Source organism: Enoplosus armatus, chromosome 9 (genome assembly GCF_043641665.1).
Source record: "Enoplosus armatus isolate fEnoArm2 chromosome 9, fEnoArm2.hap1, whole genome shotgun sequence".
Lineage (NCBI taxonomy): Eukaryota > Metazoa > Chordata > Actinopteri > Centrarchiformes > Enoplosidae > Enoplosus > Enoplosus armatus.
In genome coordinates, this window is record NC_092188.1 from 17,692,764 (window position 1) to 17,761,726 (window position 68,963).

A 68,963-nucleotide genomic window follows, 5' to 3' on the forward strand; every position below is an offset into this window, starting at 1 on the left:
TAGGAGGTGAAAATTAGAATGAAATATGGCAAGAAAATAAATCTTGGCCTATTTATTCCACTGAATAAGAGGGTAATCCTTTAACTAAGATGAGACAGATGGAGAGAAATAAGGAAAGCAGGAGTGGCAAAGAGAGGGAGGGGAGGGAGCTATGTATTTATTCAGTCATATTGTGCATCTGTATTCTTCTAATGTTCCTTCTTTGGAATCACTTTTATTCAAATCCTAGACTCAGGAGACCCTCTGATGGAAGAGTAGCGGGGAGGGATGGATGGATAGATGATGTGTGGATGGAGAGAGGTAGGGAAAAAAGCGGGAGGAGATACTCCTTTAAACTTTATTATTCGCTCAAGATGATGATTTGATAGCGAAGCATTGATGTGTGTGTGTGTGAGATTAGGGCATCTGATTTGTGTATGGATGTGCTTTGTATAGGAAGAGTGTGGCACACTTTTATTCCATACAAAGCATAAACCTGGATGCTTAGTTTATGCATAGAGGTTTGTTTGAATATCCAAAATAATTATTATTACATTGGATATTTACTGATTGACAGGTAGTGATATTTACATGGTGCAATATGTAGCCTGCTGCACGGTGTTAGATTTTACCTCACTTCTCTGTTTTGACACTATGAGGCCTATTATCGAGTCAGGGATCAAAAGGCTTTGTTGAATCTTTAAATCTCTTTAGAAACCTGCGTTAAATCCACGTGTAAATAAGAACAAAGGTGCAATCGTGGTGCCAAATACAAACTGAGACCTCTTCCAGCTATCGGAGGAAAGACAAGATGGCTTCATTTATGCTGCCAGCTGGATTTAGTTAAAAGAACAAATCAGTTTTCACACACACTTCTCACCACCTTATACATAGAAGAATGAAGTAAAATTCATCTCATCTTCAGTCTTACCAAAATCAAGAGATTGTCCCCTTGCCGTCGAGTGTGTCACTTGTTCTTCCTTTGTCTCCTTATAATGGATGGTAGAAATTAACTGAAAGCTGAGAAGTAAATGTTAAGTGATATCCACTTCTGACATCTAGCTGTTAATAATGCAGATGTGTGTCTACTAAATTCAGCGGTTAAGTTAATGCCAATTGCCAGCTCTTCAGACATAAAGCATAAACCATGTCCAGATATCATAACAATGAAATGAGTGACTGAAATATTAGCGTTACCAATAGGAAGGAAAATAAAAATGTTGTTTTAAAAATATATTTCTTGGAAATAAAATGTAAATATTGATGCTGATGCTTCAACTACCACTACCTGTGTGGTCAGATATGAGCATTTTTGCAACAATTTTCCTTTCCTCCTTCTGTCCTTCACTTTGTTCCTCCCCTTCTATCCTCCCACCCCTCTCTCTTTCTCCAGCTGCCTCAACAGTTCCAGTCCAGTGTCTGGACGACGTGGAAAAGAACAACAACCACGCAGTTCCTCGGGCGTCAGTGCCTCGCCCTCCTAGTGCCCCCCCGCTCCCCTCGTGTTCCGGCCGCCCCTGCCCCCCTGTTGGTGGGCCTTCAGGCACCCTGCTGCCAGACAGTCTGAGGGAGGACTGCTGGTACAACGGGCCCTGGCCCTCCCAGAGCTGTTCAGGAGAGGGTCTGGTTGGCAGCGACCCCTGCTCTGTCGTCCTGCCTCCGCCTCCCCTGAACCAAGCTTCCCTGGATGACAGCTCGCGATCCTTCCCCAGTCCCCCTAAACCCAGTGATGCCATGTTCTGGGAGGGACACTCCAACGCTGCATCCAACTCCTCATCCTCAATTGGAAACTGCAGTCCCAGGAGCCCTCCTAATGCCGAGTGGGCCAAGCCCTATTGAGAGGAACTTCAATAGGAGAATAGATTATTAAATACAGTGTGTAATTGGATGGAAAATAAACGAATGGATGAATGAATGGACTCTCCAACCCTGCCACATAGCTACCACCTAACCTGCCTTAAGTTGATTAGACCACTCCTCTGGGCTGGACTGGACCTGCTAGTTGTGGGGATTAATTGAGGCCAGAGGAGGCCTTTTCGAGGTAAAGACTCTGTAAACTCTGCACACCGCATCGGTGAACGTATCTGACTTTGCAGAGGAAAAGTTGATGAGAGACCCTCAGCAGAATAAATAGTTTGTCCATGTGTATGTGTCCTTGTATGCACATACATTAAGTGTGTGCAAGCATGCATACAAGCAGTTTTATTTCTGTGTGTGCATATACACACATCAAACAGAGTGTGCCTGTGTGTGCAGATCAGTGTGTGGGCATCTTTCCGCCTGCCTGTATCTGTATCTCGTCATAATAAACCTAATAGGGCTCAAAGGGCCTCCTTCTCCATTCACTGCGGCCCGTGATCACCGAGGCCACAGCATAATACTAGAATTTGTAAAACTGTACTCCCTCCAATGCAATTCTTTTTACATTTGATCGCTGTAAAGTATACAAGGTATGTAGTCCCACGTATGTCTCCTGGTCGTGTGAAGGCCATGTCTAGGTATGAGGACTTGATGTGATTGTTTTTGTACTGTGATGGAGACAGACATACAGTAACTGTAGGATAATCGCAGATTTTTGTTCCAAATTTTAACAGCTACCAAATCAAATCTTTGACATCTTTTTCTTCTTTGACAAGTTTTTATTTTCCTCATGGATCAATATCCAAGCAATCTGTAAATCTGCCTATGCTTACTGAATCGTTTGAGAATGCAGTTACAGTATTTGGATTTTTAAGGAAATTGCATACTGAGTGAAAAATAATGATTTTAATATTAAAGGGTATTGCTTTCTGAAATAAACATACACTCCACCCTCATTAGCACCAGAGAAAGTTCAACTGTTTCACAGAAATTCCACAACTCAAGCAAGCCTCCTTAAACCTGCCTGTTATCACATATTCAATTCTCTCAGAACTACTGTGTTGTTTTCTTTTCTCAGTTACAAAGGGACATGTAGATGTAAGGCTGTGCGTTGTTGGATGTCTTTTCTGTAGGACTTTAAATTTGAAGGACTCATGAAATAGGCTTCATACTCTCCCCTGTATTTGAACCCCTGATTCATTTGGAATCCTGATGAGGTTTGTGGAGATTTTGAATTACAGAAAATGTATCTAAACTCTGTACTGTGCTGATGTTAATCTATGATACATTTGTTTTGCAGTAAGATGTAAGTTGTTGTGTGGGAGGGAAATCAGTCAGATCAGTACAGTATAAACTGATGGATGTACAAAAGAAAACACATTATGAGTAGATTACAAGATATACAGAGGGAAGAATGTGCATATCTGTATAAATGTATATGGTGGGCTTCAGTACTCTGCCAAAAGCGGTTTTGCACTCAAACCATAGGTTTTGTTTTTTTTCTCCCCCACCCCCAAGACTTCTGATGTGTACAAGAGTTGTCTGCAAAGGTGGCAAGACAATACGTCTATTAACCTGAAGAAATGTGAGCTGTGACTTGAAATATAGGTGCACAAAGCACAAAGGCCCATGGTTGTTGAAAAGATGTTTTGTTTTTCCATTTTCTTCAGTCTGTTTCATGATAACTGTGGTCTTTTTGTTAATTTTTAAGAAATGTTATTTTACAGCAGTAGTTTCATACTTCTGTAAACGATTTGCAAACCAAAATGCAATGTACAGTAGATATGATTATATTTTAGATTTACTGCACTCCAGACTGTTTGTAAATATGATTAATTAAATGAAGGAAAGGAAGTGACTGTGGGACGTTGCTCTGTGTTTCTTCATATTTTTAGCAGTTAGGTTCTGTGGTTGAATTTAATGAAACTTTGGGCTTTGGAATATGAAGCTACTTTACAGTTGAAACCAGCTATTTTTTGGCTTCCTATACTCTACTATATTTTACACTTAATATCTGCAATTAACAACAATTCCTACTGTCATTACACAGCCTCAATACTATCATACATATTTATCAACTAGCTGATTTTGAGAAAATTTAATAATCAACTAATGGAATGTATCCATTAAGAAGGCCGGTCTTTTCCTGTTTCCAAACTCTCAATAAGAGGATTTGCTGCTTTTCTAAGTCATATTGTTATAAATTGAATACCTTTAGGGTTAAGAAATGTGGCAGGCAAGCAATTTGAAAACATAATTTTAAGCTCTAGAAACTCAAACTGGCGATTGTAGCTGATTGAAACTCTCATTGGCTTTGCCATTTCAGAAAAACTAGACTTAAAAAAATTAAAAGAATATGTCCTCTTATAATTTCACACTGTACCTTAAGTAAGAGCACTGCACTTCCTTGTTTACTAACAAGTGCTATACTGATGTTTTCAATAACCTTAAATTTAAGGCAACCAACCTCAGTCAACTGCCTTGTCACAGACATCCGTGGATTACAACTGTTGTGTAAATTCAGCTGTCACCAAAAAGATAGAGAAAAAACATATTAAAAGAACCAGGAGATTTTATGTACGACAATGATACCCCATTACAGTAACTTATTGACACATTTACTCATAATGTGCCATCTTTGATCCTTGGAAGTACAGGTATAGTACAAAGAGCATAGGAGATGGCCTGAACAGTCTGCCTCATGTGAAAGCACAATGAAGGCGAAAAGGTTAAGTGGTTACAATGGAACAGAAAATGCACCAAAATTGATTTGGACTTTTTCAATAGTTTTTCATAAAAAAACTGACACAACTGATTCAATAAAATAATCTAACCCTTCAAAATCCTTCTTATGAAGTGAATTTAGCTGCAGACTGTACTGTTAGTATGGTCTGACTACCATTATCAAAATACAAAAGAAATTGAAACACATTACATTTTTTTTTACCAAATTTATACAAATGAAAGCCAATAAGAGCAATCAATTTAAGCAGAAAATGTTTAGAAATTGCTAGCTACTTTTGGATGCACTGAATCGAAATTTGAGCCCAAGTACACAGACCTCTACATGCCTTAAAGATTCCTGAATGTCAATACTATTGTTTACATTTTTCAACATTGGACAACAGGATGTTAAAAGGTTAAAAGTTTATCTGGGACAAAATGCATACATGAACACTTTTTTGTCTAATTTACCACAGACACACACTTTACTGCTTCACTTTACTTTTATTTACAATGTCACATTTCATTGCATGTCACATGATCACACATGGTTCCTTGCTCGGTTAGATGTCAGACATGTCTTACATACACTGTACAAATCTTTTTGAAATATCTTTGTATGTTAATATAGACTTTCTTCTGCAGGTGATTTAGGCAAAGGCTACAAGCCAGGCTCTTCATTAGCACTTATGCTGTCACTGCATGTACAGTATAAACACACTACAAAGTGTAGAGCAGATATTGAGCATCCCTCACGTTATGCACACCCCCAAAGCTGAAGTGCTGCGCTCTAATGAAGATCTTCCAGGTTTAGGTACAGAAGTTGATGTAACATGATCAGATCTTTCTGTATATCTATCAATCAATAAGCTCATTGGTAAATAATATGTAAATGCTGCTGATTCAATCAAGTGAGTAAGATCTAGATTCTGGCCATCTAATGGAGAACACTTTGCAAATATACAGAACATAAAAAACTGACATTATTTAGATTATATACCACTCTTGCACACCAAAGTACTTTCAGTCTTTAATTCCACTTAAATGAAACATACACGATTGTGCCTTTAAGAGTAATAAATCCTGCCAGATGACCATGTATCCTTGGTGCGCAGGACTTGGTGCTGGTTCTGGCCAGAGCCTCACACACCATATCTTCACCTTCAAAAGGAGGGAAGTTGTTTGGAGGTCATGTTGTTCACTACATGCTAGTTGGGAGTTTTTGTTTCCTGTTCTTTGTTGGGATCCCTGTCCTCTCAAACTCCAGTTTCTCTTGGATGTACTCCTGCTTACACTCCTCGAAGAACACTGGGTCCTTGTAGCTGGTCGAAGACAGAAGGTTCAGTATTAATTTTGCAGAATCAATGGAGCCTGTATGACTATCACTTTAATGGAGATTATATGGTTTTGAGACTACTGAGACTTGAGAGGCAACAGTTGAGAGTGTCAGCAAAGGTGGCTGAAAGATGTTGGTGGGATAACACGTGGTGCAATAACACATGGGGAGCCCACTTACTGTGAGTGCTGGGTGTTGCAGAAGAAACTGCAAAATACTCACTGTATTGTCAGACATTCCTTCAGTGCTGCATTCTCTTCTCGACACTTAAACACCATCAAGAAACCAGATTCTTTACAGCAGTGGCTGAAGGCTGGAGAGGAAGGCGGCAGAAACAGAGCAAAATTAACAGAAAAAAGAGGAACAGGCTGAACGTGTACAATAGCCTCGAACATAAACGTATTCATAGAACTGGCTTAAATTCTATTAACATCTGACCTTTCACCTTCAATTATTTGATCCTAGAGTACAAGCACAGACAAAAAAACAAGCACCCACAAGTTTAACAAAATGGGCCTCATCTTGGCAATCCACCACAAGAAGGAGCCTAGTCATAGGTCACGTTGCCAGGCCTCTCATAAAACTGAAACCCATGTTTCCTTGTTCACACACGGACTGAACTCAGCTGTACTGGCCACAGAGTGATTGTGTCTGTGGTCGCCCAGTTTACACATTGGCTCTATAACACTCAGCCCACCACCCACAAATATAAACATGTCTGTGGCCTCTGAGAATTAAATATAGGTTTTGAGACTTCCCTCAGGAGCTCTGCAAGCACTGAGCTGGGGGAGGAACCCTGTCCCACCGAGAGGGGCACTCCATGCAGCCCTGGCCCATTGATATGTGTCTTGGGTGATCCGATCATAAGTGGACAGCTCTAAGTATGTCTTGGGTGCATTCACACCTTTTTTGGAGAAGCAGAGGCGCTGCTGGGCAGATCCACAGGCTCACCATGGCAGGGATGCTTGGACACTGGCCTCCATGCGCAGTGCAAGGGAACACGGCCTGGATCACATGCCCATTGTCCCAGGCCACAGTGCTGGGTAACTGATCTGATTTCTCTCAAGGGCTTATGACACTGCCCAGATAGCTCATACTGGATACTCCCTCTCTGTGTCCTTCCTTGCTCAGGCCAGAATGTTACAATGGGGGCATGAAGAAAGAAAGTTGGGTGACACAAATGACGCGGCACTTCATTAATGACCAGGGGACTGTGGTGAACACTCTCGTTGTGACAGGACACTAGGTGTGGCCTACACAGGCGCTTATGTCTGATGACTGTGGACATACTGCGAAAGCTTCCTGTTGTGCCAGGCCAATTATTTGGGCCGGAAGCTGAAAGAGCATTGGAGCACAGAAAACAGCCGAGCCACACTTCAGAGGGATGGGGTCACCAGGGAAGGAGCATGAGACCCCTGGCCCAGTGCTCCAGAAATGTGGTGCATGGGACCCATGGTTCTCACAACAACTAAACCCACTGGCAGTGCCCTGGCAACATAGCCAGGGCACTGCCAGCAGTTGGTGACTGTCTTATTTGCACCTCCTGGTTCCTGGTGGGAGAAAAAAAGAACATCCAGGGTCCAACATCATCCAACACAGCAGACCACCTTTATCGGCTCGTCTCTGGATTCAGTCTCAATGTAGGCTGTGGAGCGGCTAGAGAGGATTTAGTGCCTACTACAGTCTTTCAATCTTAGGACAAGTTTGACTGTCCAGACATGGCTCAGGCTGCTCAGCAATCACCCCCGAGGCTGCTGTATCTACGCCCCCTGTAAAGGTGGTACAACAGCCTCCACATGGACCCTTGTTTACACAGGAGGGTCAAGGTCAGAGTGACTCACAAGTGCTTTGTTCATCTTCGCCGGTGGAGTAACATTTTTGTTGCATGATGTTCATCTCGGCTCAGTTCCAACAAGCAAGAGGTGGTGACAATAGGTGCCTCACCTCATAGTTGTGGGGTGGTGTGGCAGAACAGAAGAGGTCAGTCCAGGGGGTATGGAGCCCTCAGTGGAGCAGACAGCACATCAATGTCCTAGAACTCCGGACTGTATACCTGGCGCTGAAGCACTCCCCTAGCCATATTAATCAGGCGATAGAACTTGAGGCATACCATGCTCCCCCATTTAGACCTGAAGTGGAGGAAAAGGCCAATTTGTTGTGTCCAGTTCAGACATTGCGGCAGTACATTGACGTAACATACTTCTGTCTGCTACAGTGAAAAGAGGAGAACTGTCTTAACAAAAAGCTCTCCAGCTGAGTTGTTGAGACAATCAAACAGGCTTATGAGGCAGCGGGTAAACCTGCCCCCTCAGATGTCATCTGTCATTCTACCAGGGTGTGGCCACATCCTAGGCAGCAATGAGGGGGGTGTCACTATCGAACATATGTGCATAATGTTTAATATTTGTTAAATGTCTATCCCTCTAACACCCGTCACTGTCCCCTAAACAGACTGCAATCTAATGCAAAATATAATGATCTATGTAATTGTATAAACACTTGTAAAACGAGGTGAGCACTAAATATGGTGATTGTCGATTGAGATACAAAAAAAAGCCCTTCCGCACGGCTGCATCAGTGACATTGTGCCCTGGCTAGTGGTGTATTTCATGTTAAACATGCAAGGTCCTCATAAACAAGGTGTTGAAAACTCTGAGTCTTCACCTTGTTAGCAAGCTCTTTCTCAAGGATTTAATTAAAAACACTGCCCTCCCATGTCCACTTTCAAACAACTGACATCATAATTACCTTTATCAGTGGCATCAGTATGGTTATCACACAGACACTTTCATGAGGATGCAGATGTGAAAAAACCAACTGCAAAACCAATTTAGAGAAGCAGAACAGTGCGACTAATCTAATCAGCAAACGCCTCATCCCTGTCCCAGGGTACTAATAGAGGCTGCACAGGGTTGCCTTTCTGATCACAGCTACAGCAAAGGCAAATCTATGAGACTAGCTTTATGTCAGAAGAGGACCTTGAGTACTGCCACCTTCACTTTAAGCTGTTTTGTTTGCGATTTTTAAAGATGCAGAAGTGTAGTTTGGCAGCAGAAAGCAGAAGCTAGGGGCTTCACCGTTTAGGGAGACTTTGACCTTTAAAAAGGAAAATATAAGGTGAAAATAAATGTCTGGATTTTCAGCAAGATGTATGCATTTCTGAATAATGAAATTAATCAATAATGAAACTTAAAATGTCATTTCAATTGAGAGTTTTTTTCTTCCATGTTTTGGATGTGGGGATTCAGACACAGACCAAATTAATTAAATTTACAATTAGATTTCTGCAAATCAAAGCCTTGCAAAAACATAACAGTAGTCAATGTCAATGTGAGAGTAGTTGTTAATTGAGTATGTGGGTTGTTTGAATGGTTTGGTTCTGAAAGACATGAGAGAGTACTGACATGAATCATCAAAAGGTAAAATAAAATGATGTTGTGTACAGGTCAGTAGGTGCTGTCTGCTTCAACATCAAAGCCTACAATATATAACCGGGGGGTGTTTAGAGGCATATATGCAGAGAAAGATAACACAGGAAAACACACTCATAGATTCTGTTTCTTTGTAAAACACAAGCATAGACACACATGCAGAAGCCCAGTGCAAACACAAACATACAGAATGAAATGATAGCGGGTGGCGTGGAGGTGTGAAAATGAGTGGGAAGAGAAGCTCGTAATGTGAGGGGGGTTTCCACTGCCCACACAGGCACTGTCTGCCTCATCACCTCTGGCTGCATGTGCATTGTCTCCCCACGTGAGCAGTGCAGTGTACTGGCTCATACAGGCGCTCAGATTTCTAGAAACCACATATCCTAGTCATTATCTGGCCGATGTGTTGCTGTAGTAGGCAGGGCATACATGAGCAAAGCTGCAGCCACTGTTTCCGTGTCATGCCAATTGGCCTGCTCCTCAATTCAGAGAAATTAAAAAGGACTCAAGATGTGGGTGGGTACAGTGGCAGGAAACAGTTTAGCCAAACAGTCAAAAGATTAAGGTTAGAAGAAAGTCCATAGAAGGAAGATATCAAATAAGCCTCCATACCAAAAAATGCAGTGTTGCAGATTACGATCTACACGGGTCAAAATTATACAAAAACTATGAAGATATGACAACATCAACTGAAAGTTAACATCTGAAAATGAATTATAATGTTAAATGCCTTAATAATCCATCTTTAGTGTTCTGAAAAAAAGAGTTTGATTTTTATGGTTGCAAACAGAAGGTTTAGCTTCCCATTAACATAACACATCACGGCCTGGAGTCATATTTTCTGATGGATTACCTATGTGTTAAATATTATAAGAGGACACATTTTGTGGACTCCAGCATGAAGGAGAAGTTGAACCATAATAAACCGCATGTTCATATCATCTGAAAAAGTTGGGTTTTCTAACCTGATTGAATTTCTAAGCATTTCTTTGTATTACTGGCCTTCCAAAGTGCACATAATTCATCTGGAGGTAAAATGCAGACCATAAAACTAAACACACCTGGTGGGTGGCAAATGGCAATATCCTACTATGACGCTTAACTGTAATGAGAACTGAATATTATTAGTTAAAATCTCTAAAATGACCAGAATGGAGGACTAAATGATTCAAACATACTAAACCCACTGCTGACTCATGCGTAAGTATAATACAGCTTAAGTTCCTAACCTTAAATGAAGTAGTATTGTGTGAAGGTTTATTTTTGACTTTTTCTTAAACTTTCATATTCTAGAAAATGCATGGATTGAATTTGGGTGGGTAGCAGGCCCATCTTTTCTTCACAGAGGAAAATTGGATGTATTTAGAAAAATGAATAACGGATTTTCCGACCAATATGCAAGCATCTATTTAGGGCGTGAATTGAGGTAAACAATGGATAGAAAAACAAAGGGAGAATGTGACCTTTAATACTGTAGATAATGTGTCAGTATGCCAGGATTTTGGTTCATGTGCAATCCTTCTTCTACTGTATTTATAATACTGGATGCACTCAGTTGCCAGTTTATTAGGTAAACCTATCTCAAACTAATTCGATGTAATACAACAGCCCAACAATAAATCCTACCTTCATGGAGCATATAATGTTGAGCTTTAGTTGAAACTTTAGTTTTGGTTTAGACAAACTCAACTTTATGGATATGTTGGAGGCTGTAGTTTGTGGTGCTGTTGAATTGTACAGCATTATACTGAGAGGTGTTTCTAATATTTTGTATGTATGTGACAGTGTGAGCCAGCATGCACATTACCAGGACCCTGAAAGTGAAGCAGCTAAAAGGAATTCAGCCATTATTAATATTATCATTTATATATGTCAATATGATGAAATTATTTTATTGATGCTCAGTTGTAGCAGTAGTTGTAAAACTAAAAAAAATGTATTTATTACAGATCCACAGATGAATGGAGGCATGCCAAGGGATCTCTGGGTCTTATTGAAGACCAAATATATTTGTGAATATAACTGAGATGCCAGTGGTGTGACCATCATTATTCAGTAATACCTATTCACCTTTTTCACAGCAGAGATTTTGACTTGTCATAGCAGGAATAGCACAGGTAGTACTGGCTCACTTCTAACCCTTCTAATTAGCCCCTCCAGTGAGCCAGTATGCACAATACCAAGGACCTGGCTCACCTCAATCGAATGCAGTCATTACTAAAATGATTATACACCTGACATGTCTGCTTTGAAAAAGGCCAATTTCTGCATAAAAACAGCACACCAATTGACAATATAATTTGGACGAGAGAGTTGTACAGTCGTGTGTCTGCACAAAAAACGAAAAATGGTCTTGCTGTTATGAATTTAACCCGGATATGTAAATCAAACAATTTATAATTATGAATGAATCAAAATAACATCATATTGTGATTTTATTTGAGGATGGAAACCAAACAAATAAAGGCAAACCAATTTTAATCCAACTACAATACCTGTAATGTATCTGGTGTGAATGTTACCAGCAAAAACATGAGCACACAACGGCTGTGGTCCTGCGTTTCTAAACTACAGCTTTATTTGACTATTATGTTACTATTAACTTTTGGGTAGAAATGGCGGATCTCTATCAGTCGCACAGACACACACACACCTTCAACTTTCTCAGCACAGCGCTCCTTGGCTTTCTCCCTCATCAGTTTGGGGATAAGGACATCTGTCTCCACATGCCTCAGGCGGATCTCCTCTGAGGACGCAGAGCAAAGACAGACACACAGGTAAACCACTAGAACCATGGCCAGCATTATCATTAGCACCTGTTCGTACCTGCTATATGTTAGTTATGAAAGAGTTTTTGCTTCAGACACAAACCGGGGCTACATTCTCACTGTTATTCATTAACTACATTCATGCAGACGCCCGAACAGCGTTCAATGCATATAAAGTCAGATTTTAGACCACCGAGGAAGGTGGTGAACATATATAACTTGGTGGACACATGCAGAGCCATTTACAGTACCATTTGCCTCTACGTAGAGACAGCCACTTTAGGTCACTAAGCTAACGTTAGCTACACGAGTCCACATGACATTGAGTAACGTCAGTGCTTCCTGAAGGCACGGGGCTGAATAAAGCTGTATAAAGAGCGATGTATTGTAGGTTAGCTTAGATACCTAGCTAACGTTATACCACGAAAAACAGTAGAAATGTGGAATACCTGTGTTAGCTGTCTCCATTGTGGCGATGTTTCTCAAAACCTTACAAAACTGAACCAATGTGACCGCTGTACGCTGAAAATACTTCCGGTGACGTACTTATGCTGCGTAAAAAAAACTACAAATCCCATGGTGACACACGCACTCGACCGTGGGTTTAAATTGCATCCGAGTTAACAGTTAATTTGCCACACCGATACAATACAGTCCGACAGCCCTGCAATAAACCCGGCCTCTGTTTATAATTGATGTCAGAGAGGTGGTGTTTTACCTCTATGGTCATTTCTATTGTGGACTGTTGAAAGGAGCTGATGCTTTTGTCCTTCCATATAAACATCATAATTATAATAATAATAATAATAATAATAATAGTAATTTTATTATTATTAATAATAATAATAATAATATTGATCGTGCATTGAATAATACATTCGAGGTTTTCATTGCAAATGCAGTAAACATTATTTGTGAAGTATCTACTACATATGGTATAAATCCCTCCTGGTTAGACAACACTAACATGGGTACATGGACAAAATAATAGTAACAAGGCAATACAGTAGTCTTGTAAAGAGTACTGCCTTTGTACAACTTACAGTCTCAAATTTTGGTACAGTATGTCAAAGAGATGTTGATTCTGTTTTTTTTTATTTGTTTTTATTTAATGGTGTGAAATAGTGTAGTAGTTATGAATATATGTAATAAATATGTTAAATGGTGAAATGTTGTCATGGTCAAGAGTGAATTAAGTGCAGACCAGTGTTTGCTTCCATTACCATGATTACATGACTTTCTCTTTCATTTGAATGGGTTGTTATATCAGTCTTAGGAAAAGAAGATCCCGCACACTGCTCTTGCTCAGCATCACAATTTATTCGAGCAGTGTGCGGGATCCTCTTTTCCTAAGACTGAAGTGATATTTTCCAAAGCACCTGCATCAAAGATAGTTGGATGTGCGAATATCTCTTTGAAATATTGATTGTATAAATGCCATATCTGTAGCATCACTGATTAATTTCCAATTTGCAGCTGAATTATTATAGCTTTAGTTTTGCAAGATTTAATGAATGAATGCTTTGATAAAAGATTCTTCTTTTTCTTCTTTCACATGTAAAAGAATACACAATAACAAAAATCTGTTGTTTGGTCCAGCTGACATGAGTGGAATAGAGCCATAAGAACAGTGAAAGGATACTCAGCCCAAAGTACGTCGACATCCAACCACAATGTACCTGAGCCTGCGCCACAGACTGCATGTTGAGCACAGTAAGCCTGACCACAGTCAGTTGTGTGGTGGACTGGCTGTCTAGATCCCATGCAAAGAGGCCCCACCTGTTCAGTCAAAGCGACAGGTACACACTTACAGACAGACACCATGCACCTTGAAGCAAAAGACAAGCTTCACACATACACTTAGACTACAGACTACACCTACCCACCTCCAAACCACAAACACACCCAGTGCGCCTTCACAACTCACACTCACCCACACACACCACCAGCAGGGGATGTGAATCTCTTGCCTTTCAGCCTGATGTTCCCACGGCTCTCTGACCTCACAATGCTAAAGCTGCCACTTACCTCTGTGGAGGAGCACATTCTTTTCATCTTAAAATCAGAGGCCAGAAAGAAAAAAAAACAATGATTTATAGAAGTATGGAAAAAAAGATCTCTTTAACGAACAGAGACCACAGGCCATCACCTGTAGGCACTGCACATGTTTGCCCTAGACTTACACACATACAGACATATGGACACACACATCTCCAAGCCCAAACAAACACCTTCCAGACATCACACTTTCCTGTTTCCATCCCTCCTGACACCAGGTGGGCATCTGCTGATTTTAATATCAGCAGATCTTTCCAAACTGCAGCACTGGCCAAATTTCCACAACAGGGCCAAGTGGAGCTCATGCGAATGATTGTACAACCACTGAACCAAATCTGAGAACAGTGATATTTTAAAATCTCTTGAAAACTTGGAAAAAACATGAGATTTATTTGATATGTTTCATCCTGAAAATAATAAATCCCTTAAAAAAGACACTGTAAGGCCCTTTGACACAGTGCATGGTAACTTGGCAGAATACGGATATAAGTAATGTTTTCTTGATAAAATAAAATAATAATTTAAGAGCAGAGGCCCAATCAAGATGCCAAACGAGGAGGAAATATGTTGGAATGGAAATGATAGTGCATCATCTACCTTACAAAGAAAATCTGATTCTTTGATGATGACAAATATGTATTTTTTCCTATTCTTTACAAATGCAAATGGAAACACTCTTCAAATGGAAAATGCAGACACAAAGCAGTAATTTGGACAAAGTAACGGGAGCGAGTGATTAGATTAGTTTTATAATGATTCACCACTTCTCACGCACAGTGTTTGTGTAACGTCTAAGTTCAAACTATTCGTATTCTTCATCATTGCAGGTTTCTCTATTGGGAAACACAATATCATGTGTATCTTTTCATTGTATATGGTAATAATATTCAATGTTACAGCATGCATTCTTCTCTCAGTGTTGCATGCCTACTGAACTGCCATCATGCTCACCCTTTATGTGATAAGGTCAACTAGTGAAGCAATTGCATATTTTGAGTATTTGTTGATTCCCAGTTCGGCAAACCTATTATTTCTTTTTGTGTCATGGAAGAGTCAAAATCTTACATAATGTTCCTTTAAAACAACATGATAGTCTGTAAAATACTGTACAAGATGGAAAAGGAACCACATCAATTCTATGTCTGAGGAAGAGAGAAAGTATCAAGCCCAGTTGGCTCTGTAGTGGAAACTGCTCTCTACCCCAGGTAGCGTGCTGGCTGATATGGCAGGGGCACGGGCTCCCAACATTGATCCAATATTACCCAAGCAGCAGGGCACCATGAACCTGGCAGAAGGAGGTTAGCAAAGTTAAACCCTCTTACTACATGCCTCACTGCTCAGGGCCAACCACCAGCTCCTCCAACTGTCCACTGACGGCTACAAAACAAGGCCCCTGTTAGAGAATGTTAAAGGGTCATTGACACTGACACCTCTTGCACTTGTGATTCTCCAGAAAACAAATTATTGATGTATGGTTTATGTAAGTTCTTTAACTAAGTATAGCCATGTAGAATCCATTAAAAGCACTGTTAAAAGTGGAGGAAGATGTTTTGCACCAAGGATAATAAAGCCTTTATTGCAACAAGTACTAGGACAGATTTTAACTTGGAAAGTATGAACACTGAATAAGTAAAACTTTTGTCATTTTGATGAGTATAATGCCTCAGCCAGACTGTGTGTTTTACTAAAGGCTCCTATCTGCTGCGCACAGCCACAGGAGGAGGAGTGTGCTGATTCCCTCAGCTCTGCCTCCTCAGTCCCCACTCTTCCATATCTGTGACTTCCAAGACGTCGTACGGCCGGCAGATGGGGTGTGGAGATGAGATTTTTGAGAGTGTTTAAGCCCGAGCCACGGGGAGCCTCTTCAGGGTCGATGGAGAGCAGATAATCCAACGGCTCGGGTGAGGGGATTACAAATCTACAGGCAGACCTCTGCTGTTGAGTCCTGCTGTGGGGCACCTTCCGCAGGTCACCCCTGTGAAATTTGGCTGTGGTAGTTACTGTCAATGTCAACGAAGTGTATGTTGATATAAGAATAAGTCACAGCTTGGTGGTTTCACCTTTTCCTCTTGCTGGCTTTTGGTACTGCTTTATTACACACAAGATTAGAAATATTCTAAATAGTCATGGTGATTCGTGATGGTAAGGCAAACTTGAGCTTTTACTGTCTTATGAAATTGAAACATTTTTACCTCTTCATCAATCCCTCTGCCTTCCTATTTTACTCATATAGCTCAGCTCTTTAACCAGACCTGATATGTGTCACAGAAGAAGAAGGATATCATTATTATGGTGATAACAACTTACTCCAGGTCAATCTATACAAGTTGGAAGCATTAATGACACTGGAGTGTACCAAATTAAATCACCAGGTAAAAAGCGTACAACACAACCCACCTTCCCCGTTATAGTTATACCATGATATTCAAATGGGACAAACAGCCTTTTTGTTTAACCTGGCTCTGGACATGTTGGCACCACCCAAGCAATGTCAGGATGCATTTCCTCTCAAGCAAGTGAAGGGGTCTGCCACTGTGCCACAATCTGCACCCGCTTCTCAGGCAGGCTAAACCCTTTGACACCACAGTTTTTAATTAAAATTACATTAGGAGTAATCAGCCGGAAGAGTTGGGGATGGAGGTCAGAGGGATCGAGGGAGGGGTGGGTGAGCGGAGGTGCAGTTTGCATTGATGATAGAGGGGGAGAGTTTGACCTGAAACCAGTGATCTCTGCTGCCAGGTCAGTAAAGATGTTGCTATTGACATGCCTGGTTGCTTGTGTTTGTTTTTGTACTGTTGGAGCTCTGTACACTTTAAAAAAGGAGTAACAATATAGTAAAAAATAGCAATGGCACATTTAACTCAGTCTTTAGTTTTGCACAACAGTGCTGCAGATCTCACATACAAATATGATTAAACAATGTAACTGGCCAATTCACAAATTAGTATAGAGTAAAGAGTAAGGTTAAAGTTTGATAACTTCCTCCAGTGACTGCGTTATCCACCTTCTATGCTCAGCTGTGATTCAGAAAATACGTTTGCGAAATTAAGTTGTTGAAAGGTTGTTTTTTTTTTTTATAGAGGAGACACATCTGGCTTTCTCACTGCATCTGTAAAGGGGGAAGACCAAATGTTAATATAACTTCCTTCTTCCCAGAAACAGGAGAGGGTTGAAGAGAGACGGGTACAAAGACCCCTTTCGTTCTCACTTGAGTGGCTCTCGCCAAGATAATTATAAGCTTTATGAAAGTACAGAGCAAAAAGTGGAAGAAACCCACCAAAAGAATGGATGGACAGGAGAAGAAAATTACTTTTCCCCTCTGCCTCCGCTTTATGCCCCCTTTAACAAGAGATGAGACGGCAATGGATGGAGGAGGCCTTCTTCAGGAGGCATCCTGGGGCTTTTGCGGTGAGGCAAACAGGAACGAGGGAGAGCATTCAGCCCTTCTAGTGTTTCTCTCATTCATTAAGGCAGCAAACCTTTGACCGTTCTACAATGACCGGAGTTTTCCCTCATTACATGGTCCATCTTGATGAAAAGATGAAGAGGACAGAGACGAGGACAACAAGGAGAGCAGAAATGAAGACCACACCATTTGAATAGGAGTTTGGTATAGAATCCACTAGCACTAAACAACACCAAAGAGAACATCTTGTTTTTTGATCAAGTTTTTTCTCCGTCTCTCTCCCCTTTCTCTGTCCTTTTTTTCTAGCATACGATCCTCTCTAGGCTTCAGTGCCCACATTGCCTACACTGCGCTGAGTGTCTGAATGCGGTTAATTATCTAAAAGGAAAAGTTTGTACCTGTTGAAAAGCTATCCTTGGTTGCTTGGCTTGTTAATGCCAACAAAAAGCAGCCATAGCGGATGGTCAGAGGACACCACATGCTGTGGGAGCCTTTCAGACATGTCCCTAATAAGAATGCAGTGGTGAGAGCTCCTCTGAATGCACACTGGGGAGAGGAAGATAGGTAGGTAGGAGAAAAGAAAAGAAAGGGGAAAAAACATCTTTTACCTCTCCATCTATAATTACTCCAAATGAAGAATAGGCTGAAGAAATGGCCAGGGAGACTTTCCATTATGATAGGGGAAAAAAAACATCAAGTAGTGAAGGCAAAGCAGAAGATCGATAGTTTTTTAATGGATAAAAGATAAGTTTTTATAACATCTCAGAAGTAACGACGTATGTGCATTAGTGTGTGTCTGTGAGAGAGAGAGAGTGTGTGCTTATGTGTGCGCTCACGTAAAATCACATTTGTGACTTTTAAATGTATCAAAAGCACTGTCCCGACGCCATTATGTCTTCACTCTCTCAGTCCTTCAGTATAGTCATGCTGCAGATACAGCTGTCTGAATCTTGCAATGCAAATCAATTCATCAATTGCTTTCACAGTATGCAGGCACATTCTTCCCTCTTTTTCTCCTCTTCACTTCATCTAATGAAATGAATCCCTGCAGCAAGAGGGCTGTCTCCTCTTTCCTCTCTGTCAGCATCAGAGAGAGATGTTGCTCTCTGTTGGGCTGATAGTGATCTGCGTGTGAGTGTGTGTGACCCGCTGACCTGGGAGGAAGTGTCATCTTGTGCTGTAAATGGCTTGTAAATGTTTTTCACACGTTCACAGGGAGAGTCGTGTGTGGTGAAGCTTTGGGAGAGGTAAAGCTTGGCCGGCAGTATTCATCTCGTCATCAGGCCCTTCACACCTTAAAATAATACACACACACACACACACACACAATGTGCACAAACCATAAATTTGTTAAAATTTCAATGTGCACATGTTCACGCTCGTGGACACAAGGGTTGGATTGACGTCATTCGGATCCGGTTCCAAGTTGATATTCATTAAGATCCAATTCTAACAAATTTCTAATTTAATGTTTCATCGACTTCCTCTGTTTTTTTATTAGCGAAGATCAGTGTACGAAACATTTGCAAATATCTGGCAAAACGTGTAATTTTATTTCTTTGACTATCAAAAGTTATATACCATTTTTGTTGCTTAAATGTTAAAAGCTAAACCTAAATGTATTAAATAAGGGATTGGATTCGTTAAGAAAATTCAACACTAGATTCACATTGGATACAATACCATCCATTCCCAATCTTAGAAGACGCGTATTAAATATACCTCTTCTCTAGTAGCCCAATTTGCTCAGCTTTTATGCCACCAGCAGAATATGAATGGGCTAATTGTCTGAGTTTTATTTGTCTGTGATCCTCTCTGAGCAGGTGACTAGCACTGGATGTTTGTGAGCAATTGACAGTGCTTTTATAGGATCAGTAGGTGTGTGTATGTCTAAAATAAATTACACTAAAGATGGTGAAAAATACACCTTGCAAAGGATGATGCAAATCAGGACCCTATCTAAAGGCAGAATGTTTATTCAATATAAACTCGTTGATTCAAAGAGAGAGAGAGAGAGAGAGAGAGAGAGAGAGACGGGGACAAGAGTGGGGCTACGGAAGAACACAGGCTTCACACAGGGGATAGGTGCTAAAATATACAGTGAGAAAAACTCAGTGAAAATGTGACAGCTGAGCAATAGGGAGGAATGGGGCGGATATGGAGGAGTTGTGTTTTGTAGACAATAACAATCTTTTTACTATCAGTAGTGGTATATATATTTTCATCAGAATACAAATGTAGGGTCTGAAATAAAGAAAATTGTTTTTTGAAATGTTTTCTCTTTGGCAATTTTTGTTTTGCTCTGAAAGTACTGTAGAGGGTGTATTATTCATACCCATTTGTAGACCTACAGAAAATCATAGGGAAATGAGGGGGTATATTAAAATATGGATATATATCAAGATTTCACTGTTATTTCCAACTTTTTTGAAGATTTTATATATTGTCTTGACAGTTTCTCCCTCCTAGCACTCCTGAAGTATACATACACATGCCCATTAGCCTGCCTACACACACACACACACACACACACACACACACACACACACACAGCACAGGGAGCAAGGAAGCAGCCTCTCAATTATCAAGCTCTCTCCACTCCTCTCAACACCTCATGTTTGTCTGTTAATGACTGGATTAAAGCTCTGATTAAGATGCACTTAACCCATAAACAGCAGTCCCCATTCACATACCATTGAAAAGCCAATTAAAGCAAGCTGGGACCTCAATTAAGACCGACAAAGGCCAGACAATATCAGAGGTTTTGTGGGTGAGGGGGAGCAGGGACGAGGGTGTCACTTTAGCTCATGCCAAGAACAGAGATTTGGGTCAGAACATAAAAGTAAAGTTGTCAGATTCTGGGGTGATAATACTTTACTTCAGTTTAGAGGAGCAATACTGGTTTAAGTGGCTAACACAAGAATAAAAGCACTAAATGGGTCTTGGAGTGAGGGTACACTCTGAAAATGTCTTTGGTTGTAATTATTGGAAAATATTACAGAAATTGAATTGCCTCAAAATCTTTACTGTAATAATTGACACTGATCTGGTATTAAAGTGTCTGTGTGTAGACTTGGATCCTTTGTTGTTTGGTGAGCTCTGGCTGGATTTTTTAATATAACTTTTAATGCCGGATTTGTAGTTTTCACCAAGATACTGAAGACTGTGTCTTCTGAAACATGACAAAATCCTAAATTTGCATTTGACAAGAAGTAAATTAAGTAAAGACAAATCAAAGTAAATGCGAAAAGATCTAGAAATCATCCAGACATAATTATGTCTGTTTACCTGCTTAGTTTTGATCTTTTCTAGTGGTAAACAAGGGATTCTAAGTCACAGGGACTGTTGCCTTTTGAGCGCTTACCAATTCAGACGGGCATTTCTATTTCCAAACTTCTAAACAAAGCTGATTAATTAACTCTCAGGCTTATACCTCTGAACCATAAAGAGCTTACAAATTACCTTGGGGGAAGTGATTACAACCATGGAAAACAATAAATCAATCAATGAATCTAATGAAGCCTGCGTGCCGTCGCTGGCATTTCGCTCTTACTCTCAGTCATCTGTGGAATAACAATGGGACAGAAGGGGATCATAGTTAAATTGTTAATCATAATGTGATACCACAGTCAGCAGATTCCCCATATGAGAAAAAAAACACACTCAGGGTCCTGTCTGTTGGCTCAAAGAGAGGACGTAATGCAGAAAATATTCTTTCCACCCCTTCTAAACAATGCAGAGAATGTATCTATTCTTTTGCGATTGCTGGGTTATTATATTCATGCTTTGTTACCACTGGGTCAATATATAGATCTATTAAATCTCTATGTACGCTCTGTGTGAGAGAAGGCATATTCAGAACCAGGTGTAATGAGAGAATTGGTACATTGCAGTGATTGAGGCACAAACTATTTATTCTGATTATATCTAGTCTTTATATATATTTATGTAGATTATGGCAAGGATGGGAGAGGGGGACCAGTTGACCTGCTATCCACAGTATTGTCTTAATTACATAATGTGATCGAATTGACTTGCCCTACTTACCTGTAGGGATTTATCCAAGTGATTATGAAGCAAAGAGTGCATTAGAGCTCAATGGAATTCCCATTGTCCATTTTGTTTGGTGACTTAACCTCAGCACATGTTGAGGGCTTTTTGTTCATATCACTTGTCACTTGTTGTATGGCCTTAAACGTATCACTGTCTCTGAGGATCAGATTGGTTTTAATCAAGGCAATAGCTCATTGCTGTGACCTGAGATCGAATTGTGACTGTTTTGGGGGGAGGGGGGGGCTGCTGACACTGGCAGATTGGAAGGCAGGAATACTTAACAGTACAGATTGGGTGATAATGAGGACGTGCTCTAATCTGGGCCTCTAATTGGCACTGGCCTGAGACTTCTACAACTTCCCTTCAGATAAGTGATTTCGGGACTCATGGGTCTTGGCTGAGGAAAGCTTCTAGGAGGATGAATCTCTTGTGTGAAGTTGTGATCAGGGTGAACTGGCGAGGGCAGGCTCAGGCACTTGATCATCAGTGAAATGCTCTCTTGAAGAAATATGTGGTGTTGTACTTTTGGTTTGAACAAATTTAAAAGAGGACTAGGTTAGGACCATATGGTCGCATAAACCTGTCTTTTGCCTTTGTTGGATGCCAGTATAAGAGCTTTTACAGTATCACTGTGAAGCTGTTACAACTGTTGCTCCACAAGTGACTCACAATGTAGGTGATACCCCAGAATGCCAACGTGGTTCCTGTGTTACTGAAATCCAAAACTAAAAGAATGTAAAGACCACTCACAAATACCTACCATTTTACTGTAATTAATGAGATGTTTTCGGAAGGTGTCATTGTATTTGTCTGCAACATTACTTTGCAATAATGCTGCACTCTTGGCCAGATCTCTCCTGAAAAAGACATCCTTAATCTCAATGGGACTAATTGGTTAATGAAGGTTTAATAAATAGGACTTCATCCGCCTCCCATATTTGTAAAGAGATATTCAGAGAGATAGCCTTCCAGTATAAAGTCATGCAAACAGGATCTCATTAGCAAATGCAAATGAGAAAACACCAAATCTTCGCGGAGAGGCAGAAGTGTATCTCCGTGGGATAGCTGGAACATGACAGCTCACCAACCGCCCCCACGCTGAGCACCAAATGTGATGGTCCGCTCCTGCTGCTACTCTTAACAGGATGTAGGACCAAACCATAAATGTAAGCGTTGGGGGGGGGGGGTCACGAGAGGCCTTTGCCTTCTGCCATTTGAAGCCCTGCTGTAGAAAACTACATTAGTTCTACCATTAGTTTGTGGAGTAAGTGTCTCAGTTCTTTTTGTTATATCAGTTATTCATTACACTCGCTACATAAGTTTCTGTCTGCATCATCTACTGTTTATATATATATATATGTATATTTGTATATGTTTTGATTTAGAATGGTGTTTATCTGTTTTTGCAAGTTAACTCTCTGTATCTTACCAGTCTAGTTTGACAAAAACAGTTTTTATAGTCTTTGAATGCCAAACTTTTCAAGTGTTTCTGAGCATGAAAGTTTAGTTCTGATCTGACAAGAAAAACTTTGCACAAATGTCTGTTCTTTATGCACTGGTAACTAATTAACAAAAGGGAGTAAAAGATGAGTTGTAAAAATTGTAATTACAAATGTTCAAATTACATCACAAAAGGGGAGAACATATTTCCGGTTTCCTGCATGATCTGTCAGGGCAGCTAGGAAAGCCAGAAAGCTGAGATCACATTCAATTAAAGTGATAATTAATTAGGTTTGTGTGTCTGTAAGTTGTTGAGAGGGCATTTCCCAGGAAGTGAGAAAGGCAAGCCCTCGGATCCAATCAGAAATCTCGTCTGAGAGCGTGTTTGTCGTGACATCACAAGCTGCGGCGGGCAGGGTTCCTGGCATGGCTTCAGACCAACAGACCTTCTGCTGCCAGCAGGGTGGCAGTGGCCTAGGGCAGGGCGGCGATGGCCAGGTCACCAGCTTTTTCCTCCTGCCTGGCATGAACGCTGCGGGAGGGATGGCCGGCAGGATGGCAAGATGTCAGAAACAGCCCTTTAGACGTGTCAAAAAGCAGGCACAGCTAGGGGAAGCTGCTCATCGAGCGTGGCAGAGAGAGGAGTGAGGCCATTATATAGACAGGCTGCCCAAAAGACACATGGTAACCAAACAGCATTATGGGATGTATAGTACGTTTTTGGTAATGAGATAAGCTGATTTAAGATAGAGATTGTTTTCATCACAGAGAGCTATAGTCAATAAGCAACGGGTCTATTCCTGTACATGTATAATATGAACTTTTGTTTTAAAACTTACTAGACACAACACATCTCCTACTTGACTGAAAAACCCATTCTCAGTGTGTGTGTGCACTGGAGGCTTCAAGTTTCACCATCACAGTTGTGTAAAGTTGCGTATTGGACCACGATTGACTCCAAACTTGTGATGTCACAAGATCCTGTTTGTATGTACACGTTTTAAATTCAGATTTAAGGTGAGCAAAGAGAAAGTTTCCCATTTCAGCAGATGAATGTGAAAACAGCCTGCTAGTGTCAAACTCACATACGTCATTCTGCAGCAGTGCAACATAAAAGTGAAATAACGAAACCCGTTTTTGAGTGGAGGGGTGACTTTAAGACATATCTGAAGGAGGGTGAATGCAGCAAATTCTCTGCCCCCTGCACTGCTGGGACAAATAGAAGCTTATATAGAAACTGCAACAGAAACCTTTTTAAACTCCACACATTCTTACTTTTGAGCATGTGACCATATGTGTTTGTGTGTCAGATGGGTAGTGTGCCAAAGAAAGAAAGAGAAAGCAAGAGGCAGAGAGAGAATTGAATGTGCTTGAATTGCAATCCAATACTTGAGAGTGACCGTACATTCACCTATATATAATACATTTATATACACTAATAAATAGACTCACTGATGTAAGAATAACAGCACAAAAAAAGTCTGTCATACATTTGGCAAGGGGGAAACAGGCAAGCAGGGGAAAATACTTGTAGTTCAAAGTAAATTTAGGACCACCGAAACCACATGTACACACCAACATCTGTGAACTCTATATTCATGACTTCCTGAAATAATCCGATAACTCAATCAGTTTATCAGCGCACTCAGCAGAGGTGTATTAGCTTTAGACTGTTTGCTTTTCAAACAGTTTACCCAAATTGTTGATTTGTCTCTTTGTTTGATGTGCGGTGTGTTTATTTCAGAGGTGGCGACCTGCTTCATTAATCCTTTCACTGTCTTTATCATGCAAAGTTTTCTCCAAGCAAGCAGCAGCAGCAGCTGAGCATCGTCTGGCCTTGAGAGAAGAGCCGGCCTTTAAGCTGTTAAAAGGTGCCCCATTAACACAGTGCTGCAGCACAATTTAAAAGCTGAGTTTGGTTTCCTTTGAACTGAAGAAAGAATCAAGGAGGAAACAGTATGAGTCCCATCAAGAGCCAAAATGATCTGTGAATCTTTTGTACTTTTGTGACAAACTTACATGTATATTGGGGCAACAAATGGGCAACATTCATCATCAGCATTGTATATTTTGGGGTGAACCACAGAAGACAGCGTGTGTGAGTTCCAGTGTTAACTGGCGCGACTCATACAGCTATTTAAAATAAAATGTCTTTTGTTTCTCAGTGTCGCTGAACACAGGAGCACACATCTGTTTCTTCATAGAGTGTTGGCTCTTTTCAACCAAAATCACAGAGTAGCAATGTAACCCTCTTATGACAATCCCTTCCATGCCTTGGCTGCTCCTCTAGTTGGGCTTCCTCCCTCTTCAGCCCCATTGGCACTGATAAGGGGGATCATATTGATTGTATATCTGTACAAGTCTTCAACCACGACTACAACGACAGTGACACAGCTGAGTTTCAATCATGACAGGTTCCATCTGTGCAGCTATTGTGGCAAAACCGACATGAAAATTAAAGAATTGTGTTTATTATTTTTATATTTCATGTCTTATTGTCAGCAAGGTACGTTTACTTTCCGAGTTCTTATTTCGCAGTCTGCCACATTTTGTACAACATGTGATTGTTGGTAAAGCATCACAATGGCCTAGTCTATCTCTCCGAGTTACTACTTGAAATTGAAATTAGAAGCAACTTTCATATTGTTAATTTTATGCATTATTGAGGCTCATTTCGTCAATGTGCTAAAAGTTTTAAAAAGTAGACTTTAATCTGGACATTAAAGTCATTTTCTCATTTTTCATGAGGGTTTTTGATTTGTAGACAGACAATGACCCAGGTTACATAACGATATAAAGCACAACATAAGGTCACCATAAACTCTGCACTATTGACCCCCCACACAACAGACACACTCCAAGCCCTGATGGAAATGTTATTCTGGTGATGTCTTTGTGAGGATGATGAGATGGGAACAATTCACGGATGGATTGGGAGGCAGCCTCGCCCTTGTACACCTTGGCTATGATGCTGAGGACCCCCCCTCCCCCCCGGAGATCAGAGGAGAACCTGATAATAGGCTGCTATCTATGCGTCATGGCCACAAGGAGAGAGCAACGGTGAAAGCAGGAGTGCGCCTCTACACTCTGATCAGTCCGCCTCCACATGGCTCAGGCTGTATCTCATGCTCCCTCCTCATCCCCAAACACTTGATGTACATGATGGCATGTCGCGGTGTGGGCTCAGCCTCGCAGCTTTTTTCGCGCGTCGGTGTTGCCTCAGATAGTTTCTATTTAGTTTAAATGATTTTTTGGTGTCTTGAACGTGATTTGCAAACGGGAACAAGAAGGAGACTCGCTTGGTAAGTTTATATATTTTTTGAAATAGAGCCTATTTTTATGTGGGATATACACATATGAATGCCTTCAGTTAACATTGTTATACATGATAAATTAAGTCATTACTCGCCCCAAAATACAACAGAACATTTATTTAGTCTTTTCTAATTATTTAGCCTACAGGGAATTAAGAAACGTGAAATCATTTATATGTCTACAGATTTATTTGCATTTCTTTATTCTTTTTTTTTTTTCCCTCTATAGGACCGTTTAGATTTGTTTGTTGTCGTTTCTCACATCGGACTGTCTGATCCAAGAAACATCACAGGTTTCTTCAAACGGAAAAATAATTGGCTATATCCCTTTTTCACGTCGGGTATCCCGTTGGGACACAGAGCCGCATCAGAATTGAATGAATACAAATTCATTAACTCTGAATAATAATATAGGATTAACAGCGCCCCATTTATTGCTTGGAAAGTAAGTAAATCTGTTCATTTGTTTATAAAGATAAACGCATTGCTGACTTTGTAACATTTTGGTATTTGTTTCGTTTTTGTAAAGACGTGGGGTTAACTCGTTCTAAAATATGTAAGGCAAAAATAGCACTATTTGTTTTTGCCGACGATTTTGCGGTTCACATTATACTCTCTCAAAATAAGCCACGAATTTCACAAATCGTGGGCGAGCTCTCACTTCAGTTTTACACCACAACATTACCCCCCCCCCCCGAAAAAAACCTGTGCTTTACTTAAAGTTTGTCACATGTTTTACAAGAAATTGGCTCTATACCTCGAGGCGGTTCCCCTCCAATATTATCCAAAATAAACTACCACCAGTTCACTTAATCTAGTTGTGATCGTTGACAGTAGTTACTGACTGATTCAGGTCAATTGCATTACTTACAAATTCGTCTTATCTAAACTATTGACCTCAATCACATCGCGTTTTTAGTCGCTCCTCGTGCATTTCTAATGAAAAAAAATAAGTCATTATTTTATTACGCTGAATGTAACGGAATAACTCTCCTAAACATTATTTCAAAACAGAGAAAATAAACAAAAGAGGAGAGGACATAGGAACCAAAGATGGCTTGTTGTTAAGTTTAAGTAAAGCCACGGAGGCACTTGTTTCAGGCCTTTTAAGTGTTGGTAATGGCTGTAGATATGTCGCCTCGGCGGCTCCTAACTATGATCTGTTGCTGTCTCAAGAATTCAGACTGCGGTGGATGCTGGCAGAAGACGTTTTATTCAGAAGACATAAAACTGGCATTCAAGCTTTAGTGATTTCTGAGGGGGAGGAAGACTCCCGGAAAGCAACCAACCTCGGTATCAAGACTGAGTAGAGACGAGAGAAGCAGTCATGCTCGGCGGTGAAGGAGAGAGCAGCACCTTCTCTTCTACGAAGGACGCAGCGGATGAGAGGTGCAAGTCTCCGGCTGTGGATGGGGACGATCCGGCTGCTGGCAGCAGGTACACAGAGCACGGAGTGGGTGCTGACCGATACTACATCCCTCCCACGGCTTCGAAACAGAGCCCAGAAACAGCAAATCCCTGCTCTTTTATCCCTTATACCCCCAGTGGGACGGTTTACACCCCGTCCAGCGCTGGCAGGTACCCCTCATCTCTCCACTTGGGCTCCGTGTTGCCTCGCGCGGGATTCCCCCCCTCCACCGCCGGCCACAGTCACTTCAGCTCGGCGTACCAGCTCGGACAGAGCCCCGGCTGCATCTACCCGCCCTACTCTGGCCCAGGGTCCGCTATCAGCAACATAACTCTGCCCACCGCCGGCCCGGGGATGAGGGCCCAGGTCTACCTCTGCAACCGGCCGCTGTGGCTCAAGTTCCACCGGCACCAGACCGAGATGATCATCACCAAGCAGGGCAGGTGAGACGTCAGGAAAAGACAATAAAGAGGATGAAACTTTATCTTCACGCAGTTGTTGTGATTTGTTCTCTGTCTCTGTTCACGTTGATGACATTTGTGTTTGCTGTTGAAAAATCAGGTGTTCATTTTTCTATAATAGAATCGTGTTTGTATTCCAATACGTCTTTTGTTTATTTGATTTTGTTTTTGTGTTTGCAGACGGATGTTCCCGTTCCTCAGTTTTAACATAGCTGGTCTCAACCTGACGGCGCACTACAACGTGTTTGTGGAGGTGGTGCTGGCCGACCCAAACCACTGGAGATTCCAAGGTGGCAAGTGGGTCACCTGTGGGAAGGCGGACAACAGCAGCCAAGGTACTGACACAGGTCGATATTTGACGTTTTTAACATTTGTTTTTTGTTCGATGTATTAAATTGAATAACCCCCCGCCCCCCTCAATTAAAGAAACTTTGGAAATAACTGATACGGTGAAATAGCAACATTTTCTATTTGCAAGAATAAAATAATTCGATATTTATGTGTATAAGCCACGCTTTCAAATATAGGTATGCCATTTGAAACCCCTCTTTTCAATGAAAAACCTACTAAATGGTCTACTTGGGGTTGGCTACTGGAGTTTGATGTTGGAAAATGTATTTCTTTATTTCAGGGAACAAAGTCTACATCCATCCGGAGTCTCCAAACACCGGGGCCCACTGGATGAGACAAGAGATCTCCTTCAGCAAACTGAAACTCACCAACAACAAAGGAACCAATCTCAACACTTCACAGGTATGCCAAACCAATAAGTAGGCCTAATGACCTAAACTAACGCCTTCAACCCTCACTGGAGATTCAAATAAATTGTATTAAACTTTCAACATAATTTTCGTTGCATTGAACTGGGATTCATTTGTTGTTTTCAGCACCGCTATGTATTTTTGATACAGGCTACAGTAAAATATCTTAGATTTTTGCTAATGGGTTACCCTGATAAATACAATATTAAAGCGCACCATAAATAGTTTTACGTAAATCACCAGCACAATTAGGTGTAATTTTCACTTTTTTAAATTCATGTTTGGACAGAAATGAAATTAATTTGCAGGGTTTTATATGGAGCGCTCACACGATGCGTTTGCTGTCAACAGAAGTTGTGCAAACGAATACTTGGATCAAATTAAAATGAAGTACGCTGTCCTAAATTCAAGACACTATTGTCGAAGGCGGAATAAGTTGTGCGCCATTAGGCCAAACCACTTGTAGCAAAAGAACGTTTTTGCACAAATTCCAATTAGAAAATCATTGAGAGCTTACTTTTAAAAATCAGCAGATGATTTAATGGATTTTTTTCTTTTTTTTTTACCATGTTCATATTCAGATGATTGTCCTGCAATCGCTGCATAAGTACCAGCCCAGGCTGCACATCGTGGAGGTGACGGAGGATGGGGTGGAGGACATTAACAGTGACGTTAAAACTCAGAGCTTCACCTTTCCAGAGACCCAATTTATTGCTGTCACTGCCTATCAGAACACTGATGTAAGCATGAAAAATCCCCATGATATGCTTTTTGAGCTATAGGCTGCTATTAATACATACTCAGAGCTATACCCCTGCTTCATAAGTATAAATTGCATGTTACATCTTGTGTTGCTGCATTTCTAATTTCTATTAATTGAAACTCATTCAATGGACATGAATAGCAATTTTTAATGTTAATCGGCTATTTGCTATTTCCTTTGACAGGCATGTAACTGCATGATACTTCTTTACACTTGTTCTCTCTTTATCGTCACATATCAATGTGTGGCTCATTATTCCGTTTTGTTTTGTTTTAGATTACACAGCTGAAAATTGATCACAACCCTTTTGCCAAAGGATTCAGAGATAATTATGATTCGTGAGTATTTTACTTCACCAGTTATAAAATGAGTATGAACATCACATTTCTACAACACAGGAATACATCAAATTATGTTTTATTGCATCAACTGTCTTACTGTGTTGTAGTTCTCTTTTTAAAATTTACTTGCTCAAGATCTGTTTTTTTACATACGTGTACCAACTCATTTTAAAAGAAAATTTCATGCCATGATTTTTTTCACACACACACACAATGCCCTTCTTTGACCTCAAGTTCATAAGTACACACATTTCTTTTTAGGATGTACACAGCTCCAGAGAACGACCGCCTCACGCCATCTCCAACCGACTCTCCCCGTGCCCACCAGATTGTCCCCGGGGCCCGCTACACCATGCAACCCCTCTTCCAGGACCAATTTGTCAACAATCTTCCCCAGAATCGCTTCTACAACAGCGAGAGGACCGTGCCGCAGACTAACAGCCTCCTCTCACCTCAGACAGAAGATGGAGCTTCGCAGAGGTGGTTTGTCACCTCCATGCAGCAAGGAAACAGCACTAGCACCAGCAGCAAACTAGATCTGACACCCTATGAGGGGGAATACTCAAGCTCTCTGCTTCCTTATGGTATCAAATCGCTGTCCATGCAAACATCCCACGCTCTCAGCTACTATCCAGACTCTCCTTTCACCACCATGTCTGCAGGGTGGGGGTCCAGAGCAGCCTACCAGAGAAAGGTTACTACCAGCCTGCCTTGGTCTCCCAGGCCCAGTCCCACTGCTGGTTTCCCAGAAGACTCAAACAAAGCTAAAGCACAGATAGAGGAAGTGAATGGCAGTGGAGGCTTGATCTCCTCCTGGACAGACACGCAGCCATCAGCTCTGTCCCTAGACAAGGCTGATTCCTATTCAACGGCCTGTAAACGAAGGCGTTTGTCTCTCAATGGTCCTAGCACAGAGGACTCACCCGCTGATATCAAGTGTGAGGACTTGGCCTCTGCTGCCACCAACAGTAGCTCCTATAGCAAAGAAGCCCCTTCATCCAAAGGCATGGCAGCTTACTATTCCTTTTACACAAACCCTTGAATCCCTTATCTCCCAGTCTCTCATTTTGTCAATTTGATTGTTCTTCATCTGCCATCATGAATAAGTAATATTATTTTGCTTTTTTGTGATGTGCACACCCAGAATTTGTCTTGGTGATGGTGATAAATGTTTTTTTTTTCCTTTGGTGGTGACAAAGGAAATATCAAGGACACATTAACATGATGTGTCAAGGGGTGTGTGTGGCACAATGAGCATCAGCATCCTGAGATGTTGGCTATTCCATCTATCTGATCCATCCGTTCTTCTGGACTATGTATTTTTGAGCACCCCATTTATGTAACTCTGTACATGGAATTTTTAAAACGCCAAAGCATTTGTTTAAGGTTTTTAAACAGTGATATGTATGTTTCGTTGTGCATACATTACTGTATATGCCTTATGCTGAGGTTATGTGTTTACAGATTATTTATTGAAAGCCTGCTGATATGAAATTTGTGCACTCATAAATGTAAGGATAATATGCTGTATATACCTTCATGGCAATGTTCAGATATTTGATAATAAAAGGCATATGTGTTCTATCGAGTATCTGAGTGGTTATTTCAAGTGAAGACACCTTTGTCCCTGACTAAATACAGCATTCTTTACATGTGATGGATTCATGTGTACATTTAATATAAGCATTTGTTTTATATATGAATGCAGTAGTTAAGATTGTCTGTAATTACTCACAAGGTTATCTTTGATAAAAGCCTACATTTTATACTTTTATACATTTTGATTGGTTCATTGCACATGAGAACCACAGGATGCACAGGAGCAAAGCCACTTGAATTCAGCTGACACACCTTTTAGATTGCCTTTTTTAAAAATGTCAAAAAAAGTCAAAACTGATTCAGCTCATATTAAGACTGGACTGTTCAAGGGCTAAAAAGCACAACTTCATGACCATCCAAAAGCATTATTTGTTTCTGTGGACTCTGTCGCACTCTAGTGGCATTTAATTGTACCCACAACTACCAAATCAATCACTACAGTAGCCTGTTGAGTTGAGATGGAGACTGAGTGCATCTAACAGAACATTGAGTTAAATCTCCATTTTAATTTCAACTTTTTAAATGTATTTTCTGTCTATGGGAACCTGTTCAACTTGTTGACACAAGTTGAATAGGGTAGGCTTATGTGTCTGTGATGTTGCCATAATGCACCACAAACATACACAATTGTGATGCTGAGCCTTTGCAATATATAGGAATACACTGGGTTTACAAAAACAACAAAAACAACCCATGCACCTAGTTGTCCATTGCATGTCATCAGGCCAAAATATTGCAACGTTTTCATGTTAGGATGACTTAATCAACTGCGTTAGTTTGTGTTCTAGCAGTTTGTTCAATCAGTGAGCACACACAAAATGCCATCTTTCAGCCTCTGAAGAAAATGACCCATATGATCTTTCTCCGCCTGTTTTGGGGGTAGTGCTGAAACCTGGCAACCCGTCTAGCAGAGAGTCAACGGTGAGTTGACAGGAACAACATCACTGCTCAGAGCACACATTATTTATGGATTGTCTGACTTAACAAGAAACGCTTCACTTAACAAGAAAAGCCTCTGTTTATTGCGCTAGCGAGTGACAGTCAATACACAAGATCAGGTCTACAACAGCGACATGTACCATCTGTGTAAGTCGGAATACTTGTTACTCATTTGTTTGCTGTGAGTTGATCAACTGTGCTAGCTAAGTTGGCTAGCAGCGCGGTTAGCTTGCTAGCTGACCCGCTAGCGTATGCACTGACGTTAGCCAACGCAGATGCTAGCGTCATGATGTTTTTATGTTTTTGAACATACAGCTAGCAAGAAATATTGTGTTTTGTGATTGACACTAGCCCTTTCAACTAACGGAATGGTTTACAGCTAGAGGTTTCTAAGGTCAGTTCGCGGGTGAATGTTTTCATAACGTAGAAATGAAACAAAGCCTTATCACGGACTGTTTATTAACACAACACAACACACTGCTGTCGGTTTGAGCTAGCGAAAATGGTAAACACCACACAACATGGGGAAAGGCCTGCATGAAGGAGTTTAGTGACAAGTGGCAAGCTACGCAGACAAACGGTTAACGTTACATTGTTATATCCTTAGCTGCTAAGTTACTGTTAGATAGCTGTAGTTAGATGTTGGTTGGCGCTGTCATGGAGGAGTGTCTTTACCTATTGTCAGATAGGTTATGTTAATTAGTTATACATTTGGAGAGTAACCTTATCGGGTAGTATGTGTTATCGTATATGAGGTTATATAACTCCGTTCATAGATAAGGTGTTTACAAGTGTTCAATAAAGTGGAACGTTGTCTGTTTGGCTTACTCTCTGGCTGTGTGAGGTTATGAGGGTGTCTGTCCTCACGTGGCACAAGCTTGACACAGATTTATTGATGCAAGGCAAGTTAACTTGTGCCATCTGGCTTTATTGTTTGAATGATTTATAATTTTCTAACGTGTTAGTGGTGTGTGTCTGTGTGTGTATGTAAGGTGTTAATGTTATTTGAATGTATGGGTCCTATTGCAAGGATGGCTGGAGATTACATCCTATCCCAATAAGGCAATGTATTAACAAACGTATAGTATTATTAATAGTATTTTTAGTATACAGTATTTAGTTATTTAAGTTGGCTGAATAAAGAACACATGATAAATTGTGCATGTAAACTGAGTTATTACGAGTGTGTTACAGAGAGTGATGAGGAATCGAGTCCTATCCCACTCCGGTCCAGCCTCTGTTCCACTTAGCTCCATTACACAATGTATGTTTTCATAGATGATTTCTCTCACCAATCATCCTAAAAATTTGAAACATGACAGTGGGAAATTATGGCCATATTTTAAACTAAATGGATATCTGCTTCTGTACTTGATTGTAACATAACTTGGAGATATTTACTCAGCCAGTGCCAGTTTATTAGGTACACCTAGGACTGTTGTATTAGAGTGTATTTGTTTAAGTAATGTAGTCTAATACAACTGTCCTGCAATAAATCCTACCTTCATGAAGGTTATAATGTTCGTTTTTAGTTGACACTGTTTTAGAGAGGTGTTGATTCAGCTTTGTGATCATTTCGGAGGCTCTAGTTTGTGGTGCTGTTGAATTGTTTTGTGTTATACTGACAGGTGTTCTATTATTTTGTCAACCCTATTAATATCAATGAGGGTAGGCTAAATAACAGAAACCCCTCTCTGTATAATCTCAAATCATGAATGAATCTACATCCTCCAGAATTATTATAACACCTCTCTAAAACAGTTTCAACAAAAACGGAATATATGACCTTCATGAAGGTAGGATTTATTGCAGGACTGTTGTAATGGGCTGCAACCTAATACTGGCAACTGAGTGTATATCTTTTAGGAGCATTGAATATATAAAGTCACCACAGGAGTCTCACTGGCCATATGTATGTATGTATGTATGCATGTATATGTTTGTTTAGTTTTTCTTCAACTTCTTACTCTATTTATGTTGTTAGAGTGTCACGTTGATAATCCCCCAAATTACAGTGAGTAATAGTTTTTTTCCTGGAAAATGACCAAAGGTTGCAAAAGTTACCTGGAATTCCCTCCTTTTCCATTCCTATCTGTGACACACACACAGTTGCTTATGTAGTTTTAGATTGCTGATATTGTGTTAAGATTAGTACAATTTCCCCCCGGGGATCAATAAAGTATTTCTGATTCTGATTCTGATTCTGATAGACCAGAGAGTCAGATCCATTCACAGTATTAATTCTGTTTACACAAACTATATAAATAGTCTGAGTTGGGCATTCATTATGCGCACTTGAAAGGTTTTCAGGGAGCATTCTTTCCTTTTAATGTGTGCATAACTTGCCTACAGCAAGGCATTATTGTGCAGAAGGATTTGCATGGTGGTGAGAATTCAGTATGAATGAATTTTAGTATCATGAAGTAGTAGAATATATTGTGCTGAAGGAGATTATGTTAGTTTGTTCTGTTGATTTGTGCTGTAGCTCACCAAAAATACATAAAAGCATCACATTGCCCAAACAGTCATGACCATATGGTGCTCTGATGGAAGCGAGATGCTGACTCGCTGCATGTTGTTCTTGAGTTGAGGATATATTGCTTCTCAATGACTCCTGGCCTCAGTGGGATGGGCAGCATTGGCATGTAGAGGCGGAAGCTCCTGGTGATGCCAGAGGAAGTCTTGTCCTTCTCTCTGTGTGAGCTTTGTTGGCACTATGTTTAGTTATTCAAAACAAAAAATAAAAAGAGAAACATGGGGAGGTGGTTCACAGTGCAGTGGTGATGCTGACACAAGGGCTTGTGGCAGAGCAGCCTGAGCAACCTTGGAGATGCAACTCTTGTCTTTTTGATTCAGAGAGAGTGGAAGGGATTTATGCTCTTAAGACGAAGGACTGATTTTCTTGTGGAAATATATTTGTCACATTTTTTAGTTAGCAAGGCCTTGTTGGACTCGGACACAGCCATTTAACTCCTGTTTTTCTTCTTTTCTTTAGGACATTCAGTATGCTGGCCTATTGGACTTGAACAGGTTGAAGACGACTTTAGTCTGCTGTGTCAGTCAGAGCTTGAACCTACAGTAGGGGAAGAGATGGGGAACACAGCAACCAAGTTCCGTAAGGCTCTCATCAATGGGGATGAGATGCTGGCCTGCCATCTGTATGAGAGCAACCCGCAGTTCAAGGAGGCTCTGGATCCCAACTCTACATACGGAGAGTCCTACCAGCACAACACTCCACTACACTATGCTGCCCGGCACGCCATGACACGCCTACTCAGGTCAGGATATGGCCCAGATAAAATCAAGCAAACAAGCGAGCAGACATAATGCACATATTCAGAGTCACATATTTTTGGACTGGCTGCTGTCAGTGAGGGGAACATGGATATCTAAGGGTTGATAGATGAGGGACTAATTTGTTATGCTCTAGCTTTTGGATATGCTGCATTTATTTAATGAAGTACATTATTATTATAACACCTGATATCAAGTGTCCTTTGAGCACTTCTCTTATCTTTTTTAGCTCTGTTGTTGATCAACTGGTCCCATCTAGTACTGTATTGCTGCATTGTAAGAGAAATTCTTTCATGTTTTGTCTTTGTCTATATGTCTCTGTCCCATCTGTCTCTCCACATAGCCATCTGTTAGCAGCTCTCAGGAATGCAACATGCTGGGATGGAATAGGATGGGGTTCCAAAAGCTTCCCATCCCATAAGCTACCAATCTTGCATGTGTTTGTCTTTACTCCTCTCAGGTCCTATCGTTTCCGCTAATAGGATGCTTGCTCGATTTTACATTCCTACCTGACTTTAAAAAATGCTAGAGTGGTTGTAAATGCCAGCAGGTAACAGAAAAGTCAAGTGGAAGTGGAATATATGACTGGATGGATAGATATGCTTCTGATGATTCTAGTTTCAACATGGAGCACAGAAATTCTGAGACTGACTAACTAATTTGGATAATGATTTACCTGAGGTGCAATGTGCATTTCCACATTGGTCCCTACTGTGTAATTCTGTAGATTTCAAATATTGTGAAGTACACTACTTAACATACTAGAATATACAGTTACACTAAAACTTAAATCAGTTATGCATAATTGAAATAAGAGATGTTGGATATTGGTTATTTCCACCCTTTTTTGTTTTTTCAGAAGATAAAATGGTTTTCATGTTATTTACTATGTTTGAAAAAACATGCTATGGGCCTCCAAATAGGCTTACAGAAACAAAACAATACAGGCAAATAATAATAATAAACCTCACTAGGTTACTTTGTTGACCAAAGCTGAAATAAAAAGTAAACTGTGTTTGCTTGCCCCAGGTATTAGCACACAAAGCCATTTCTGTGCCATTGAGCAAACATTTGAAATCTATTGTTATCCCTGTCTTATTCTTTCAGGTCTTTTCTCTTCAGCAAAGATGGGAATCCTAACAAGCGCAATGTGCACAATGAGACATCTCTGCACCTTCTCTGCATGGGGCCCCAGATCCTGACCTCAGAGGGGGCACTGCAACCCCGGATCTCACGGCCGTATGAAGACAAGCATCGTCGTGCGGAATGTCTACAAACCATCCTGACATGGACCGGAGCAAAGCTGGACCATGGAGAGTATGAGACTGCGGATGTCAATGCCACCGACAACAAGAAAAACACCTGCCTGCACTATGCTGCTGCCTCAGGCATGAAGACTTGTGTTGAGGTGAGATTCCGAAATCCTGTGGATATTTTTCAGTCTGGGCTGATGTGAAATATTCTCAAGTATGACATTTTAGGATTAGACCAAAGTTGGTAAGATCCAGTCGCAACCCTGGGTCAGGAACAGTAATTTGCATGCTCACATCCATTATATTAAGTTTGATCAAACCACTCCTTTGTGTGTTTTGGGAAGATACCGTGCAACAAAGAACATCATTATTAATTCCTGGGGCAGGATGCATCGCACACAAAAGTCACATAGATAAGTTAAACTATCACTGTGTGTCTCAATATCTGCCTTTGTAAAGATTCAAAAGAAGTTTTGAAATATATAACCTAGCTGTGTAATTTGTGTGATGAAGGATTTAGTGTACAATATGAACAACTGCAATTATCAGATGGATTCAACTATGGCTGCACAACTAACTGTAGATAATCAAATTGTAATACATTGTATCATGTACTTCCATGATTCATAATTATGTAATTATGTACTCATAATTATGTAATTTTAATTTCCCCTGAAAGCAGTACAGTGGCATATATAGCAAAATGCAATTTGCACCATGTGTGAAACCAAATGTGAAAGTGGGGATGCAGGCAGCTCTGTTGTGATAGAAAGAGTAGTTTGTAGCAAAAAGCAAAGTGGAAAAGAACAAATTGAACAAATGTTTGCGAAGCTGAAATATTTGAGAGAACAGTTTATTCAATTTTCTTAAAGTCACTCAGCCATTGTGGAAAAACACAAATTTTGCTCACAGCACCACAATAACAATCAAAAGGAGACTTTCTCTTATGTGAAGATAAGTGTACTCGACTTATGGGTCCTGAAACTAAAAAAATGTGAGTAAAAATCATGATCACAGTATATATCAAAATAATTGGGAATGGCATTTCTGCCATAATTGTGCAGCCTTTCACTCAACTATAAAAGTACAAAACTGTGCTAGTGGTTTTTGTAATTTAAGGCGTTTCAAACTACATATATAAACTAGAGAGCTTTAGTACGCATCCCTGCATGTAGTGTGTTCCCCGTTATTAAGCCAAAAATTCCTCTTGTTTTCACTTGTTCAGTTGCTGGTGCAGAGAGAAGCGGACCTGTTTGCGGAGAACGAAAACCGCGAGACTCCATGTGACTGTGCAGAGAAGCAGCACCACAAGGAGTTGGCCCTGTGCCTGGAGTCGCAGATGGTCTTCTCTCTTGCCCCCGAGGCAGAGGGTATAGAGGCAGAGTATGCAGCCCTCGACCGAAGAGAGGTACAGAATAACATACCAAGAGGCCGAGGATATACAGCTTTCAGTTTGTTACCCTCAACTGGTGTCACTTCGAACATTACCAACACCAAACTTCTCTATAGTCCCTACCAAACTGTTGAAAAGTCTAGCCTTTAAGAGTGTTTGTCATTGTTGTCGCTGGCAAATACAACTCTTTTGAGTAAGTTGCCCTAGATAGTCCAACCTTGCCATGGATGTATTATAGCACTTACTTTGTCAGCAGTGTAATATTGGAATAAGACCGTAAAAAAAAAAAAAAGTATAATTTTACTTGAGAGCGACTCTTTAATGATAAACCCTATGCTTTAGGGTACACGTAGTAATGAACAGAAGAGACATATTTTGTGAGAACTGAAACTTTCTCAGTCATCGAGTTTGTAGGTCCGTAGTTTCTTCTTGGAACCAGGCACTATTTGTCTGTAGTCCAGTGTTTTAATTTTTGCTAGAATCCTGCTGGCCCACCCCCCACTTCAAATTGCATGCTTTGGTTAGACACAAACAAAGACACATACAAATTAGGCACACCAAATAGTCTGCCATAAGGCATGTGACATCTATCATGTTAACTCATTGGGCTTGGCTTAGTCATGGGTCAGCAATCGTCTATATTTGACTTGCTGTTAATACTTCTATTCTTTTCCTCCCCTTTGCCCCATCTTTCTTTCTACTCCCACCCTCATTCCTTCCCTTCCCACTCTTCCCCTGATCTCACCCTCTGTTGGTCCCTCTGTTCTTTCATTACTTTTCTCTGCCAATCTGGCCCATTCTTTTTTGCCTCCTTGCCTCCTCTCTTGTCTCTGTCCTTTCCTCTCCCCTTGCCTTCCTCTCTAGCTGTATGAGGGCCTGCGGCCTCAGGATCTACGGAGGCTGAAGGACATGCTGATAGTGGAGACAGCCGACATGCTGCAGGCCCCTCTCTTCACTGCAGAGGCACTGCTACGTGCTCATGGTACTACTAAACTCACACTCAAAATCACACACATGCAGAGTATCTGCTTGTCCTTAAAATGGTTGGCACTGGCAGTATCCTTTAGCCTATGCCATATATCCGCAACATCCCAGCAGGTTTGATTCTGGCCAGGGACCATTGTTGCATGTCATGTTTGTTTCTCTCTCTCCCCATGATTCCTGTGTGTACTTACACTGTCACTATATAATAAAGGCAAAAATGTCAACAAAGAAAAAAGAATAGGCACTGAATATTAAAATTCAAGGTGATACACAAATGTTGCTTTTTAAGAAGCAACATAATATGTATGCTTTAATGCATTTTTGTCATTTTCTACTTTGTATGCCTTGTTTCCACAAAGAGCTTACCCTGGTTACTTGTAAAGAAAACATATTGTTAAATGTGTCTTCTATTTTATTTGTATTGGGATTAGAGAGGCTGTATCTCTCATAAACTTCATGCTACACTCCAGTGATTTCCTTGCAGTCAAAGAGGCAAGATGTGAACAGCCTTTGTTATCTAAAAGAATTTCACTTGTATTGCTCTCAGTGGAGACTGTCATTGTCACATGCTCTAAATGCTATTTTAGTGGGCTTATCCTTTCCACAAAGTATGTGAGAACACAAATTAGGGTCCTTACACACTTGGTATTTACTGTAACATTGGCCACAACACAGACACACCACAAACAAGCGGAACCAGGCATTAATATGAATAATAACACAAAGGTTTTTTATAAACACTAGTGTGCAGTGGAATGCTGCTCGCTTGAGCTACATCAGACATCATTGCTAAAAGTATAATTATATATTACTTGTTAGCATTGCTTGTCAACTCGTATTTCTAAATAGACGCTAGGTAGCTTTTTCTATCCATCACAAATAACTAATGGCATGCCGACACTGAGGTTTTTGAATAATGTAAAATGTTAGCAGAACAAAGCAATATGTTGAAAACTTTACCTGTTTGTTTTCTTGCAAACAGTGTGTCTTTGCAGTGTATATGTTATGCCAGAAGGAATATAAAGTATGAGATTAGAGTCTAGAGTGACACAGGGTGTAAAGTTTTAGCTGCCTTATTAAATCTATTGGTGTGTGAGCTAGTAATGATAGCCATGAATTGAAAGCCATCTTGCAAGCCTTGAGTAAGAGTGTAACTCATCCGCATTCACAAACAAACATTATGCACACATCCACACAGTTCAGCTCATATGGAATACAGTACATATCATTCTGTTCAGTCAAGTTCAAGTCATCGAGTCGATCTTATATAGCTATACATTATACGACACATCCAAGAGACATATGTTACCAATAGGCTAAATCAGTTAAAGCCTTTTAACACGAGGAGAGTGAAGCTATTTAATTTTGCCTCATTCTTCATGCCCACAGACATCAGACACCGAATTACTCCACTGATGCTTTTGTAACTCAGACTTGGCCAAGTACTAAGTAACAGTGTCACAGTTTTGATTTGATTTGCAGCCTTAAGCCTCCAATTCTCAAACTAGCTTCACTTAACCTGGCTACGATAATGTGTATCACAGACTTCAAATGGTTGAAATAAAGTTATATGATTTCAAGCCTTTGAAAATCATTACCCCACTTAATTTAACTTTGCTTAGATTATGTTAGTGCGGGACTTCACAAATATGTCACAGTCTGGGGTTGATTTTCAGTCTTTAAATACCCCATTCTTTGATTCAGTGAGCTGAGTGGCTGGCTGTTGAGCTATGTGTGCTACATATTAGACATACTTTTGGGAGCTTAGAGGGGAGAGAGTGACCCCAGATTCTTGCTATATTTATTCACCTCTATCATGGGAATGCTGTCTGTCTGTTTAATAAGGATGGAACATTTTTGTTAATCTCCTGGAGAAAGTTCTTTTGGATTTATGTATCATGAACGTCTTGTGAAAGCTCACACATTTCCATGCTTGCACCTAACTTTTATATTTCCATATTAGTCTTTTTCTGTTTTCTTATCACAATTCTTGGCGCTTTCCTGCTGAGCTGCCAGCCCGTCAATCTGTATGTGCTTATGAATTTGTATTTCCCAGCTAATTTGTGATATTTAAGACTAAATGTGAAGACTTTTCATTTCAGACTCCTTTTAATGGCCAAAAGCATGAAGATAGGGTCATACTCATTGATGAGTTTTAATTGAATGGAGATGGGGGAAATTGTTGCAATATTCATTATCTAAACGAGGCCATTTAGAGTCTGAGGCATTTGATTGGTGGTGAAACGTGTCTCTAGGCTGATAATGGCCTAATTGCACAGTTGACCGGGTCATGTTCTTTATTTTAGGAGGGGACTTTTTCGTCAGAGAAAATCTGGACTCAGGCACAGTCCACAAGTCATTCAATATTTATGCTGAAAAGCTCTCAAACCTGTTGTTGTGCTAATGTGAGATCGAACCGCTATTCTAAAACAGAAAACCAGATGGCAGCAGGTCTATGTTGTTGGCTGTTTGAAAGGCTTCGGTGGGAGTGTTGGGGGATTTGTGAGGGCTTTGGTGGAATAAGCTTTGTGCTTACCAATTCTTACAAATATAAGACAGAATGAACTGAAAAAACATTTCTTTTATGTGAATAGATTTTGTGTGGATGAAATGAGAAGTCTTGTTCTATCAGGCTGAATGGAAATTCTGTCATATGTTGTCTTTGATGTTTATCCGTGCCTGTTTAAAGCCTGCATTCAGGCTCAGTGGTAAAATATTACCACAAAATATCACCATGTTTTTTGTTTTTTTATGCTCCTGTGATCATCTTAGTGATTCTAGATCAGAGCTGTTATTTTCAGAGGCTTTGTGTAACTGGGCCTGGCCTGTTTGCTTATCACATGGTTTAAAAAAGTCTGATATGTTAGGAGTTTTTGTTTCTTTAAAAGGCCAACCCAACCGGCCATTCAAACCTTATGTCCCAACTTCTTTTTATAAGTGCTGGTCTTTTACTACATTGTACAGTGATAATTTCCCTTTTTCTCTCTCTCAGCTTTTTTTTTTACTGTCATCCAAACCTTTTCTTTGTACCTCCATTGTAATGCCCTCATAACTATTATGTTTCTCATTTACTTTAATTATTCTCTCTGTTTGGTTTTATGTGTGTCTCTTTAATTATGTCTTTGCTTTTTTGCATCAGATTGGGACAGAGAGAAGCTCTTAGAGGCCTGGATGACCAATGCGGAGGAATGCTGCCAACGCTCAGGGGTACAGATGCACAACCCACCTCCAAGTGGCTACAATGCCTGGGACACCTTGCCTTCACCCCGGACGCCACGCACCGCCCGCTCCTCCATCACTTCCCCAGACCAAATCAGCCTCATGCCTACCGATGAGGAATCTTCTCTGGTGAGAGATGTCTTCAGGTTCCCTTTTGCCAGTGTTCGCTTGCCCTCCTATTAATAGAATAAGAGGACAAGCGAAAAACTGAGATGGCCTCACTTTTTACCACCCTAATTGCTAAGCCCCTCAATTCACATTGAACTGATGGGAGTCCACGTTTGACCAAAAAGAAGTTACACAGTTGTTTCCAAACTCCTTCTTTTAGTTTTCATACATTTTAGGTTAAAAAGTTTAAGAAAACTTTAGATGGCAGTTGCAGATAGGGTAGATGAGAGCATCATTTTAGTGAAGTCTATCATTTAACTGTACTTATCAGTGAAGAGCCATTAGATGGAATTAAACCACAGGATGAGTAGCCCCAGGGAGCAGCATGTTTTCCTGGCCAAGAAGCTGCTACAGCAGCAAAGGATAAAAGGCTAGCATGGAAGCGCACAGACTTGTAGTAACTGGCAGTGTACCCATAAAAACTGAACACCAATCTTTATTTAAATTGAGTCCCTACGGTGCCACAGATTTCCTGAAGTGTTTCTGCTGAATTCTGTACATTTTCACTGCCACACCTGTCTTTCTACATTATGTTGCATTATTCCCCAGCACCACACTGCTAGCAGTCATTAGTATTCATGCCAGTAGTCTCCCCCACAAACATAAACACAAGCAGGACTTCCTCTACTCCTAGGAGAACAAGTGGTTTGTTAATGTTGGTGTAGGCAAGCTCTGAGTATGAGAGAATGTTAAAATACTTTCTAAAAGATTTTCTTATATAAAATTCAACTGTCAATAGGTCAATGAGTGGGACCATCAAAATAGGTGGAAAGAACTTTCCATTGCAACCTTCTGTCTCTGTTAGTAATAAAGCTAAAGAGACCTCCAGATTTTTTTGTTGTATGTGTGAAATTGTCATTCTCATCATACTGCTCCCCCGATGGGATGCTGAATTTACAGAGTATAGGGAGATACTGAACTGGCTAACTTCTAAATTTATGCAAGGCTTCCTATACAAGTGTTACTGTAGCTGTCTGCTAATTGTCTTCACTCTACAGCTAATTTAAAGTACTGTCTGCAAAGTAAATCTGAGCACCTTGTAATCTTAACAAAGATAAAACAAATTTTGCGTTAGCTTGCGGCAACTTCAGCTCCCATAAGTCATAGACATGCAAGTGTGTTGTCAAAACTTGATGGAAGATGTGTTTTTCACAGCTGTGCTTACCGAATCTGCAAGCTCTACAAGGTTATTATGGAGCCTTATTGACCCCCTGCTGCAAGGGGGTCGGCACACCCCCTGTTTAATTGCCCTCCCATTATCCTGACCTTGTCTGGGATTTCCCGATAATTATCAAATATGCTTGACATTTTCCTCAACAGTCTCCTTTGTGAGCAGTTGTCAAGATGGAAATTACGCCAGGTAATGTGAGATGTCCTTTATGCTGTTGGCAATTTGTCTTCTTCCATTACTCACTGTAGAAGACTGCCAATGAAGGTATCAAGTGTGTTTGATAACGATCAGGGTGTCCCAGAAGAGGTCAGGAGCGTAGAAGTCGGCTGTCCTGTCTTCTAATTGGTGCTTGGCCTACTGTGTAATAACTTAAACTTAACTTAACTTAAATAACTCAGAAGAAACAGACTGAAACTCTGGACCTGCTCCTATACATACTACCTCATTATTCTTTATTCTTTAAATTTTCAGTGCAATACATATATAGTCATACACAACAGTGCAATACATATATATATATATATATATATACACACACACACACACACACACACACATATATATATATATATATATATATATATATATATATATATATATATATATATATATATATATATATACATACATATACATTGTTATTGTATATATATTTTTTTACTTTTATTTTTCACTTAAATATTGTAAATATGTATATTTTTTATTTTCTATTTCTTATTTTTATATCTTGTACATACTTTTAGTTCTACATTTTTGCTACTTTCTACTCTTGAATGGGAGCACCAGTACTGTACAATTACCCCCCGGGGATCAATAAAGTATTTCTGATTCTGATTCTGACTTCCAAACTTGGGCACATTAGGTATATACACAATAATGATGGCAAGCTGATCCTTTCAATAAGTGTTCTACAAAATGTATGCATTAACAATTTGTATGTTTGACACTTGAAATTGATGACCAGGGACTTTTGAACTTTTGAAATGACTTGCTACCTGTGGGGAAAATCAGATATCTTTTTGCCAGTGTCTGAAAAGAGTAGTGTTAGAGGACAGAATCTTTTTGGATGAATGATGATTTTTTCTTTTGGTGGATGTTTCAATCCAGAGTGTTTCGGTATGTGAACTAAACTGTGGATAGATGATAGCTGAAGCTGACAGACTTGATTTATCAATTACTTGATGAGAAATGATAGGTTGCTTTTGTCTGACAGTATCTTTTGTTGTGGCTCTGAAAAGGCGTGCCTTGAACTACACTGTGTCAATCGACTGGGTCTACTCAAGGGCCTGTTTAAAGGTTACAGTCGATTATATCACATTCTGCTCTTTCACAAATCAATACTTACATTGTTGAAGTACACTACCTCCTCTATGTCTTTTTGTTAGGGTCAGTCTTTCACTATAACAAGGCCTGTGTGTGTTTGTCCCTGTTTGTGTCTCAAGTTTCTGTGGATGTGAGAAAATACATCTGATGACAGAACAGCGATTCGTGAGCCACTTGCTAATGAGAGGTCATCTCTGCCTGTGGCTGGTCTTTGGCACCGTGTTTTTTCATAAATCAAGGACTACCATTGTGTTTAGGTTATGTACACTGACACATCAACCTATTAAGGCATAGTTTTCCTGACCTAGAAAGGGTTATGTAATAATGCATGAATTGTACTAGATAGCCTTTTGAGTTTTAAGAATTACTTTATGGCAGGCTTTATTTACCTAGACTGACTTGAAACAATTACAAAAAAGTACTGTGACCTTAAGACAGATTTGATCTCTTTTATTTTTTGTCACAGTGTGGTATCTGTATGTCTTCCATCTCCGTCTTCGAAGAACCTGTTGACGTGTCCTGTGGCCATGAGTTTTGCAGAGCATGCTGGGAAGGGTAAGTCATATTTTGGTGTGGCCTGTGGATTCTGCGGATCGCCCCAGGGTGTAACTAATTTCCTTACACTGGTCCTCTTCAGTGTTTTTCTGTGTGTAACTTATTGCTGTCTGTGATGTATGCATGCTTCCTCAGGTTTCTAAATCTAAAGATCCAAGAGGGGGAAGCACACAACATCTTGTGCCCAGCCTTCGACTGCTACCAACTAGTGCCTGTGGAAGTCATTGAGAGTGTGGTGTCTAGAGAGATGGACAAGCGCTACCTCCAGTTTGACATCAAGGTAATGAGATAAAACACAGAGGTGTGCCCTTCAAAAATGTGTTATTATTTCTACACATATAATATTGAAATTATATCATCACATGGCCCCTGCAGTTCAATTTCATTGTAAAGACTACACTGAATACAAATACCAGGTGACTTTTCACCTGTATTTCACCTTAATTGAGAAGTCTAAGAGGCACAAATGACCAGCCTCTTTGTCTGAGATGTCATAGGAACATGAATATCTACTCATTTAATCTGCACAGGCACTGCCATCATATTCTGACGATTTCTTTTCCCTTTTTGGGTCAAGATTGAATTACTTGCAAAAGCAGCACTTAGGACCTGTTAAAGCTGGCTGACTGATGGTCTGGACTCAGAAAGGAAAACATGGATAGTGTAGGGGATTATTGTAAAAGAAATCAACATGTTTTTAGCCGATTCATTTGTGATCTTTTCAGATTTTAAATGTGCATGTTTGCAACCTCTAAAAAGTAAATTAAGACCAAGTGGAAAAAGATTGTTTCCCTGATCTCTCCTTGCAGAAGCTTTGAAACCTGTAACAGATAATGTTGTGGTACTAAGTGTATAGTGTAATATACAGTATAGTATAGTGTTAAGTATTCAGTCACCCTCACTAAAATACCTACAGTTCAACAACAGATTGTTGTCTTCTTTGTTGCCTCTGTTGACAGGCATTTGTGGAGAACAATCCAGCAATCCGCTGGTGTCCCGAGGCAGGGTGTGAAAGGGCGGTGCGACTGAACACCCAGGGCCCTGGGACCTCCACCTCAGACACTCTTAGCTTTCCCCTCCTTCGGTCCCCTGCCGTAGATTGCGGCAAAGGCCACCTCTTCTGCTGGTGAGTTATCAGTACCACACCTTTATACAGGAAAATTGTTTACATTTCTGTAATTATGTGTATTATACTTACTTTTGCTTTGCAAAACTTTAAATACTCTAATGTAATAGTAATGGCGATTACATTTGACAACAAAATGCGGAAAATGTGAATGAGTATGAATAATGTTTATTACTGTATATGCTCACATGCATGTGGCTCACATGTTAACTTGCACCTATGCTGTTTGTTTGTGTTGGGCCTTCATTCATTTTCTGTGTACACATGTTTGTAACAACTTGCGTTATCTCTCTGCGTGGGTTAGCTTGGCAGCATGCTCAAGGGCAGAAGGGTCCAGATGTTGTGTAGTCCTCCACCTTCTGTCCTCTGTATTCATTCTCCCAGAGCCCCGCAGAATGCTGTCACAGCTCCCCCACCGTCATATCATGACCTCCACCCCACCCCAACTAATTGTACACACCTCACTGCATCTCACCTCACTATATGGTTCTGTTAGGTTTGCTTGTCTGGTTTACTTAAGAGTTCAGCTGACATGACATTTGGTAATGGAACAGGATGTAACACAGGTCTGACTTTTATAGTTCTCTTGACATGAGGAACGCATTTGGTTGAAAGGCAGATAGGGCCAATTGGTGGTAGTTGACGCCTTTGTCAACATCTCTGACAGCACTGTGTGATTGGTGTGTTCATCATTTGTCCTAATTTTATGTATAATCCAGGGACAGAATGGGAGCTAATAGGTCATTTCAACTGTATCTGTCTTCGTATATTCCAGGGAGTGTCAAGGCGAGGCCCATGAGCCCTGTGACTGTGAGACCTGGAAGTTGTGGCTACAGAAAGTCTCTGAGATGAGACCTGAGGAATGTGAGTATTGATATTAATTTACTTACTTTAGTTTTTGGTTGTTTTTCAGACATGAATTTTCAAATTGTACAGCATTTTGCCTTAAATGTCTGAGTTCATGTTTTTACAGAATCTATGCATTTTTATTTAATCTATTCTAACATCACCTAACTTAGTCTTTATACCAGTAGAATTGTGTCAAGCTAGCTGGTGGTAAATTGTTATAACAAAGAAGTTTAGTTCATTAACCAATCCCCTTACTTGCCCAGATTTTTTGGGTTGCAGTCAAGTGATTGATTTGGAGCTAAATTGCCTGGAACTCACCCACAGTAATTACAAACAGTTTAGCGCTAAGCCAATTAAAATCCACCATGTTGATGATAAATTATTAATTAAAATGAACAACCCACTCATTGAAAGTACTCATTGTTTAGAAGCATTAATTGGACTGTGAGCAATCTAATAGATGATTTAAGATGGCCCAAGTTGCTCCAAAGTGCCACTTTGTTGATGTGACAGTCAAAAGATAAAAGCAATTATTTTGTTTCGGAACTATCCTCCCCCTTCGATTTCCCCAGATTCTGTTTTATCTTGGCATTTCAAACGGCACATCAGAGGTGCTTTGATAATAGCCAATTATTCGGTTTGTGTGTGTGTGTATGTGGGGGGGTGGTGGTGTGCATGAGCATCTTGGGAGATGTTAGCGAAATATATAAGCAATACACATTAGTCAGGCAGGACAATTTCCCACTCAGTGCAGTGGTCTGTTTAGACGCTGTGGCAATAGCCATTCTCATTCTGTCTCATTATGCCTTTATTTGTTCTGTTTACCTCCCCCTCCTCCTGTTGAAGTGGCTGGTGTGAGCGAAGCTTACGAGGATGCAGCCAACTGCTTATGGTTGCTCTCTAACTCCAAACCGTGTGCCAATTGCAAGTCTCCAATACAGAAAAACGAGGGCTGCAACCACATGCAGTGTGCGAAGGTAAGTTAGGCTGGGAGGTTTCACACACCTGTCTTACTAATGTGACTCTTTCATCTCAGTGGCCATTCTGCCCAGTATGTTTTCAGTTGGTAATGAGCAGAATGAACAATTCACAAGCGTTACGCATGTGTATTGGACACAGTCTACTGCTGTTCAAACTCAAGAAATAAGCAAGAATCAGAGTTTCAATAGGAAAACATTTGGGCAGAAATATGGGTGCATTTCAGCCTTTGGCCTCTGTGATTGGTTCACAGTTAGCTTAGAGCTCAGCACAGGGATTTTGATCAGTTAAATAGGATGCATTCTATTTAGTGGAGAACTTGTGAGCAGCTTAAGAAAAATGCACATTTGATGTTTTTCTTAAAATGCAAAAGGAAGTTTTGACATCATATACAAATACACAGGTGCATTATGTGTAATTAACTTGTTTGACACTGTATTTTCAATAATTTTGGGATGTTTTGACAGCCAGGGCAGGGTTGTCATGTGCTATTTTTGTAGATGATGTGACTAGGTTTTATGTAGGCACCAGAGTCACTTAAAAACATGCCCCAATTTTTTTATATTGCTTTAATATCTCAACAGTAAGTCTGTGTATCCAGACACACTGTAAACACCCTTAAATGCAGTAACATTATAAAGAATAAAGTGTTCATTGATGATGATCTAAAAGGCAACACTTTGGTCCTTGCCAAGATATTCATCATCCCTGATGTTTCCTCCAGCATCACCATCAGGCTGTAATGTTCAGTTGTACTGTGTTCTGATGTCCAGATTGCCAAATTACTGAGCAGAGACACACTCTCAAAACATGAGAATGAACCCATTTCATTCTGGAAACCCTGTGAGCTTTCCTCTTACATCAAGCTCAAGCCAAAGCTTCAAGTTTACACAAAACTCTGAGCACAATCATGCCAGGCTGTTAAAATAACATTAATCTTCAGTATATTGTTGTTGGTTCATCCAGCACTTTAATAATGAGTGGTATAATAAACATTGCAGCACACTGTATAGGGGCCTCTAGTGGATGCATGCATGCATTCATTAACGTTTGGTTTAGCTGTGATTACCTTATTGTCCCTGTTTTGGACTTCATAGATGTTGGTTTCCATTCCCTCTGGCTAGATGTTGCAGGTAGCATCTCACATTGTTTGGAAAGTGTTGTGGGAAGTTGCCCGACTGACAACATACCTCCTCTGTCAGATAAAAAGTTGCACATTGTAGCTTTTTAGGTGGGACTAGATTTGAGCCCGCTGGTTTTAGGTAAGTGCCTTGCCATTATAATGCCCTCATCGTAAACCTAATTATGGCTTTAACAGAGGTATGGGTGGGAGCATCACCAGGGAAATAGGTTTAACATGAGAGGGGAAGTTGAAGGCTCAGTAGCAGCGCACATAGAAGCGCACAGATGGTTGTTATGATCTACTGAGAACTCAGTGAAAAGCTGCTACCTTCAAACTACAGAAGCCTTATGGAAACAAAAGATCTAAAATATTGGCTAATTACACGTTTTCCTGTAGGGAAGGTTTTGTTGTGTTGTAGCACTATTTTGGATTCTTGTGATGATTCGCCTTATTTAACTTTGAAATACTGTATATACACAACACTCTTGATGAATTTGCTCTTGGTTATTCACTTTTGGGCAATTTATGGCTCATTATTGAAGACTTTCCCATGGCTGTGTTATTTTTACAACAGTCTGTCGGGTTCTAATTTGTAAGTTTGTAAGTGTGTCAAATCTCTGATAACATTTTTCTGCAAACTTGAGCAATTAAGACACTCTCTTGTTCTGGTGAAGGCAACTGTAGCGATGGACAGCAAGGTGAAAATGTGTCTAATCACAGTCAGGCTGCTATCAGCCAAGTTTTGCTGTCATTATAAAATATTATTGTACAAGTGGCAGCTTATGATGTAGTCATGCTCACAAACAATCCATCAAACAGCTGGAAAGCCAGTAAGTCCTGCCGTCAGCAGCTTCTGTCTACTGAGATGGACGAGAAACAGTAATACAGAGGTGACAGAGATAAAAAAAAAAGAAAGGCAGTCAGTGGTGGATGGAGAGGAGAGTGTGAGACTGATAATCACACGAGTCATGTTGCCTGACAGTGTCTCTGTTACTACCACTGTCGCTGGAGGGCATGTCATGAAAGGAGCACAGTGCAGTCACACAAGCAGGCTCCTTTTGTCTATGTGACAGCCCTCTCACTGTCTCCATCCCGGTTAAAGAGGCTGACTAGAGATGGAGATTAGTTTAGGAGGAATGGAGCAGCTTTCACAAGCTGCGAGGCCACAGAGGGCTCAGTCTCTTGACCCATTATTACCTGGTAAGAAATGGCTTTACCCCTGTTGCTTGGAAACACAGGCTCACTGTTGCCAAGGAACATTTCTTTGTCTTTTCACTGCCATTTTCTTCTCTCTGGTCTTTTTTTTTTTACCTGAAGTCTCTCCATTTCACGCTGTCTTTTTGCATGTCTCTGTCCCCCCCTTCATCCCCCCTCCTTCGCTTTCATTTTGTATTGATTTTGCTGAAGTGTCATGTAAGCGTGGTGTTACCAGGACAACTGAGGTGTCGGCCTTTAGGGTTTTGTGTTGTTCTTGCTAACTTGTCAGCCACAGAAGTACTTGTGGCATGGGGAGAGAAATCACTTACACCTAAATAGGCTGCGGATTGGAGTGACTGTAGTGTTTTGTTGTTCTACAATACCCAATGGGACTTGCTGATCTCAAATGTAGTCTGAGTGCCTTCTAGTGGCAGCAGGTTATGAGGATTCACTGCTAGGTTCAAACTGCCTGTGACCTCTTTTAAACTCTGCCATTTGTAAGATAAAAAAATAGATAGAAGAAGATAGAGACGACATAGAGACAAGTAAGTAGATTCTTATATAAGTATAATTATGCTCTGATTTTGAAAGCAGTAAAAAGGATATACAACCAGATTTTTTGACTTTCAGCTTGGCCATACTTGATAATATTAGGAGATACACCACATCAGTTGAGTTCAGTGTTTTACTTAAACATAAACCAACTGTGTGTGTATGTGGAGGGATGATTTTAGCTATCATTTCACATAACAGGGCACTTGTTTGACTTTTTTTCTCTGATGGCAATTATAAAAGATATGCAGTGATTTTTCTTTTAGGGTGTAATAATATGTAAATTACCCCAGTATAGCTGGACTAGCATTAGTATTTGGCTCTCCAGTTTTTGAGCAGATTTAAGTAACATTTCCATTCTCTCCCTCTAGTGTAAGTATGACTTCTGCTGGATCTGTCTGGAGGAGTGGAAAAAGCACAGCTCATCAACAGGAGGCTACTATCGTTGCACCCGCTACGAGGTCATCCAGCAGGTGGAGGAGCAGTCAAAGGAGATGACTGAAGAGGTACACACACACACACAAACTAGAATTGACTCTCTATATTTCACATCTACTCTTGTTGTGTTAGATCGTCGCACTACCACTGCTCACCTGTCCATCTAATTAGACTAAACAAAATCAAGTTGATTAACATCACGATCATCAGTTGTTTCAGCCCAGTTAACTGTTAGCAGTTAACCTTTCTGAAATGTGACTTCACAGCGTTATGTGACAGTAGTAACCAGACAGAGCTGAGTTGTGGCAGCTGGTACTGGGGGAGCCCCTTGTTATTCTGTGCAGAGGTACTGACATACAGGAAATATGCTGGAGGAAGAAGAGCTTGGGCTGTTATATTTGAGTTCTAAATGTTAACAGAGTACTCCACCGATTTAGCATTGCACTCCTAAAACATGAAAAAACAAGTATCAAAATGGATGCAGCATAACCATAGACATTGCCTTTTTTATTCCATGCATTCTTCTGCTGTTACAACGTGAATGCTCCTGCCTAAATCTGGCAGGACCATCCGCATAGGTGATGATCTCCTCAGCTGTCGATACTCAATTTAATTTCACATTTAAAGGTGCAAAAACATTAAACCGCCAAGATATGCAACTCTTTAAACCATTAGTCTAAGGGAATGTTTGTGAAGAAAAAGTATGTTGATATAAACATAGACACATGTACATTATGCAAACAGTCAAGAACAGTACTTGTTTTGTGCTTATAAACTCTGACAGGAAAGCACTTGAGTCTATGGAGCTTATATAAGTAAGATGGAAAACACACAAATATGCATACACACAAAAAAGCTATGTCTAGACTCTTGACCATGGAGACATCCGCAATCAATTCCGCCTACCTTCATCAAAGGTGAAAAAGAAGTTAATTCTCAGTCTTCACTTGCTTTCCACCCAATCACAAGTTCTGATTTCACCTGTGGCACTGCTCACTTGCTTTGACTGCTCTCAACCAGAGTACCTACTCTTTCCTCTGTGAACATGCTCAGGAGTTTATTGACTGTGACTGGTGTTTCATCATGGTTTTGCAGGCAGAGAAGAAGCACAAGAGCTTTCAGGAACTCGACCGTTTCATGCACTACTACACACGCTTCAAGAACCATGAGCACAGCTATCAGGTAAACAGGCCGGGCTTTGCCTTCCAATGATGTTTGCTTTGCATAGTGTACAAACAGTCATGCAGTGGATGTAGCCAGTGGGAACTTGTCATCTAGTGTAAAACTGGCATATGGGCATTTTTTCTAATGCAATATACTGTGAAATGATGAAAGTATGGTATTTCTGTATTGTGTACATCTACAATATTACTGGACTTTCCTGTGATTGGGGATTGTTGTGGCAGCATTACAATGCCTTGATTTAAAAAAAGTCTACCCACCTTTGCTAATTTATTTAGCCTCATATTGTTTAGTCGTGCAGTCTTCTCAAGACGTTTTTACTCAACCTGAAACCTGACAGCGTCTGTCTTCCTCACAATAGCTGGAGCAGCGCCTGTTAAAAACAGCCAAAGAGAAGATGGAGCAGCTCAGTCGAGCCCTGAGTGGAAGTGCGTGTGCAGTCTACCATAACAGTGTCAATCTTTATTACACACTTAGACACATCTTAATCTAGTCCTCTGATATTGAGCTTTTGGAAGTAGACAGGAGGGAGAAAAAACACCAAGGTGTTTTAATAATGTATTAACCACAGTGGGTATAGTTATCATTCAGCAGGCATGTCTAAGTAAAAAAAAAAGCTGTGCTTTGTGAATACGCTTTGTCTAGAGCCCTTCAGCTGCTTCTGTACAGGCCATTACAACCTGTTAAGCATAGCCAAGTTTTGTTATGATACGCAGCACTCTGGTTGCGGATGTTCTTTTTCTTGTTTTAAAAAGAGCAGATCACAATTTGAGTATGATACTCACCTTGGATCCAAAAGTTGTTTTGCCTTCAAAAGATGTTAAGATGTAATGATTTTTAGTTCAGATTTTAACAAAGGCCAGCACAATTCCTGGCCTTCACCTGCCATCAAGCCCTTAATTTAGAAGACCTATATCTACAATACATTTAGTACAATAGAGCTGTTCTTTGATATACTTTGATTCAGAATGTATCATAATTTTGTGCTTATCTACTTAGATGTGTAAGTAATTTAGGCTATAATAAGGGATGTATTTTACAAAAGTAAAGCAGATACTCATTTTTGTTATCCGACTGTCTCTCCTTCTCTTTCCCAGGGGAAGCAGGCCCACCTGACACTACGTTCATTGAAGATGCGGTCCTAGAACTACTAAAGACTCGCCGCATCCTCAAGTGCTCTTATCCCTATGGGTTCTTTTTGGAGCCCAAAAGCACAAAGAAAGAGATCTACGAGCTTATGCAGGTTTCAGTCATTATTGAGACGAAAGGCAAATGTTCCAGGCAGCTGGTCTTATATGTGCCATTAGAGATGTGAGACTAAAGCTTTCTACCTTATGATCTTAACAATCTGCCCCAGTTGCGCATCTCACCTTCATTTAAAGCTCTAGTGTTATATAAGTTATGACGAGGAATGTGCTTACCTGCTATCTTTTAAGTACTGTAAAATGAATCAGCAATGCTCCCATCGGTCTTACAATTTCTTGAAGGCCTGAGTTCACTTGTAGGGCTACTTCTAAAGTCACTTTGTCCTTGAACAAATTATTTTATGAGTCAAAGTTAAACTTGAAATGTGTATTCATACTTTAAAATCGCTCATTCACTGAGTTTCCTAAAAAAATCTCTCAGTCAGCTGTCTTTCTGTCCTCAGACGGACTTGGAGATGGTGACTGAGGACCTAGCACAAAAGGTTAACCGGCCTTATCTGCGGACGCCGCGCCACAAGATCATCCGTGCAGCGTGTCTGGTACAGCAAAAGAGGCAGGAGTTCCTGGCCTCGGTAGCCAGGGGAGTGGCCCCCAATGACTCTCCCGATGCCCCCAGACGCAGGTAACATGCAGACATGCAGCTCGCCAAATGTGTCAATCTAATCTTCACAATGAAACAGTCCTGTCATATAACAACTGTAGGTTGAAATGATCAAATGTGACTAATTAGCTATAAATATTTCAGCAATTATTCACATTCTTATACTGACTAAATCTCTCTGTCTCTTCCTCACTTGCAGTTTTGCTGGCGGAACGTGGGACTGGGAATATTTAGGCTTTGCATCACCTGAGGTAACAGAACAAGCCTTCATTAGTTTTCAGTGAAAGCTTATTAGATAAAATGTCAACTCTGCTTTTTGAACTCCACACGTAAACAAATATTCACGTCTTTTGACACTGTATATGATAGCCTGGCAGATATCAGATTTTGACTCTAATGCATATCTACACAGATTGCCTGGTTGTATTATTAACTATTTAGGTCACAATCATGATTCCACATGAATTTTCAGAAACGAAAAACAATTATAATTGCACTTCAACTATTCATGTTAAAGTGACAGAAAACTGCCTTAATCTGATTTCATAAATCTACAGCATAAATCAAACACCAATAGTATACTGTAAAATAAACATAGTGGGTAAGAATCGAATCAGTTTAAATCAAATTAGGACTTTCTCCATAGAGATTTGTTGCAAGTAAAACTAGATTCAATAATATTAACGGCACCCAAATGAATGGATGAATCCCTACAGAGGATGCAGTTACATTACACTTGCAGTTCTCACCAATAATCACACCCATGTTGTAGGCTGAAAGTGGTAAATCAAAGTGCTTATATCGGATACCTTTATCTGTGAGTAGGGAGCGCTTGATTTGATGCTGTAATGCGGACACTTGTCACACCTAATCAGATTTATTTCATTTCACAAACTTAAATCATGATTATTATATTAAAGTATGCAGCCCTACATCATACCTTTTTTTATAATGTCAGTATGTATATCTAAATCTTTTTAATACTGCTGGTTTGACTAACAGCACTGACAAACCATGATGACCCAAAGATCACCATGTTATTCAACACACTGGAGCAAGCCAGATGGTTCAGTGTTCCCCTGTGCACCCAGTTGGAATGATTAAAAGCACAGTGCTCTGGCAAACACCTTAGTAGGTTGCTCCTGATTATTGCACCGCATTAGCAACAGGCGTTTGTAGTTAACTTCTACAGTCATAAAACTGTCTACCACATAATGGTTTGATTATTGATCTGCCTCCTTTTTCTGCAGAGCTTGATGCATGCGCTTATTCGTGGTGAACAAGTCAATACAGTGAAGTTACTACTCTACGTCTCTATTACTGTTCGTTTCTACACTGCGGCAGTTATTAAACATACAAGCTTTTCATCTGGGACACATTCACTCAGCTCAACAGCTCCATCACTCTTTAGGCTCTTAGTGTTGTGTCCTTCTGATGTGTTCAAAACAGAACACAAATATGCAAATCTTACATCAAACCTAAGCCGCTGAGGTTATTGTGCACATCTTTTAACAGCTTAAAGCGCACATTTCCTTATTGACAGGAAAACAAATGACATGTCTTGTCTGCCAGTTTGATAAATTAACTTTGAAAATCTGTATCCTCTGCCCTCTCAGCACCATGCAGTGAGGCATAGGTAAAGCTTTTGTTTGCTTAAGGTTTACGGAGTAAGAAACCACTTGTGGACAATTCTTCTTTTTTAAATCAAACCTGCACCCAGTGTGTTACATTTGCTATTTTTATTGTTTCCAGACCAAAAGCAGCAAGCTAGCAAACAGGACTCACACAGATGCCCAGGATGTCTGAAATTAGTTCCTATTGTTTTTAATTAGCACTCTACTCATCATAAAATGTGCCATTATCTTGTATGAAGCACTTTGACAAGGTAACAGAAATCAGTTCCCACATGATCCAGGCAGATCTTCTGTTGTCTGGAACCTCATGACATGATTTTACAAGCTATCTGCTCTCTCATTGGTCACTAGTCTAAACACACTGGAAAATTGAAGTCGCAGTCAGTTTTTGAAACAGAGGTTCTGCCACATTGTTGGTCTTAATTGGAACTAGGAATACTATCCGTCTCTTTTGCTGACTATCACCTCTGTCAGACTTAATGTGTATTTATTTGTTTACTGCACTATGCTATACTGCTATTGATTCTTCAGACAAATGTAGTATACAAGCCAACTGAAGCACACGCTACCACTTAAGCATACAAGCCACAAGAAAAGATTTAATTAAGCTAGGCGCATGCTTCAAAGATGTGCCTTATCTTCAAAAGAACAAATTAGCAATGTAAAAGTCAGGTGATATGCTCATCTCACCTCCACCCCCCTTTCTCCAACAGGATTTAAATAACAAACAAGCCTGCAATACTCTGTCGTTGTCAACAAATTAATTTGGGCACGTGTCTCTATGAGGAAGTTCACAGTAAATGTTGCCACCAGATGCTGAACCATTCTAAAAAAAATAGTTTTTATTTTTGTCCCCTAATTAAGAGCCTCTTTCTCTCTGCTGCAGTAGTTAATGGGAACACCATAGTAATAATCAAAGCCTGATGACACTGCCTCACAGGCACAGCTACAGATGGTCCGTTCCACGGTTCCTACAATGCCTGCGGATCACTTCATAGTGGGCTATTTTTAGAGCGGTGGAAAACAGAGTTTGGGTGACAGGCTTTTGATCATATGAATGTGACTCAATGACTTTTGCAAATGTATGAGATGATTGAATGGAGAATGCAGTTGATTATTTCCGGAGGTATTGATATGCAGATGTGCAAATTCAGTATTTACTTTACTGTCAGTAAGGAAAATGTGCCACAGATCAGCAATACCATGCAACTTTTTTCTGGTCAGAAAGCGATATATTGAGAGAGGACATTATGGCTAGACTGCTGGATTTGAGCAGTTGTTGAAGTTAAGCAATAGAAAGGAATGTAAACTTGGCATTAATCGGTGATATGTGTTTTTTTAAATGGTATTTTTGTGGTTGTTTTAAGGAGTATGCAGAGTTCCAGTACAGACGGAGACACAGGCAGCGGAGGCGAGGTGACATGTCCAGTCTTCGTAGCAACACACCCGACCCTGATGACCTCAGCGACAGCATTTTAGGTACTGCAGTGGACATACAGAACTCTCCCTCGGGGGTTTCTACCTTTTTTCTTCGTGGTGGACTTTGTTTCATATGTGGACCTTCATTTGTTGGGTTATTTGTTTGTTATTTGCACAGATAAATTCTTCATTAACTAATTCCATAACTGGATGATATCATACAAATGGATGATGTGAACTTACTATACCTTGTTCTGATTGGCCTGTTTTTATATATATGTATATGTTAAGGCTTTTTTGCCTTTTTGTGATGGTGACAGTAGCGAGATGTCAGGAAATGAGGGGAGAGAAGACGGATGCAACAAACATGGGTGAAAAATACAACATAAGAAAATGCAATTTTAATGCAATGTATACTAGTGCAATTGCCAAGTTTATCTAATCTACAATAAAATAATACATATACATTAAATTAAACTACATTGATGGTGTCATCATCCCTCACTTTATGATTTGTACAGAAGCGTACAGGCCCAAACTTAGGAAAATCATTACTGCTCAAATTCAACAAGCCAATATATCTAATCCATCAGTCTTGTTCATCACAGTGCTGCTTTGTTTTTGGCTGTGTGGAGTGAAAGATGGACAGAGTTTGCAGATTTGAAGCCAGCTAAAAGGTTCTGTTGTGCCAAGAAGGATTAATTGATTTCAGATGAAAATAATGAATTAGTGAGTTTCCTGGGAAAATGCTGAAGGCACATACTGTCATGCTATTACTTGATCATTTTGCAGTGTTCACTGAAATGAAGATGATTTTCCTATAAGTGGTAATTAGCAATGTTTAATTGCTATTCAAGTGCTGCTGTAAAGATTCAGTCTAATGACAGTATTTTGACTATGGGTGTTTTTTGTCCATTTCTTTTTCTACAAAGACACACAGGATGTCGGCGGTGGACATAGACAAGGTCCTCTGATGGTGAGTGCACAGTGACAATTTTCATCTCAAATAAAGGCTTTCAGCCTTTGAAACTTTTTACACAAAGTACAGCTTTTAATGTTGCTGAATTGATTTGATTTCTACAAAGGGATCTTTTTATCGTCAGTGTGGCTTGATAATAACTAGCTGGTTTTTCTAAGGGTCTAATGCACTTCCTCCATCTGTAATTTTGCACACTCTTAAATTATTAGAAAGATAAAAGACTGAACCCAGAATCAAAATCAAAATCTTTTGTGATTTTTGTATGAAATAGACAGATTGAATAAATGTACATACAGCACAAAATAAATAAAATTGTCCCACGTTTTTGACATGACGACGTCCAGGTGGCACAAGTATAAAAATTGCAGAAGCTACTATTTTCCTGGTGGTGCATGTTGGACTTGAACTGCAGGTGTGAAACTGCTGGTACTCTAAACTGGATGATATTGGTCTGGCCTGCATCACTGGCACTGTGTATCCTGTATTTTCTTGCAGGGTCTAGGTTCTTTGGATGACGATGACCCTAACATTCTACTGGCCATTCAGCTGTCACTCCAGGACTCAGGGATGTTAGGGAGCGGCTCCAACCGCGACGTCCTTACCAATGAAGCCTCTCTAGGCGCTATCGGCACCTCCCTGCCTTCTAGGCTTGAACAGAATGCTCCAGGTGTAGGGGTCCTCCCCAGAGCTTCCCTAAGCAGCTCAGAACTGCTGGAGCTGGGAGATAACTTGGCTAGACTTGGCAACATCAACATCAGCAGCCAATACTCTGCTGCCACTGGTGTTTCTGCCTCTGTCCAGCACTGTGACAGTCACCACCGGGCCTACGGGGCTTCCGTGCCGATACCAGTGGCTCCAGGGGGCAGCAACTCATCGACAGGCCTCTTCTCCTCTTCCAGTGACACCATAGATTCGACCACGTGCGACAGCCACGACCCATCCTCGTCCTCTGCATTAGCAGCAAACGCTAACCTGCTGGGCAACATCATGGCTTGGTTCCACGACATGAATCCTCAAGGTATCACCCTGGTCCCCTCAACCTCCTCCGACACTGACTCAAGCCTCGGCGCAATCCATGCAGTCGGAGGAGGGTGCCTGCAGGATGATGAGAAAGGTGGGGTCGTCCTGCCTGAAAACAGGAAACCTCAGGAGGTGATGGCTGATGTGGGTTTCTGCTCTCAGAGACTGAGTGACAAGGAGGAGAAGGAGTGTGCTGTCGCTGAGAGGCCGACCCAGTTAGATCTAGTAGGGCTGGACACCATGCCGCTATCTTACATGGCCGCCCTTGACGCAAGTGGTGAGCGTACTGAACGGGGAGGCTCAAAGGTCTGCCATGTCGACACGCCGCAATGTGACTCTATATCTGACCAGCTGCCCAGCACCAGCTCCTCTGAGTGGGAGGAGCAAGTGCACTTGGTATGAAGTGATTGGCTGAGATGGAAAGGAGTTTTTTCGGAAAAGCCAAAAACCACTATAGAGTGCAAATGGTAGGTGAGGAATAGGGTTGAGTGATTGTACGAATATAACGGCTATTGCTTTTTTTTGGGGGGGGGGGGGGGGTTGTTATTTTATTTAGCTAATTTAATGGTCTGCCTCCTTGAGAATTCAACTTGTTAAGTAATTAATCTGTGAAGTGCGATTCAAAGCATGCGGGAATAGGAACTGGCAGTTGGAGTTGTTATGCACGATCTTGTTGCACTGATTTCCGACGAGTCTTTCACTAAACGGGTGACTAAAAGTTGTTTTTAGTGGTTACTGTCCAAACGATTGGTGCTGAAAAGCGTTGTCAATTCATGAATCATATTTGAGAACTAGACCAAAAACTGAATGTGCAGTTGTGCACTTTGATCATTTAATAGCATAGTTATGTTCCCCACCTGTTTGTTCATTTGGAGGCTGTAAGCGGAGACGTCCTTCATCGGACTCTTTTTCAAATAGTGTCGACAGCTGTTCAGCCTGTCTTTACAGCTTATTGCTTAGCAAAGATCTCAAGGTGATTTATTTTGTTCAATTGAAGAAGAGTAGCCTGTAGGCTGTAATGGTTCAGTAAAATTTGATTTTCACATTAAAGACGGATGTCAGAGGATAAGGAAGGCAAATTTATTCAAACAGAGTAAGCAGGGACTCCCCCCGCCTCCTGCACTAATATATTGGCAATCGCCGGTTGGAAATGTTTAACATATCGCCCAACCCTAGTGAGGAATATGTGTAGTAGCTATTCAGGTGGAATGTATACAGAATGAAGAATGTGTCGTTAGTACTCGGTTGGAAAGTGGGGAAAGAAGTATTTAGACTCTTAGCTTAGTCCAGCATTGCAGTTAGATCGGTTTCCTGCGTTTACTGTATAGTCACCCCCCCCCCCCAAAAGGCAGCCCTCCTGTAAAGAAAGCACTAACTGAAGGAGAGATTACATCTGATAACAATGTTCAAAGATGTATTTCCTAAAATGATTCTGTGCTGATAGAAATATGAACACATTGCTTTTTCTGAAATCAGTTTTAGAGGAGATAAAGAGACTTTAGCCTAGTGCAGGTATTGTTATTTTTTTCACTGGAGTAAAAGCCTACTGTACATGTCTGAATCAGGTCTGAGAGAGGTTGTTCAACTGTACATATGAGCAGATATTTTGTTCCAATATTCAGTCTGTGGGGTACAGGCTGGGAGATATTTCTCGCTCCTGTCCAAATCTGCGTACTTCAGAGGTGCCAAACGCTGACTAGCAAAAGCACAGTTTGCAGTCACCAAGTGGATTCTTCAAAGCAAATTGTGCCTACTTATTACAATCTCCACGACTCAGCTAAACTTCAATGTGAAAGTCTCGAGCCATATTTTTATTTGAGATTGCGGCTGAGTGATATTTTCAATTCTAAAAGCTCTAGTGTGCTGTGTAAATCTGTAGTGTAAGACCATAATGGTTGTGTACTTAATTATGTGAGGCATTCACGCAAAAGAATTTAGATTCATTATTCAAATGAAAAGTTGGTGGCCTGCTAGAAAACATTTCTAAATTGACTTGACAATGGCTATTCATTTCTAAGCCTCAATCCTTACACACTTTCAATGGGAAATGTCTGCTGATCTTCAGAAACAACTAACGCTGACAGGCCCAGAGGGGCTGCTCAGTACATTCTGAATTCCATAGTAGCTTGCTTAAATTAATGTGCGAGTACTGCAGCTGAATGTGGAGCGTGACAGCCTAAGTAGACAGTGAGTAGTCTTGTTTATACACTGCAGGAAAGGCCAGTGAAAGAGATAATCACATTCAGACTTCGGTGAATTAATTAATCAAGCCCAAGTCACTGTAATTTATCTCTGGGTCCTGTTTAAGTGTAATATAAGTGAAGCCTTCTTAGTGCTCTGCAGAGTAATGCACGGAGAACTGATGAATGTGTATTGCATCACAAACACATGGGGAGTCCATGTCTTTGAAACGGTTCTCTACGCAGTTAGAGATACAGTGCCTTTATGTCAATCACCATTATTTAATTCTTTTTCACACATTTTTTCTGAGTGCTAATTACACAGTATTTACAGTGTAAACAAAACACCTGTTACCTTAAAGTTATTTCTCTCATAAAGTTTATAGTGTGCAAACATGAGATCTTGATTTTTTTTTTCCCATCAAAATATTTGTAGCATGAGGCTTTTTGTTGGTTCTAGTAGTATTATGTTAATGGATAAACACTGATTTTATATGATTTTGGTATAATGGGTAACGGTTAATGTCATACTTTCAGATCTTGTTCCCAAATATTTTGAAAAAAAGATTTCATTTCAATATGTTGAGCTTCTTGCCCTACATTTTGAAACAGTTTTTCTGTGGGTTAGAAGCGAAAATCACTGTACTGACATTGGAATGAGTTGACCTACTGTATGTGTATCATGTATCTGACCTATGGACACTAATACGGAGGAAAGTTGCAATATAAAGTAGGTATTTATTTGAAAAAAGTTGATCCATTAAAGAAAATGGATTGTGAATAACCGATATGAAATAAAACACATCGATCAGTGATTTACCTGTAAGACTTAATTGTTTTTTTACAGACTAATGTCTGACTGAAGTAAATGAGCTTGTTTTTCTAGCAGACCTGTAGAGCCACATTCAATCTAAAGATAGTGATTGCTTGAAGTGTCTTGAAGTTGTATAACTGAGTGCCATATGGTTAGTGGAGCTAACTTTGTTGGACTTGGTTAATGGAAGTGGGTTAAACAGAGGAGGTAACATACAGTGTGTGTTCTTTTTGTGGAACAGTACGCTGTGCATGAAATGGGTAGAAGTCTAAATGGAATTTGTACTTCCTTTGTATTTCACCTGCAATGTCCAGGGGATTTATTTTAAAATGGCATATAACATTTTGTAACTCATTGAGATTTTCTATTGTAAAGCAACTAATCCTTGAAATGCTATTTGCACTTTCATAGTCTATACTTGATACATTCCCTCTTTATATGAAGAAAATGTTTGACGTGTGATGCCAATAAACCATGTGTTGAGTTTTAATGTGTGTTTTTCCTTGTTCATTGAGATACCTACACTCTGAGCAAAACATATTTTAGAGAGAAAAAGAATCACAGAGCACGTACCTGCTTTCATGGGAGTGCCAAGGCTGACAGATTCTGTCCTTTAATGGAGTTAGTTTGGCATCTTTAAACTTCAGAACAAACGACACAAGGTTATCTTCTCAACAGCAAGACTGTTTTGGAAATGTGGCACAGATCACAGGATGGCTGAACTACTTTGACTTTCGATAATATTACTGTAAATTACTGGTTGAGTGGCTCAATTGTTTAGGCACTTTCTGTTTGCTTTAAAGGTTCAGTATCTTGCTACAGAACACTGAAAATAACAGTCAAATTAAAGCTCAAGTGTCATATTCATTGAAACAAATATTAAGCAATGAAGTTCTAGGTAGAAATACAAGCTAGTGCAGTGTATAAATCTATTGCAGTGCATAATAACCCTGACACAAGACAATAAAACAGAACTATCTTGGACACATTACATATCCCTGCCTAATTAAATATGATAGTAGGTGTCCGTACAATTAACAGTGTGAGTCTTAATTCCTTTTGAATCTAGCTACATGAAGCACTTAACCATTTGATACTGTGTGTCTAAAGAGTTTCAGTGTTTCTTTAGGGGGACCTGTCATGGAGGTTCAGAGTTAGCGGCACAGCCCGATGAGCTGCAGGAGGAGGAGGAACAGGGAGACAATGTCCAAATAGAGGTTGAGAGCAGCAAACACATACTCCTCGGGAGAGATTTCATACTTCCTGTGTTTCCCACCGAGAATAAGCTGGGTATCAAACACCAAGTACTGCAGAGAGACAGAGAGAGAGATGAGATGCTTCAACACTGACGTCTGAAGGCAGCGAGTTTGTGTGATGAAAGAGACAGAGAGCCGGTTACAAGCAAGAAAACACGGGCAGTATTTCTTATCTCTGAGAGAGGGGGACTGTGCAGATAAACAGGCCATGTAAATAATCGTGTAGTCAGAGTTGTGCAGCTGAAAATAAGTTGTGACTTGCTGCCTGTTCAGCTCTGCGTGCAGTCGCAGTTTGTTCCACCAGCTGACGGGATGGGTCACAACATTTGCTGTTAATGCCAAAAGCACACAGAGAGGTGGCTGTGAAAATGAAGCCTACTGCTGTTAAGCGGTGCATAATTGAAATTAAAGGGCACGAGGACATCAGAGTCTCTCTCTCTACACTAACTACTGTGACAGACAGTGGAGGCAGGCTGCTTGGCCCTGAGATCAAATCTTACGTTGCATATACTCCTTTGACATTAAGACTTCTTTTGATGATGTTTCTTTCATTTCAAAAGGTCATTTTCAGTCTGTTTTCAATTCACCCTTGTGTTGTAAAAAGCATGTTCTGTCATTAAAGTTTGAGTGTACTTACTAAAGAAAACAGCAGGGTTCCCAGGCAGGCGTAAACGATGTAAAGATACTGGTGAGAGAATCAGAGACACAGTCAGAGGCATTCAGCAACACAACTTTATACTGATCTGTGATTATCTCTTCCACAAATATGTAGTTAAATAAATCGTATTAAATGTTTAAATGTATTTTCTATCTTTGTAAAATGATAGCGTGCTTACTGCAGACACAATAATTATATACATAAAATACTTTTATCTCTTTCCATTCTAGTTGCTCTGTACGGTGAATATGACGGTAAAGGCTGATAATGGTTGCACACAATATGCTTTACGAAAAGCAGTGTTTATTTTCTGTTCCAGTTCATTTGTCGTTGTGTAAAAATAGCACTTTAAAATCAATGGAATGCTCATTTTTGTAAATTTCCTCCCTAAGGCTCAAACACTAACTGCAGTAAACGACAGTGTACATTTAAATGCATCAGTCTGAGATCAGTGCAACTCCTGAGAGCTTTGAGAGTGCACGCTCTCTTCTTTATAGTCTGCTCAGCACGCAGGTCAGTGGCAGTACATCCCGGGGATAAAAGCTATGAGGGCTGCATGTACTGTCTGCCTCGAACTACACACCGCTGCAATTCATTTCAAACCAGTTCTCACTGAAAACACAGGTGTAAACACAGCGGCTCCTTGATCTACCTGCGATCTCATGATTGCACAAAGCAATGCAAACGAAAAGAGGGTCCAGGCAAACACCCACAGGCTCCCATTTGCTGTGGTGAAGTCCCACTGGTGCCAGAGAGGGGGGAGAAAAGAGAGAGAGAGATGCTGAATGTGACGAGCCTCTCAAACAGAAAACTGTAGACAGAACATCTCGCATTTACACTCATCATTGCCATAAAAGCCAGGGCACTCAAGGTCGTCTGCATTGCAGCTGTGCCGCGAGGCGCAGCGCATTACTAAATGATGAAGACATATTGCAGTACAACACAAGAAAATCCTAACGATTCTGGATATAATGATGCTGCATCATTAATCAACAAGCAGGCATGGGGGGGGGGGGGGGGGGGGGCTTTTTGGCCTGCATGCCCTTTTCAGATAGACAGAAACAAGATGACAGTTACTACAGGAGAATCACTAACACTGATCAGCTGAGGAGCTATGAGCTCAACATGCAAGGCCATCTGTATGACATTTATATCTCAGTGACAGAGACAAAAAAGCTCGGTGCAGAGCGTGAGCCACAGAGCAAGAGGTGCTGGAATCTGCAAGATGAATGTGAAGTCATAAAAAAAATAGTGTTTGTGGTGGTGACCGCTCACTCTGCCCATAAAACTACATCTTTTATGGCCAGAGGGTGCGGCCACTTTTTCTATTCATATCACAGTATTCCCATCTACATGCAGGCTATTTAAACTTGACGCATATGGCTTCTTTCTACATATAAATAATGAGCCAAGAGCATTTATACTCTCAGTCTAATCATTAGACACCTGCTTGCTGGTTTTAATCCAATCTAAGCGGTAGAAATAATCGTCTGCAGCTCCTTCACATGCAGTAAGTGGCAAAATGTGTGAAATGCCAAACTTTTAGCATGCATTTAGAAGCAATTAAGAGGGACTCTAAATGTAATTTGACTTTGGCCTACATCTATTTCACTTGTCTAATTATTTGCCCCACTGACTGTATGATTACTTTTGTTCTGAAAATGAGCCATTTAAGCATCATGCAGCATGCCAACCTATCAATGAAGTGATTCTCAAAAGGTCTCCTCACTCGGGCACGTTGACTCTTGCTAATAAAACATCGCAACTTGTAATGAAATATAAACCACGTGACATCACTGAGGAATATTAACACTGTTTAAGTGCTTTGTATACAAAATAAAATAAAATGGAAACTATCTTGGTGGAGAAAATACTTCATGGTCCACTTTGATGTTTATTGTAATTTTCATATGAGATTCTTGGTGAGAGATCAGGAATGTAAGTCAATTGCATTTTCTGTCTTTTAAGCGTATGAGCAGGCCACTGCACAAAACACACCAGAAACCTTTTCAATATTAAAATATATCCTGCTGGAGGAGCATCACATCTCCCAGTGTGTCCCTGAAAAGGCCCTTTTAAAGATTCATTTCAGAGCGCGTTTGTTTTATTAGGCAGTTCATGGTGAAAAGAGACAAACAAAGAAGGAAGATGGGGGATTAAGCAAATAACAAAACTCAACATTTATGGCAGGAGCCTCAGCCAGCATGATGACAGCCCAGAGGTTTAACTCTGTCCCACCACTGGACACAAGGAATTAAGTTGATTGACAAATACACTGATCTCAGCAGTAATCATAGTTTTGCCTAGACAGCAAACCCATCAGAGTTTTAAACCTTTGCTGATGACTGCATATACCAAACACTGCATGAAAAAACATGGCCAATAGCTCGGCTTAACACTTTTCCTCTGACTGCACAGGAAACACAGCTCACTGTATGGACATTTGCCACTGACTGCATAGAAAAGTCACTGCAGTTTATGAAATTTCACCTTTGGCTGCTCTGCAAACTGAGTTCAGAGTGTGTGACGGATCTTACCTTTGACTGCATAGCAAACAGAGTCAAGGCAAAGGACACCAGCGCTGTTGCCCCCACAGCCCACAGAACTGCTTCGGCCTCAAAGTACCTGCAGACAGAAATATCAAATTGATGTGCAGTGGGAAAGGCACCCCATAGTATAATGTCTGACTAGTCAGCAGGCAGAGTGCGTACACGAACAGTGGGATTGTGTTCTATCCTAAAAGGGAAACATTACTTTCTTGTAGGAAATGTGCTATTTTTCATTTAATAGTCTGTATTATGTGTCTCAACTAGAGTGATGGCAGGGACCCCCTCTGGACGCGCATTGCATAATGCACTGCCTACGTTCATTTCATATCAGTTACAGCTTCAGTTATGATGATGTCCTATAAATATAATAATTTGAATATTTTATTGATAGTCAGGCTTCAACCGATGCCTTTTCTGTCAGAGTGACAAGCTGCTAAAAAAAGAAATGCCTCACAGATGGAAAAGGTGACTTGTGTTTACACAGGCACTGGTACAGAAAAATTGGTTTTGAACTATTTGTGATGCTTCGGATTTATCTTCAGCTCGAAAAAACACGGAAAATATGATTCCATATGCCTTTTAATTTGGTAAACCAGCAATGATAACATCTTATTAAGTTTGATGGCTTCATTGCTGGCATCCAACACGCTATCAGATACGGATCAAATAGGGTTATTATTGTGTAAATGAGTCAGCATCAGGTGGGGATTCATACTTGGAAGCAAACACTCACACTGCTATAGATCCAAGCATCAGGCCCTCTGCCACAGTCTGAGACACAGAGAGAGAGAGAGAGGGAGGGAGGGAGGGAGGGAGGGAGAGACAAATGGAAAGTAAATACATGACAAAAAAAACGGTGAAATAGAGCAGGTGTGGGGGGGGTTTAATTTGATGCCTGGCTGGTACTGCCTCTACTCACAAAAAGGCCTAGGGCGATGAAATTGAGGGGGACTTGACGACGGAGGTTGCCACAGCAGGACAAGGCCAAGATGAGGACCGTCACCGCCGCCCTATTTCACAGAGAATATAGAGTGTATCGTAAATAGCAAATAAACAGGTTATAAACAAACAAAAAAAAAGCACTGTTCAATATGTGAATTCACTGAGTGCATTATTTATGCACAGTGTAGCAGGCAGTTTCTTGGATTGGGATTCGGACTGGGGTGACAGTTTGTGATTTACTTCTATGGATTTCAGCGACA

General features: G+C 40.4%; 5 protein-coding genes across 5 annotated transcripts in view; 3 read left to right on the forward strand and 2 right to left on the reverse strand.

Annotated features, from left to right (window-relative positions):
* Positions 1 to 2,062, forward strand: part of azi2 (5-azacytidine induced 2) — a 10,964-nt gene extending 8,902 nt beyond the window's left edge. The window contains exon 8 of the mRNA XM_070912501.1: positions 1,373 to 2,062. Within this exon, the coding sequence (XP_070768602.1) occupies positions 1,373 to 1,818 (446 nt within the window). The 3' untranslated portion in view covers positions 1,819 to 2,062. The remainder of the gene's footprint in view (positions 1 to 1,372) is intronic.
* Positions 2,063 to 5,047: 2,985 nt separating this feature from the next.
* cmc1 (C-x(9)-C motif containing 1) lies at positions 5,048 to 12,624 on the reverse strand. Its single transcript, XM_070912121.1, has 4 exons — positions 12,548 to 12,624; positions 11,984 to 12,076; positions 6,122 to 6,212; positions 5,048 to 5,885 (listed from the first exon to the last, which is right to left on the reverse strand). The coding sequence occupies exons 1-4, from the start codon at positions 12,564 to 12,566 to the stop codon at positions 5,765 to 5,767; spliced, it is 324 nt and encodes a 107-aa protein (XP_070768222.1). The 5' UTR covers positions 12,567 to 12,624; the 3' UTR covers positions 5,048 to 5,764.
* Positions 12,625 to 27,696: 15,072 nt separating this feature from the next.
* On the forward strand, positions 27,697 to 31,145 carry eomesb (eomesodermin homolog b). Its single transcript, XM_070912158.1, has 6 exons — positions 27,697 to 28,220; positions 28,419 to 28,573; positions 28,870 to 28,991; positions 29,581 to 29,739; positions 30,039 to 30,100; positions 30,365 to 31,145. The coding sequence occupies exons 1-6, from the start codon at positions 27,697 to 27,699 to the stop codon at positions 31,143 to 31,145; spliced, it is 1,803 nt and encodes a 600-aa protein (XP_070768259.1).
* Positions 31,146 to 32,699: 1,554 nt separating this feature from the next.
* Positions 32,700 to 60,706, forward strand: LOC139290011 (ankyrin repeat and IBR domain-containing protein 1-like). Its single transcript, XM_070911699.1, has 20 exons — positions 32,700 to 32,788; positions 35,637 to 35,919; positions 37,043 to 37,343; positions 38,414 to 38,596; positions 39,446 to 39,563; positions 42,705 to 42,913; positions 45,913 to 46,001; positions 46,137 to 46,281; positions 46,961 to 47,127; positions 47,903 to 47,991; positions 48,823 to 48,953; positions 52,198 to 52,332; positions 53,360 to 53,446; positions 53,808 to 53,874; positions 54,544 to 54,689; positions 55,095 to 55,273; positions 55,452 to 55,503; positions 58,254 to 58,365; positions 59,238 to 59,281; positions 59,780 to 60,706. The coding sequence occupies exons 2-20, from the start codon at positions 35,732 to 35,734 to the stop codon at positions 60,704 to 60,706; spliced, it is 3,369 nt and encodes a 1,122-aa protein (XP_070767800.1). The 5' UTR covers positions 32,700 to 32,788; positions 35,637 to 35,731.
* A 3,746-nt stretch (positions 60,707 to 64,452) lies between these two features.
* LOC139290783 (protein lifeguard 1) overlaps positions 64,453 to 68,963 on the reverse strand; it is a 6,174-nt gene continuing 1,663 nt past the window's right edge. Inside the window, exons 5-10 of the mRNA XM_070912645.1 lie at positions 68,681 to 68,771; positions 68,495 to 68,532; positions 67,750 to 67,837; positions 65,865 to 65,954; positions 65,192 to 65,239; positions 64,453 to 64,605 (exon numbers count right to left, since the gene is read on the reverse strand). Of these exons, the coding sequence (XP_070768746.1) occupies positions 64,453 to 64,605; positions 65,192 to 65,239; positions 65,865 to 65,954; positions 67,750 to 67,837; positions 68,495 to 68,532; positions 68,681 to 68,771 (508 nt within the window). The remainder of the gene's footprint in view (positions 64,606 to 65,191; positions 65,240 to 65,864; positions 65,955 to 67,749; positions 67,838 to 68,494; positions 68,533 to 68,680; positions 68,772 to 68,963) is intronic.

Bases quoted from the DNA above. Each gene is read 5' to 3' on its own strand.
- cmc1 (XM_070912121.1), bottom strand. The intron at 6,213-11,983 runs GTGTGTGTGTGT...CTTCCTCTCCAG, and splicing joins CTGTGCTGAGAAAGTTGAAG to CCTTCAGCCACTGCTGTAAA. The intron at 5,886-6,121 runs GTGAGTATTTTG...GTCTTCGACCAG, and splicing joins AAGGAATGTCTGACAATACA to CTACAAGGACCCAGTGTTCT.
- eomesb (XM_070912158.1), top strand. From the start codon at position 27,697: ATGCTCGGCGGTGAAGGAGAGAGCAGCACCTTCTCTTCTACGAAGGAC. The intron at 28,221-28,418 runs GTGAGACGTCAG...TTGTGTTTGCAG, and splicing joins ATCATCACCAAGCAGGGCAG to ACGGATGTTCCCGTTCCTCA. The intron at 30,101-30,364 runs GTGAGTATTTTA...ATTTCTTTTTAG, and splicing joins TTCAGAGATAATTATGATTC to GATGTACACAGCTCCAGAGA.
- LOC139290011 (XM_070911699.1), top strand. From the start codon at position 35,732: ATGGGGAACACAGCAACCAAGTTCCGTAAGGCTCTCATCAATGGGGAT. The intron at 47,128-47,902 runs GTGAGTTATCAG...CGTATATTCCAG, and splicing joins AAAGGCCACCTCTTCTGCTG to GGAGTGTCAAGGCGAGGCCC. The intron at 52,333-53,359 runs GTACACACACAC...ATGGTTTTGCAG, and splicing joins CAAAGGAGATGACTGAAGAG to GCAGAGAAGAAGCACAAGAG.